Source organism: Gracilinanus agilis, chromosome 3, assembly GCF_016433145.1.
Source record: "Gracilinanus agilis isolate LMUSP501 chromosome 3, AgileGrace, whole genome shotgun sequence".
In the NCBI taxonomy this organism is placed as follows: domain Eukaryota; kingdom Metazoa; phylum Chordata; class Mammalia; order Didelphimorphia; family Didelphidae; genus Gracilinanus; species Gracilinanus agilis.
The window spans coordinates 335,591,951-335,664,039 of record NC_058132.1 but is presented as its reverse complement, the minus strand read 5'-3'; the positions used below and the strand labels follow the sequence as shown (position 1 = coordinate 335,664,039).

General features: G+C 38.4%; 1 protein-coding gene across 1 annotated transcript; it reads left to right on the top strand.

Annotated features, from left to right (window-relative positions):
- Nucleotides 1–34,033: 34,033 nt before the first annotated feature.
- NRROS (negative regulator of reactive oxygen species) lies at nt 34,034–39,056 on the top strand. Its single transcript, XM_044666711.1, has 2 exons — nt 34,034–34,141; nt 36,640–39,056. Exons 1-2 carry the CDS (start codon nt 34,034–34,036, stop codon nt 38,605–38,607), a joined length of 2,076 nt encoding a protein of 691 aa, XP_044522646.1. The 3' UTR covers nt 38,608–39,056.
- Nucleotides 39,057–72,089: the final 33,033 nt, after the last annotated feature.

Below are 72,089 nucleotides of genomic sequence, written 5' to 3'. Positions count from 1 at the left end.
TTTCTTTCTTTCTTTCTTTCTTTCTTTCTTTCTTTCTTTCTTCCTTCCTTCCTTTCTTTCTTTCTTTCCTATAATGTACTTGTACAATTGACTTTTTGAACCTAGATATAAATCTTTACATTTATTCCTACTGACTTTTATATTACTGATTTAATCCAAATGCCCTAGATTGTCTAGAGCTAAATCTCTCATCCAAGTGTGTCACCTGCTCTTCCCAGTCTTATTTCTTCTATAAAATTGGTGCCATTTCTTCCTTTATATGTTATTGGTTAAAAAAAAAAAGCAGAGGGTCAAGCATAGATCAGACTTTTTCTAATGTGCTTCTCTCTCTGTATCTTGCCTTTTATTTATTTTTATTAAATTTTAAATAATAAATATTTTAATAATGTTATATTAATTATTTATGTTCATTAAGAGAATAATATATTACTAATAATAAATATTTTAAAATAAGTATTTAAAAGAGATATTCCATTTATTTATTTATTTTATTTCTTTAGAATATTTTCCCATGGTTACATGACTCATTTTCTCTCCCTCACCTCTTCCCTCCCGCATCCTGGAGCTGACAAGCAATTCCTCTGGATTATATATGCATTATTGCTCAAAACCTATTTCTATATCATTCATATTTGTAATAGAGTGTCTGTATTTTACCTTCTAAGAGGGAGTAGTCCCTTCCTCCAAAGATTCCCATCTTTGTTCTCCATCTAGCCACCAGTTCCTCCTTGTTGGTGAGAATCAGATGCAGAGTAAAATTCCCCATGTTGGTTCCTCCATCTTTTAAAAGATGAAATTATTATTAAAGATCAGTAAAGAAACTCTCAAGTCAAGAAACAGCTCTTGTATTATTGGCCTTGATTCTTAGTTAAAGCTGCTAATGTATTTATATCTTGCTCTTCAGACCAGAAATCAGTTCTCCAACTTCTTTGTTTTCCCCCTAGCACTTGACACATTATAGTCATTCCTTGAATGAATGAATGAAGGAAGGCACAGGGAGTATCATCACAGAAGCCCTTTCTAGAGAGATGACATGATCCAGAACTGCAAGGGATCTTTGAGGTCATCTAGTCCAATGCCTTCGTTTTATAGTTGGGGAAACTGAGGTGCCAAGAGGTATCTCCTCCCAAAGCTGTTTCCTTAGTAGGGGCTCATCCAAGGTCACTGGGGTAATGAGCAGAGATGCTTTGGAGTGACACTCTAGTTTGCATTCATTGCTGGGAGGATGTCAGAATGCATCGACTCTTTGACAAAGAAAGGGACAGAACCAGTGGCATGGCCAGTCATTTCCTAGCTTTGACCTCTGCCTGTGCTTCTCCCCCTTCCCCCACCACCAGTTCCTTCTTTCCTGCAGTGTGCAAGCCTCAGGCCCTTGTAAGTGCTGAATCTCTTGCTGCTCACCCTCGGTCTCCATGTGACTTGAGTTTCCGTCGGTTCCTTCCGCAAGTGCTAAATTAATCAGATGCCTCAGAGAGATGCGGCTGTTCTTTGCTTTCTCTGCTCTCTAGGAGAGCACCGAGGTCTTAGGAGAGCAGCCCCCTTTGGAGAGGATGAACCCTAGGGAGTTGCCTGAGCCACCTGGAGCTGTGAGTATCTTTTCCCAAAGCTTGGGTGATTTTGCAGGGCTCGGAGGAGTGGAAGGGAAAGGGTTGTGGGGCCAGGAGCTTGGAGACCTGGAGCTGCAGCTCTGAAAGCTGGGAGAGGGAAGTCTTGGCTAACTCTCTGAACCCAGGCAAATCCTGTAACGTGTGTTGGGGGACGGGAATCCTGTAGAACCTCCACTGTCTGTGACACTGGGATCTGCAAGACCCAGGTCTAGAAGGCTCTGCATGTGGGTCTGAAGCCTGATAGCACACCATAAAGTAACAGTTGTAGAAAAACGAAGTGACCAAAGGCCACAGAAAAGCTTCTGGATTTTTCTTTCTTTTTTTTCAAACCCTTACCTTCCATCTTAGAACTAATACTATGTATTGTTCCCAAGGCAGAAGAGCAGTAAGGTCGGGGGTTAGGTGACTTGCTCACTGTCACATAGCTAGGAAGCATCTGAGGTCAGATTTGAACCCAGGATTTCCCATCTCTGCCTCCGAGGAGAGCTGGCTACCTCTCAAACCTTAACCAGGTCCCTACTGAGGGAGAAGTGAATATTTCTCTGAAATGATTAAGTAGAAAAGGGAGGCAAAAGCAGCTTTCATCAACTGGTAGTCTCTGCAGTCTTGTCTAAGAAGGAATTCTAGGACCAGCTAGGTAGCTCAGTGGATAGAGAGCCAGGCCTAGAGACAGGAGATCTTGGGTTCAAATCTGGCCTCAGACACTTTTAAAATGTGTGACCTTGGGCAAGTCACTTAACTTCCATTTCCTAGACCTTCTGTTGTTCTGCTTTAGGACTGATACACAGAATTGATTCTAAGACAGAAGTTAAGATAAAAAACAAAACAAAAACAAAAACAACAACCCAAAAGGAATTCCTCCAAGTGGAATTCTGGTCAGAGTGGTTCCTGAGATACCAGTGGGAAGCATGAAATTGGGTTGTACTATTTCCTTTCCAGAGAAAGCTCTGAGAATCTAATTGGCTAGACCACCTGGAAGCCAGGCCACAAGTCCTGAGAGGCCTTAGGTGTTTGGTGAGCTACAAATAGTTAGTGGCTAAAGATCTGGGTTTCTACAATTTCCTAGTTCTCCTTTCCCTAGGAGGAAGCAAGTGACTCTGATTGTTCTCGTGACTGTATGCCGTGTGTTAGCAGTGTATGATGGGAAGCGCTGCCAGGCTAAGTGCCCACCCAGGGGGGTCTCTATCGGGCATCTGGGCATTCACAGCAGCGTGCCTCCCAAGCAGCGAGCCCTGAATCTTGCTGCATGCAGTTTTGGGAGGGAGCAGGCTGCTGGTTTGTGAATCCCATCTCCTTTGGCTCCATGTGATGCGATGTGAATCCTTCTCAGAAGTCCTAGAGGGGATTAAAGCAGGCTGGCCCTGGACAAAACCTCATGACCCAGCTCTCAGGTCAAGTTGGGAGAAAACCACTCACAAATCCCCACCAAAACACTGCTCTCCCAAAGTAAAATGTGCACTTCTCAGCTCTTTTAATGAAGCCCAAGGCTCATGGTGTGAGTAGAGCCATGTTAGTGCTGATGACCTGCCACTGCCATAATCCAATAGGGAACCCTTTCCGAAGTGGGGACTGGTTCCCTTGGACCATTGGCATCAGAGATCTGTCTTCACTTTAGGCTGAAAGCCCAGCATATATAACAAAGCACTTTGGGGGAAGAACCGCACACTGCCCTTTGAAATGTGCTTTCCTCAATGACACTCGGCTCCACTTTACAGAACGCCAAATGAATCTTCTCAGGGACAGTTGAATATGCCCTAATTATGGTTTGAGTCTGCATTTTTGTCTAAAGCCCTCCCTCACCCTCAGAAACTGATCACTTAAGTGTGGTTCTAGAATATTCTTCACCCCTCCCCCCCAAGAACATGCCCACTAGGAGATGTAAATGGAAATTAGAAAAAAAAAAGAAAGAAAGAAAGAAAGAAACCCTTACTTTCCATCTTGGAATCAATACTGGGTATTGGTTCCAAAGCAGAAGAGTGGTAAGGGTAGGCAATGGGGGTTAAGTGCTTGCCCAGGGTCATACAGCTAGGAAGTGTCTGAGGCCAGATTTGAACCCAGGATTTCTCATCATGAGGCCTGATTCTCAATCCACTCAGCCCCCTAGTTGTCCCTGCATGAGTTTTTTTTTTTTTAATCCTTAACTTCTGTGTATTGGCTCCTAGGTGGAAGAGTAGTAAGGGTGGGCAATGGGGGTCAAGTTACTTGCCTAGGGTCACACAGCTGGGAAGTGTCTGAGGCTGGATTTGAACCTAGGACTTTCCGTCTCTAGGCCTGACTTTCAATCCACTGAGCTACCCAGCTGCCCCCCCCTGCATGAGTCTTAAAAAAAATACCCCAACTTAACTTTTATTGCTATCTTTTGTTTTTATATCACTTTCATTTTATGCAATATATATTTTTATTTTGTTAGATGTTTCCCAATTCAAACATTTAAGCATTCATTTAAAAAAGTTTCAGATTCTAAATTCTCTCTTTCCCTTGGCCCCACTTCTCTCTTTGAGAAGATGAGCTATTTGATAACAATTACAGAGCTCACCTTCATTTCTAATATAGCCTTCCTTCTTCCCCTATCCAGAGCTATTGCTTCTGACAAAGAATCCACAAGAGAGAGGACACAGAGAAAAGAGTTCAGGAAAACTAAGCCCCCACAGTAGCTGAGCCTGCCCCGGAGAGCAATGGACCTCACTGGGGTCAAGTCCCCACTCTGACAAGTCTTAGTTGGATGGCTCTTGGCGAGTCACTCACTTTCCTGAATCTTTATAAAACGGCCTTGAAAACCTAGAAATATTATATAAGGGTGAGCTGTTATGATGATCATTCTCAAACTATACACCAACCATATGTCAATGCATTTTAAAAGCTTTTCCTTGGAGTAGATCTCCCCATTTATTATACTCATTTTTTCCTTTCAACTATTGTACTTGGGGGCAGCTGGGTAACAGTGGATAGAGTGCCTCTGGAGCCAGAGGACCCGGGTTCAAATCTGGTCTCAGATATTTCCTGCCTGTACGACCTTGGGTAAATCACTTACCCCCGATTACCTAGTCCTTACTGCTCTTCTGTCTTAGAATTAATACTAAGGCAGAAGATAAAGGCTTAAAGAAAAAAAAAGTATCATACTTAACATTATTAGCAATAGCAGCAGAAAATGCTTGCACATCCTAGTGTGAATGGTCCTGATTATCATAAGAAAACATGCAGATCCTGGAAGGATTTGGCTTCTTCTCACAATCCTGTCCATGAGATAGTAGATACATTTGAAGGTTGTTACCCTAGGCTCTGACAGATTAGACTTGCCCAAGGTCTCACAATTTGTAAGGTTAGAGACAGGATTTGAACACAGGTCTTCCTAATTCCAAGCCCATCACTTTGCCATTTGCATGGAATCTTGTAGAAAGGAGTACATGGGGAACTATTATGTTAGGGAGTCCCTTATCTTATCCTAGGTTTTCATAGTGGATAGAGTAGTACTTGGAAGGAGAAAAACCTGAGTTTAAATTTGTCCACAGACACCTTCTAGTTATGTGGCCATAATTAGAAAGTCACTTAACTTGCCTCTATCTCACTTTTCTCACCTATAAAATGGAAACAGTTATGAGGAAGCTTTTTGACTTTAAAACACTTTTACATCTATTATTTTTATCTTCACAACCACTCTATGAGGGTAGACAGGGCTTGTATACCCATTTTACAAATCAACTCAGGCTAAACATAAACTAAGATCTAACAAATGGTAAATGGAAGAGTTAAGAACTAAAGCCAAGGCAGCTAGGTGCCTTAGTGGATTGAGAGTCAGGTCAAGAGATGGGTGGTCATGGGTTCAAATCTGGCCTCAGATACTTCCTTTTTTTTTTTTTTTTTTTTATATATATATATTAACTCCAGGGCAGAAGAGTGGTAAGGGCTAGGCAATGGGGGTTAAGTGACTTGCCCAGGATCACACAGCTAGGAAGTGTCTGAGGCCAGATTTGAATCTAGGACCTCCCATCATCTCTAGACCTGGCTCTTAATCCACTGAGCCACCCAGCTACCCCCTGGCCTCAGACACTTCCTAGCTGTGTGATCGGAGACAATTCACTTAACCCCCGATGTTAAGGGCTAAGCCTACCTAGCCTTACCACTTTTCTGCCTTAGAACTAATACACAGTATTGATTTAAGACATAAGATAAGGATTAAAAAAACAAAACAAAACAAAACAAAACAAAACAAAACAACTAAAGCCAAACTTTCTGATTTCTAGTTCAGGGCTCACCTCTGAAGGCACAGAAAGAGAAGAACAAGAAAATGTGTATCAATAACCCCCAGATTCATGAAACCACACGAGCACTCATGTGTTCAGTGGTAGGGACCAGAGCGTATGCCTTTCTTACTCCATTAGGGCTTTAGCTTCTGGGTACTTCAAGGTGAACAGAAGGAGAAAGTAGACTGGAGGAGGCAGTCTGGGAAGGCAGGGTTGCAGGAGTGGTGTTATTACCAGGGAATTTACCCTATGTAAATTCTGACCACAAATACAGTGAGATAAAAACAGAGCCTCCTCCCTATACAGAGAAGGCTCCTCAGCCAGGGTCCTCCTGCTGTTACTGGAATAATTAAAAAAAAATTACATGTAGAAACACTTTTTGAGAATTGTTTTTTGACATTTTAGGATTCAGCTTTTCTCCCCAGATCCCCACAGTGATAAATAGTCTCATAGAGGTTATACACTGGGTGATTTTTTATTCCCCACTACCAGGGGAGATGACAAAGCAGGACAGAGGGTAGAGCAGGACCCTCTTCCAAAGCCTGTGATCATAGATCACTACCTTGACTTTGTCTCTTTTCCCCTTCAGCCCCGCTTCTTAATGGTGTCCACTGCTGCTCATCCCATTCGGTGTAGATTCAAGAATAAAACTGATCTTTACACTGAGAGGGAATCTTGGGGTGCTAACTCCTGTCGAATGACTTGCTACAGGTCCCAAGCACAAAATAATTTCTTCTGGATACTCCTGTGGAGCTCTAGCTCCTATTTTGGGGGTCACTGTCTGTTTTTTGTTTTTGCTGGTGCAATCTATTTCTAAGCCCAGGGGGAGGCTGACTGCTACCCTCATAGCAATGTAATGTAATTTCTGGAAACTTGGCTACTCTCTCAGGCTTTGTCCAGGGGCAGGTGACTGGACAGAGTTTCTAGAATTATGAGAGCCTCTCAGTCAACTTTGGGGGAAAAAAGAGAAAAAAGTACATAGGGAAATGTGTTAGGTGGTCACTTAGTTTACCATAAGTGGCATAGTGTATAGAGCACTTGAAGACATGAGTTCAAAAAAATAAAATCCTTACCTTCTGTCTTGGAATCAGTATATTGGTTCCAAGGCAGAAGAATGGTAAGGGCTAGCCAGTGGTTTCCAAACTTTTTTGGCCTACTGCCCCTTTTCCAGAAAAAAATATTACTTAGCGCCCCCTGTCACATACTATCATCACCCCCTTACAGTTATTCACCGCCCGCAAATGCACCTGTGGCTATCACCGCCCCTCTGTATGGCTGCAACACCCACCAGGGGGTGGTGGCGCCCACTTTGGGAATCACTGGGCTAGGCAATGGAGGTTAAGTGACTTGCCTAGGGTCACACAGCTGGGAAGTGTCTGAGGCCAGATGTGAATCTCATCTCAAGTCCTGACTCTCTCTCTATCCACTGAGCCACCTAGCTGCCCCTTTTGTCTCAGCCATTTATAGTTGTGTGACTGAGAAATTCACTTAACCTCTTTCAGCCTCAGTTTCTTAGCCTGTAAAATGAGAATAATAATAAAAGCACTTGCCTCAGAGGGTTGTTATGAAGATCAAATGAGGAAAACATATGTAATGTGCTTTGTAAATCCTTATGCAGTATATAAAAGCCATTATCCCTAGAAATAAGCAGAATGAATTGAACCTTTCAGATTGGAAGGAAATGAGAACATAGTAATACACTCAGTTGATCATATACTGTATATATGGAATATTTTCCATAATCAAATATAACTTTGTATGTCACTGACCCTCCATCAATTCAGAGATTTTTTGATTGTTAGGGAATAGATTTACATTGAAAAATCTATACTTTCTCCCACAGTTCCCACTGTAGCTAAGGCCATACTTTTTCTAGCTGGGCTCAAAGAAAAAGCAGGAGTCTGAGATCATTTAAGGAAGTTAATCGGTCCAGGTGAGAAGTTAATGTCATTAGATCTATCCTCTGAGCCAAGTGACCAGTAGAGAAGAGTGAAGATCTTGAGAATTGGCTACTATTCCTACATGAGTGGTGTTAATTTCTTCCTCTATGGCTTCATTCAATATCTCTGTGACTGTTCAAACCAAAACAGATCCCTCTTTAGCCGTCAATCCCCTAATTGTATTGGTATCCCTTATTAGGATGTAAGCCCTTTGAGAGCAGGGAACTTTGCTTTTCTTTTTGTATTTATAGCCACTGGACCTGGCACTTTAAAAATGCTCATTCATGTATGTACCATATACCATTTAAAGTGGGATCACATAGATTATTAGTTATTTGGAGTTCCATGGGAAAGAAACAATTCTAAGGGTAGCAGTGGACCTTATATATATGTGCCTTAAAGAGATCAGACTTTAACCTAATGTATCTTATGCAATGATCAAACATAGATAAAGAGTAAGGAAGAGTAAGGTCTAGGGCAGTGATGGGCAAACTACAGCCCTCAGTCAAGATGCGGACCCCTGAAATGTTCTATCTGGCTGCTCAACATTATTCTTAATATGACGAATACAATGAGTAGGATACAATACAATGAAACTGCTTTAGAAACAGACTGACAGATGAGAATTTCCTTTCCTTGGACCCCCTCTTTAAAAAGCTTGCCCATTACTGGTCTAGGGCAGTGATAGCAAACCTATAGCACTCTCTGTGGGCATGCGCCCCTCCTCCCCCAGGTCGTTACTAGAAAGGCAGAGGGACTCAGGTAAAGCTGCTCCCCTCCCCATCTCCACCATGCCTGTGTAAGGGTGAAAAAGGGGTTTTATGGGTTCAATATATTAAAGATGGTTGCCAGAGGATTGAACTATTATCATTCCTCAATTAAGAATAATCTCAAGTCAAAATTGACTTTTATGGAAGTTTATTTACATGAGAGAAGAGAGAGAGGAAGAAAATAAGAATCTATCTCACTAATTAATCCAGGTAGATCTTAACCCTTAGCCAAGGGTTAAAGGGCCTGAGGTCTGGAGGTGAATGGAGCAAACTTCATTCACAGAGTCTATAAAAGGAAGTTTCTTAATAGAAGTTCAGGAAGATTCAGTCTTTAAACTCACCATGTAGAATAGCAAAGCTCCCTCAGGTCCCCTTCACCAAACTAGAAGCCCCCTCACTCACTCAACTCCCTCTTTTAAAGGGGTCACTTATGCATTACTTCCAGTGCCTTCCCCTAGCCTGCGTGTCCAATCGCAATAGACACTTTCTCATAGAAAGCATAGGGGGCAGTCGGTTGATTCTGATTCGTTATTCACTCTAGCACACCTGGGTTAGGACCTCCCAGAATTGGAAGGTGCTTTCACCTTTGGTGATTAAATCTAAAGATGGGCAGTATAGACTTAATCTAATTATCACACCTGACAACATTGTTTCACATGCCCTGCCCCTCTGCCCAGCAGCCAATGGGAGCACACAGTGGGTAAAGTGGGCAACTCGCAGGCAACAGAGCTGGAGGGGAGTGGAGCACTCAGGCTACTTTCCTCCCCCTCTCTATACTTACTGAGGATATTACTTACTTCACCCACCCTTCTGCCCAGTAGTCCAATGGGAGTGCTTCTTTCCTCCCCTGTGTGGGATAAGAGGTGGGGCAGGGTGTGACCTGCACTTGGTGCAGGGGAGGGGCAGGGCACTCCATCTCTAAAAGGTTCACCATCACTGGTCTAGGGGCTAGAAAAGCAAAGTTTGAATTCAGATGACCTGGGTTTGAATCCTGCCTCTGATGTATCTCCTGGCTATGTGATCATGGACAAGTCAAGTAACATCGAAATGCCCTGGGAAACTAAGTCTATAAACTAGACAAGTTTCAATTAAATTAGCTTAAAATTAGTTTAAATTTGATTCATTGCTGATGTATATAAGTGAGGAAGTGTCTCTATGAGTAGTTCTCTATACTGATGCAATCATGAATCCAGATCATATCTATAACAATGTAGCTATATTTCCCCTTGAAAGCAGAGTTCCTTTTTACATCCATAGAGCCCACATTGTTTCAACTTCACATATAACATACATTCTAGAATGTTTTCTCCCTTGGGCAAAGATATGCCTTTTTAAGCCTCTTCAAATGCATACAATTATCATCTCTTCCTATTAAAAGGCAGCGTGAAGACATAAATCAAGAACTAGACTTGGAGTAAGGAAGAACTGAATTAAAATCTTGCCTTTGATACTTACTAGCTGTGTGATCCTGGTGGGATGAGTCATTGTACAAATGTTAGCTATGATCAAAAGCCAAAGGTACCAATGCATTTGTTTACTTTTAACATGAAAACAACAAAGTAATGCAAAGATCATTATTGATGGCAATATGAATGGCATTATTGGTCTATCTCTTTCTTCTAAGGACTTTGTGATTTCAATGGTGTGAGCACTCCCTCCAATCAGGATAGAGAACAGAGATCTCAGATCAGAGCCCAATTCCATATTTATCCACATCACACACACACACACACACACACACACACACACACACACACACACACACAGTCATTTCCTGATAAAACAAATGTGAGCAAATTTCAGATAATTCAATTAAATGAATCACATGAATAAAGGCATAGAGATTGGGGGACCTAGTCTAAGGCTAAAATAAGGGACACACAGTAAAGCAGAAGAGGAAGAGTATGAGATAAGACAGGAAAGATAGATTGGAACCAGGTTACATTGTATTCTGCATGTGAGGATCGGGAATTTATATTGTATTTAGCAAGGCAGTAAAGGACAGATACCATGGTAGACAAAGCCTTGGAGCCAGGAAGATCTGGGTTCAAGCTCTATCTCTGACACAGTGACTGTGTAATGTTGGGTAAGTCACTTACTCTTTCAGTGTTCTCGGCAATTAGAGGTGCAAACAAGATGCTGGTCTGCATTAATAAAGGGATTTCTTCACCTGGGGATTCTCTATACCACTTATGGTGTACCTTTTGAGATCATATGCCCAATCTATCTCCCTCCCCCTCCCCCACCTTGCCCCAGACAGAGGTGGAAGGAAGGAAGCATTCCCTTTGATCTATGGGGCAGAGGGGAGGGTCATTCAGGTGCACATGGAGAGGTGGAGGGGAGCAGCCCAGCTCCGCTGGCTTTCTAGTAACACACTCTGGTGAACTCTGTGCTGGGTTGAGGGCAATGGATCCCGTGCCCACAGAGAGATCTCCAAGTGCCCCTTCTGGCACACATGCCATAGGTTCACCACCACGGCTCCATACCAACTGAAATCACAAATCTAGTTCCTATCTCTATCTTAAACCATAGGAAGCCCTGATGGTTTTTGAAGAGTAATATAATCAGAGGGGTGCTTTAGGGACATTTCTGAGGTAGCAGCATATAGGAGAGATTTTGAGGGGCATAGACAAAAACAGGCTAGCTATCTGGGAAGCAGAAGAGGTGAGAAGAGAAAGCTAAATTAGGATGAATACAGAGGAATGGAAAGAGAAGACAGATGCAAGATGAAGGCAAAATTGATAGAATTTAGCAAGGGATTAGATAGATATAAAGAATGAGGAAGAAAGGAATAAAAAGTGACTGGGTGACTTAAAGGGTGCTAGTGCCATTAACTGAAATAGCGAAATGAGGGAAAAGCAGATTTTGCTTAACTAGAGATCATAAGAATAAGTTTGTATGCATTGTGTGTGAGATGCCAGTAGGACAGTTAGAAGAAGCTATCCAACAGAGAAATGGAAATTACAGAATTTCAGATTTGGAAGTGCCCTCAGATGCCAAGTAGTCTAATCTATACTTAAATGAGAATCTCCTCTCCAATCTGGAAGTGGCTATTCAACCTTCACTTAAATACTCTAAGCAAGGATTAGGAGATTGATGGTGAAGGAATAAATTTGGAAATCAACCACAAAGAAGTTCTAATTAAAGTTAGGAAGTCACTGTGATTTGAAGAAGGAAGTAGATGAGATCATTAAAGGAAAGAGTAGGGATAGAGAAGAAGGCCAAAGATAGAACCTTGAGCAACATTGCTACCATATTTCCAACTGTCAGGGTTGGGAAGAGAATGAGGAGCTAACAAATGAGGTAGAAAAGGAATGGCTAGAGAGGCAGGAGAGGATGAGGTAGAAGAGAAGGAGAAAATGGTCCACAGTGTCATTTTGAGGAGAGTTCAAACAGGATAAGAAAAGAAAAAAATTATACTGGATTTATGTATAAACTATATTACCCAGTTGTCATTCCTGTTGATAAACTGAAATAAATACTGATAAGACGACAATCATTCAAAAGTCTGGCCACCCATAGTTGTCAAATACCATAGTCCAATTTGTCAATTACCAGAACTTCCCAGAACTGAGTTAAAATCATCATCCCCTGATACCCAAGGATATCAGGAATGTGGGCTAAAATCTCAAGTATGAATCCCACACTGAAATAAATCAGTCTTTACTAATATAAGTGCACATTGTGTCATGAAACTTCACATAGCTATTGCTCTCTTAGGAAACTCAAGGTTAAAGACAGGAAGAAAGTCACAGGATAGGGCTTGAATTCTGATTTAACAAAGAGACACTGTGACAAAGGAAATTCTTTATTGTCATCTCTGTAAAACCATTTCACTTTTACTCTCATTGATTTGGATCATTAATAATTCCACTATATTTAGAGTTGTTGACCTCCCCTTCCCAGGCCTGACTCTATCCACTGAGCAGTGTTTTCCATCTTTGTACTCTAGCACAGGGACTTTGCACATACTACATATTTAACAAAAGTTTGTTGAATTGAATGAAGAAAAGACATTTCAATTTACCTTGGCATGAATGTTTAATTTCCTCCCAAATTTAAATACAATAATTAAATACATTTAACTCCCAGCTTTGAAGTTTACAAGAGGATTGGATATCAACCAATCAGCATGAATTTATTTTACTAGTACTGGGCCAAGTGCCGGAGATACAAAGAAAGGCACAAAACAATTCTTTCCTCAAGGATTATAATCCCAGTGGGAGGATAAAATGTTAATAATGAGGGATATAGGAGTACATGCAGAGTAGAAGGAGAATAATTTCAGTGGGGAAGGTACTAGCATGAAGCTAGAGGATGGAAAAAGACCTTCCTTGTAAGGTGGGATTTAATTTGTCTTGAAGGAAGCCAAGGAAACCAAGAGATGGTGATGAGGGAGATCATTCCAGGCATGGGAAACAGCCAGTACAAAGACAAAGACATGTTTCAGAAGCTTTCTTTATCTGCTTTTGGGGTTTCTTGAAGGCTAGATTATTCTTTTTCTCTAGGATTAGCCATTTATTTTCCTATAACAATTTTAAAAAATCCTTATCTTCAGCCTTAGAATACTAAGTATCAATTCTAAGACAGAAGAATAGTAAGGGCTAGGCAATGAGGATTAAGTGACTTGCCCAGGGTTACAGGACCAAGAAGTTCCTGAGACCAGATGAGAGCCATCTCTAGGCCTGGCTTTCAATCCACTGCACCACCAACTACCCTCTATTTGTGAAATTTCAACAAATAATAGTTTGATAGATGTTGTCAGAGTATTGAACAGACCTCTTGGCCAGCTGGTAGATAAAAATGACGCTTTCCTTAGGGAAAACCCAAAAGTGACACAAAGACAAGTAGTGACATTTGACCATTTCTATTTCACTCTCTGTGATGAGTCTTATTCTAGTAAAAGCAGAACATTAGATAAATTCTTGATTTGCTGAAATTTTCATTTCTTAGAAGATAGAGGAAGTAGGGAGGGGAACTGCTTCTTGTCTAATGAGCACCACCCCAAATTTGGCAATGTTCTGAGATTGGAGACATGATTAGGACAAAGCAATGGGCCAGGAATTCTTATTTTAATAGATTTATTAACCGTTGAGGGCAGTAAGCTGGTGCAATAGGTAAGAGTGCCAGGTCTGGAGTCAGGAAGACTCATCTTTGTGAGTTCAAATATGGCCTTAGACATTTCTTAGCTATGTGACCCTCAGCTTGTCACTTAACCCAGTTTGCCTTAGTTTCTTCCACTGTAAAATGAGCCAGAGAAGGAAATGGCAAATATCTTCAGTATCTTTGCCAAGAAAACCCTAGAATGTGACTAAAATGACTGAACAACAATTAACTACTGAATCTATGAGCTAAAAAGCTTAATTAATCCTAGAATTTGTCTGTATAGACATACTCAGACATAAAGTTATTCACTCAATACTTCAAACATCTGAGATTTGTTCCCATGAAAAATCTGTAGTTATACCAGAATGTTAGCTGGAAGAGACAATAAGGAGCATTAATTGCAACTTCTTCATTTAACAGCTGAGAAAACTGAGGCTCAGATGAAGTGTAGAGAGCAGACCCCACATCTTCTAACTCCAAGTATAGTGATCTTTCCACTACACCCTGTGACTTTTCAGCACCATGACCTTTATCACCAAGTAAGGTCTTGTAAAGAGGAGCCAGGCTCTAATGACATCATGGATATGGAAGAGATTGGCAGAGTGATCAGCAGCTTCTGCATATATATCACTGAATCTCCCTCTAAAGATACCATTTCACTCCATGCCTCTATTTAAAAGTCTCAATATGCATTGCTGAAATTGAATTTTCATCATCTCTTTGGTCTGATATCCTGAGTAGGAAGCTTCAAGGTGGGATCCTCAGCTTCCATTTCTTTTCATTTTTAAGCTGTCTTTCTTCTCTGGTAATGAACCTTAATGTCAAACTTCAATACTCTTTCTATTTCCTGGAAACTTGGTCACTAGATAATAGGTGTTTTTTTAAAGTTCTCACACAGAAAAACAACCATAAACACCCATACACACATGGCCCTCATCTTTCATATTTTATTGTTCTGGAATAAAGTCATATTCCTACAGTTATTTGCTTGTTAATATATTTCTAGATATATAGTAGTAAGTTCCATGAGGGCAAGGAATTCTGATCAAAGTTTTATATTTTCCCAGTACCCAGAACATGCTTTGTACATCAGACATACACCCTCAAGAAGTATTTATGAATTGAATTTTTGTTGTTGTTCAGTCATCTCAGTTGTGTACAGCCCTTCTTGACCTCATTTGGTGTTTTCTTGGCAAAGATACTAGAAAGGTTTGCCATTTCCTTCTCTAAGTCATTTTACAGATGAGGAAACTGAGGCACACAGGGTTAAATGACTTGCCCAGGGTTACATATCTAGTAAGTGTTTAAGGCCATATTTGAATTCAGGTCTTCCTGACTCCTGGCCCAGTGCTCTATCCACTATGCTACTTAACTGCCTGTGAATGAAACCTAATTATTTAATTGAATAATTAAATTCATTGTTATTAAATTCATTGTTAAAAATTTTAAATTAAATTCATTGTTAACTAATTAAGGTGGCACTGATTTTAATTTATTTTGATTAGTAACACTACAGCAAAGTACTTACCATAATGTGGAAGTGACCATTGGATTTCAAAGGCAAAGTTTTACCAAGTTGGAAAAGCTTTGTTTGTGAGCCTTGACTAAAAATCCAAAGATCAGCCAAGTTAAATTCAGAGAGGCTCATACCAGAATCGTGGTCCCCTGCTGATAAATTATTTTGGTTCGCAGCAGCTCAAAAAGACCCTTTACTCAGGCATAGAGGGCTTGTGGTTTACGTCATTGGGTGGAGTACCTACCCACACTGATGAATTCACAGATCTTTTAAAAAGTCAGTCAGTCTAGAAACATTTATTAAGGTCCTGCTATGCCTAGACAATGTACTAAATTCTAGGGATACTAAGAAGGTCAAAAGGCAAGCCCTGTCCTCAAGGAGCTTACAGTGTTTCCACAAAGAAAGGGAGCTCCTTGAGAACTCAAAATTCTTTTGATTTAAAATTTTAATTTCTCCAAAGATAAGCTCTTATTTTTCTCTACTTCTTCCCATTGAAAAAAAAATAAAAATAAAAATATAACTCTCATACAAATATGAATAGCCAAACAAATTTCCATATTGGGCATGCCCAAAAAATATCTGTCTCATTCTTCATGGTGAGTCCTTCACCTTTCTGTCAGGAAGTGGGTAGCACAAACTGTCATCAGGGCCCTGGAATTATGGTTGGTCAATGCATGGATCAGAATTCTTAACCTTTTCAAAGCTGTTTGTCCCTTCAGGATTGGTACTATAAAGATTGTTCTGTATCTGCTGGGGATGAATAAAGTCTTGTAGGAGTGGAAAGATGTAGAAAGTGGTCCTTGAGCTATTCTTTGAACTAGAGGTGGGGCAGGGGAATGTATTCCAGTCATGAAGGATGGCAAATACTAAAGCATTGAGGCAAGAGCGTCATGTTCAAGGAACAAAAAGGAGGACCACTGAGCCAAATCTAGAGTACTGGAAGGATGATAAGATATAATGAGAAAAGAGAAGTAAGTTTGGGCCAGGATGGAAAGGATCTAAAAATCTAAACAGAGTAGTTTATATTCGATCCTAGAGGCAATAGGGAGCCACTGGAATTAATTGAGTGGGGAAGTTACATGTTTAGATGTTTACTTAAGGAAAGTCACTTTGACAGCAGTGTGGAAGCTGTGTTGAAGGACTCAAAGCAGAAAAACCAATTAAAAGGATATAAACAGTTATACAAGCAAAAGGTTATGAGGGCTTTAACAAAAATGGAGGCTATGTGTGTAATGAGAAAAGCATTGTGAGGCACATACTTTGTACATTTTAAAGGTCTTGAGAAATATGAAAGATCATGTTTATCTCCTCGTGGATAAAATGGATTGTTTAGATGATAGAATGATCAGGATGATCAATGTCAGCCTGGGAAAAGGTCTGTGAGATTGTATGTAGGGTTCTCTAATCAGCTCAATCCTCTTCTCTGTTTTTTTAATGCACCAGCATCCCATCTGCATGGCAACATACAACAACAGTAGCCCAGTTGATGGGTAGGAAGTGGTACCTCAGAGTTGTTTTAATTTGCATTTCTCTTATCAATAATGATTTAGAACATTTTTTCATATAACTATACAGAGCTTTGATTTCTTCATCTGAAAACTGATTGTTGATATCATTTGACCATTTGTCAATTGGGGAATGACATATTCTTAAAAACTTGTTAAGAGAGGTCATAGTCTTTCTATATTCTGTGTTTATTAGACCATATCTAGAGTATTATATTCAGTTTGAGGTACTATGTTTTGAGAAGATTATGCAGCAGTAGACTAGTAAATGGTTAACAATTGGTTTTCTGGGGGGAAAATGTACCCGTAACATACTTCTAAGTTTAATCTGCATTATTGACATTTTCTCTATCACTTTCTTAATTCTAGACAATCAACAAAACAATAAATCAAGCCCTAACATTTAACGTTTGACAGTTTCTGAGATGGAAATATTCACATTGAGAATTTAACAATTGACTCTTGGAAACTAGCTTGGCCTGGTTCCAGCACAGCCTTGGTTATGACAAATTGGAATTTCCAAAAGAGGAAGGCCAGCATGTTGGAGGCTCTCAAACTTGTATATGTGGTAAAAGAACTGGGAGGCGATCAATTTGGGGGAATCTTGACATCAGTCTTCAGATATTAGAAAGACTGTCAACTGGGAGGGAAAATATATTTATGGCCCCAGAGGAAGAATTTAAGATAAATGAGTAGAAGTTGCAGGTAAAAGATTTCAACTCATTATAAAGAAAAACTTTTAAATAATTAGAATTATTAAAAAGCAAAGGACGGAACAGCTAGGTGGCTCAGTAGATTGAGAGCCAGACCTAGAGGCAGGAAGGTCCTGGGTTCAAATCTAGCCTCAGATACTTCCTGGCTGTGTGACCCTGGGCAAGCCACTTGACCCCATTTGCCTTGCTCTTGCCCTTCTATCATAGAGTTGTTACTAGGACAGAAAACAAGGATTAAAAAAAGAAGTAAAGGGGGCAGCTGGGTAGCTCAGTGGATTGAGAGCCAGGCCTAGAGACAGGAAGTCCTAGGTTCAAATCTGACCTCAGACACTTCCCAGCTGTGTGACCCTGGGCAAGTCACTTGATCCCTATTGCCTACCCTTACCACTCCTCTGCCTTGGAGTCTGTGTATTGACTCCAAGGCAGAAGGTAAGGGTTAAAAAAAAAATAAGTAAAGGGCATTCCTTAGTGAGATAGTGAATTCTAAATCATTGGAAGTGTTTTGTTGGAAGTTGGCTGATTATCTCTCAGAGATTTTAGATTCCAACATACACATATTTTTCTCTTTTTACTCACATTTTAATCTTGCTATGAGTCTTTTCATTGACTGTTTTCCATACCTAGAATCTATTCCTTCATCTCATCACTTAAGACCCCTATTTTCCTTCAGGGCTTGGCTTAAAACCAGCTTTTATGAGACCTTTCCTATTGTTCCCAGAAGCCAATACCTTTCCTTACAAATCATTGTGTATCTGTTTTGTATATAATTGTAAATGCCTGTTGTCTTTGGGGGTTGGAGCCAGCTCCAAGTCAATTTTTCAACCTGAGCATTTACACCTTGGAAATTGGCAAATGCTATAAATTAGAGCTTGATTTACTGTTTTGTTGATTGTGTAGACTTAAGAAAGTGATGGAGAAAGTGTTTATAATGCAGATTAAACTTTAAAATATGTCATGAATAGATTTTTTTGGGGGGGGATAGTTGATTATTAAACATTTCCTAGTAGAGCTATCCCTTCACAACATGAGGGATCAAGGGCAACGTGTCCCAGTGATCTGGAAAATCCACATAAAATTTTTTGGCCCTCCCTTCATACTAGAGAAAAAGTCTGAATGTTTCCTTTTTTTATGGGATGTTTACAGTACCTTATTGTAAACTCTGGATTAAGTATGCATTTTCGAGTTTCTAAACTTTTTTTGTGTCATCTGCTGCTCTTCATCTGCTGATCTGTGGCTTCCACAAAACTCTTCCCTAAATTCCTATTTAATTTCATATGCCCTGGGGATATATCAAAACTGCAATGGGGGAAGTTGTGATATAGAAGGGATAACTATATATCCTTGATATTGTCTTTCCCTGCTTTTAAGCTCCATGAGGGCAGTGACTGTTTTCTCTTTTTGTCAATGTATACCTGGTACCCAGCCCAGAGAAAACAATTAATAAATGTTTGTTGAGTGGTTGATGAATTAACTAATGGAAGTTCCACCTCTTCTCTAGGCTAGGAGTAAGAAGCTATAAGTCAACTATAGAATAAAGGAATATTCTCCCCCACCTCCCCCAGTTCTAAAACAATATTCCTGCACTGCTTAAGTCTATCAAAGGAAGTGATTATTTCTGGATATACTCAGAATGATGCTTCTAGTTGTGGTTGATTGGGAGTCAGAGAAGCATCTTTTAAATTCTCAAACATTAACTTGGGTGGGGGCTATAATATATTATTATTTTTTAAAAACCCTTACTTTCCATCTTGGAATCAATACTGTGTATTGGTTTCAAGGCAGAAGAGTGGTAAGGGCTAGGCCAGTGATTCCCAAAGTGGGTGCTACCGCCCCCTGGTGGGTGCTGCAGCGATCCAGGGGAGTGGTGATGGCTACAAGTGCATTTATCTTTCCTATTAATTGCTATTAAAATTTAAAAAAAATTAATTTCCAGGGGGCTAAGTAATATTTTTTCTGGAAAGGGGGCAGTAGGCCATAAAAGTTTGGGAACCACTGGGCTAGGCAATGGGGGTTGTAACTTGCCCAGGGTCACACATCTGGGAAGTATCTGAGGCCAGATTTGAACCTAGGACCTCCCATCTCTAAGCCTGGTTCTGAATCCACTGAACTACCCAGCTGCCCTCAAGGGGATATAATTTAAATGTAATTCTCTGGGTATGTCCCATCTTTCTCCTTGAATACTTTCTTCTGTTTCTTGAACAGATTAGTTTTATGCATAAAGGTGGGTGTGCGCACATGCACACACTGATAAAGATATGGGATGTTCAATCAGGAAGCATCTTTCAATTTTGTATATGTACAGATTTTCCTCTCCCTGTCTTTCCTCTCAGATCAGAGAATGGTTTCAGAGTTAGGAGCATTGCTGGAGAATACAAGACAGGATTTTTCTTCAGGCAGGAGTCAGACTAGATGACCTTTGAGGTCATACTACTTTCAGAGTGTAGGATCTTAAAGGTTCTGCAGCAAACTCTGACTGAGTTTTTTCCAACAACAGGGTATAGTGGGGAAAGAAAAGGATGTGGAACTATAAGTCAGTGTGATCCAAAGGAAAAAGCAGTGATTCTAGAACCTGTGCTCACATCTCACCTCTGATAATTGCTACTTGTGTGACCTTAGACAAATCTCTTAATCTCCCTCAGCTCAATTTCCTCATCTATAAAAAGGGGATGATTGTTACCCATTACCTTTGTCACAGGATTGGTGTGAGTTAAATGCAACATATGTATGAGTTTTGGCCTCAGTTTCCTGCTGGATTGTATTTGGGGAGGGACATTGAACTCTTAAAGGTCCCAAGCAGTTTGCTGCTACATAAATTAATTAATATAGTATGTATCACATGAATATATAATATATAAAATTAATTTTTCTGGTCTATCCTTCTTATTTTAAAAAAATTACACTTTATTTTACATTCATATTTAAAAATTTTGAGTTCCCAATTCTTTCCCTCCCTCTAGTCCCTCTCCCACCCACTGAGAAAGGCAAACAATGTGATATCAGTTATACATATGAAGTCAGGCAAAACATATTTTCCTTATTAGCTATGCTACCAAAAAAAAAAAGAAAAAATAAATAGAGAAAAAAAAAGTATGTTTCAATTTGCGCTCAGAGTTCATCAGTTCTCTCTCTGGATGAAGATAGTATTAATCTTTTTGAATTTGTTGGAATGTCTTGGATCATTATGTTGATTAGAGTAGCTAAGTTTTTCACAGTTGATCATCATTATAATATTGCTGTTACTTTGTACATTTTTCTCCTGGTTCTGTTCACTTCATTTTACTTCAGTTCATACAAGACTTTTCAGATTTTTCTGAAATTCTTCTTCTTATCATTTCTTATAGCACAAGAATTCTGTAACAAGCATATATCAAATCATGTTTAGCCATTCCCCAGGTGATGGACATCCCTTCTTTCCAATTCTTTACCACCACATAAAGAGCTGCTATAAATATTTTTGTACATATAGATGCTTTTCCTTTAATCTCTTTGGGATATAGACCTGGTACTGATATTGCTAGGTCAAAGATAATACACAATTTTATAGCCCATTGGACCATAAGCTCATTTTTTTAAAAACACCAATAGTCTCAGTGATGTTATATTGCTATGAATCATGAAACTTCAATTATCTCAGAAAAATCAGAATTGTAGGAGACCCAAAGGGCAATAGAAAGGTTCCTGGTGGGTGTACGTAGGTTGCAGTATATTAGCAATGGTGATGTGTACATGACAAATGACACATATCCTATTAAGAAACATTGTAGAATGGAATGCTAGAGCTGGAGTCTAGAAGACCTGGATTCAAATTTTACTCTCAGCACTTACTGGGTTTTCATGTGAAAATCACTTAATTTTCCCTCTCAAGGCTCAGTTTTCTCATATAAAATGGGGATAATAATAATGTATATTGCCTAGTTTAGAAGGTTGTGAGGTTCATATAAGATAATGCATGTGAAATGCTTTAAAAACTTTAAAATACTTTATCACTTTAAATATAGGATATATATATATATATATACCAGTGATAGCAAACCTTTTAGAGGCTGACTGCCCAACTACAACCCTCATGGCACATGTGAGCTGCTCCCTTACCCTAGACAGGAGAGGGAGGAAGGGCTTCCACTGGGCTTCTGGGCAGAGAGGCAGATGAAGTGAGGAATGTCCTCAGGCATGGCTGGAGATAGAGAGGGGAGCACACATGCCATAGTTTTGCCAACATGGATATATACTTTATATTTAGCACTTTAAAGTTTGGAAGTGTATGTTTGTATAAATTTATGTATATATATGTATATATGTATACATATATATATACACACACTAGTAATTATCATGAAATACCTGCATGACAAGAAAAAGCTAGATTAATTATTCAGGGAGAATAGGGGCATTCCAGAGGGATAGCCTGAACTGATAACTATGTATATAAGGTGCTCCAAAAGTTTTAGTGCAGTTATTAAACTATTAAAGTTTATTTTTAAGTCTTAGGGCAGTTATCAAACCTTAGTAGCTTTAATTTTTAAGTTTTTTTAAAAAATATTTTATTTCTTTAGAGACATTTTCCATGGCTACATGATTCTTGTTTTTACTTTCCCCTTCACTCCCCCTTAACCTCCCTCCCATATCCAACGCACATTTCCACTGGCTTTAATATATGTGATCAATCAAGACTTATTTACATACTATTGATAGTTACATTGGTGTGGTCCTTTAGTGTCTACATCCCCAACCACGCCCGCATCAACCCATGTGTTCAAGCAGTTGTTTTTCTTCTGTATTTCTACTCCTGCAGTTCTTCCTCTGAATGTGGGTAGCGTTCTTTTCCATAAATCCCTCAGAATTGTCCTGGGTCATTGCATTGCTGCCAGTACAGAAGTCCATTACATTTGATTTTACCACAGTGTATCAGTCTCTGTATACAATGTTCTTCTGGCTCTGCTCCTTTCACTCTGCATCAATTCCCGGAGGTCTTTCCAGTTCACATGGAATTCCTCCAGTTTATTATTCCTTTGAGCACAATAGTATTCCATCACCAACATATACCACAATTTGTTTAGCCATTCCCCAAATGAAGGGCATCCCTCTGTTTTCCAGTTTTTTGCCACCACAGTGTTGCTATAAATATTTTCATACAAGTCTGTTTATCTATGATCTCTTTGGGGTACAAACCCAACAGTGGTATGGCTGGATCAAAGGGCAGGCAGTCTTTTATCGCTCTTTGGGCATAGTTCCAAATTGCCAGCCAGAATGGTTAGATCAGTTCACAACTGTACCAGCAATGCATTAATGTCCCAATTTTGCCACATCCCCTCCAACATTCATTACTCTCCCCTGCTATCATTTTAGCCAATCTGCTAGGTGTGAGATGATACCTCAGAGTTGTTTTGATTTGCATTTCTCTAATTATTAGAGATTTAGACCACTTTCTCATTTGCTTATTGATAGTTTTGATTTCTTTATCTGAAAATTGCCTATTCATGTCCCTTGCCCATTTATTAATTGGGGAATGGCTTGATTTTTTTATACAATTGTTTTAGCTCCTTGTATATTTGAGTAATTAGACCTCTGTCAGAGTTTTTTGTTATAAAGATTTTTTTCTCAGTTTGTTGTTTCTCTTCTGATTTTGGTTGCATTGTTTTTGTTTGTACAAAACCTTTTTAATTTAATATAATCAAAATTATTTATTTTACATTTTGTAATTTTTTCTAACTCTTGCTTGGTTTTAAAATTTTCCCTTTCCCATAGATCTGAGAGGTATACTATTCTATGTTCACCTAATTTTCTTATAGTTTCCTTCTTTATATTCAAGTCATTCATCCATTCTGAATTTATCTTGGTGTAGGATGGGAGATATTGATCTAAACCTAATCTCTCCCATATTGTTTTCCAATTTTCCCAACAGTTTTTGTCAAATAGTGGATTTTTGTCCCAAAAGGCTCTTTGGGTTTATCATACACTGTCTTGCTGACATCACTTACCCCAAGTCTATTCCACTGATCCTCCCTTCTATCTCTTAGCTAGTGCCATACTGTTTTGATGACCACTGCTTTACAGAATATTTTAATATCTGGTATAGCTAGGCCACCTTCCTTCACATTTTTTTTTCATTATTTCCCTTGATATTCTTGATCTTTTGTTCTTCCAAATGAAATTTGTAATAGTTTTTTTCTAATTCAGTAAAAAAGTTTTTTTGTAGTTTGATAGGTTTGTCACTAAATAGGTAAATTAATTTGGGTAGAATGGTCATTTTTATTATGTTAGCTTGTCCTACCCATGAGCAATCAATGTTTTTCCAATTGTTGAGATCTAGTTTTAATTGTTTGGAAAGTGTTTTGTAGTTGTGTTCATATAATTCCTATGTTTGTTTTGGTAGATAGATTCCTAAGTATTTTATATTGTCTAGGGTGATTTTAAATGGTGTTTCTTTTTCTACCTCTTACTGCTGTGATATGTTGGAGATGTATAGAAATGCTGATGATTTATGTGCATTTATTTTGTATCCTGCAACTTTGCTAAAGTTGTTGATTATTTCTATTAGCTTTTTAGTTGATTCTCTAGGATTTTTTAAGTAGACCATCATATCATCTGCAGTGATAGCTTAGTCTCCTCATTGCCTATTTTAATACCTTCAATTTCTTTTTCTTCTCTAATTGCTACTGCTAATGTTTATAGTACAATGTTAAATAATAGAGGCGATAGTGGGCATTCTTGTTTCATGCCTGATCTTATTGGGAAGGCTTCTAATTTATCCCCATTGCATATGATGCTTGTTGATGGTTTTAGATATATACTGTTTATTATTTTTAGGAAAGATCCTTCTATTCCTATACTTTCTAGTGTTTTCAATAGGAATGGATGTTGTATTTTGTCAAAGGCTTTTTCAGCATCTATTAAGATAATCATGTGTTTTTTGTTGGTTTGCTTGTTGATATGGTCAATTATGTGAATGGTTTTCCTAATGTTGAACCATCCTTGCATTCCTGGTATAAATCCCACCTGATCATAATGAATAACCCTCGTGATCACTTGCTGGAGTCTCTTTGCTAGTGTTCTGTTTAAGATTTTTGCATCTATGTTCATTAAGGAAATTGTTCTATAGCTTTCTTCCTCTGTTTTTGCTCTACCTGGCTTTGGGATCAGTACCGTATTTGTATCATGAAAGGAGTTTGGTAGAACTTCTTCTTTGCTTATGTCAAATAGTTTGTATAGTATTGGAATTAGTTGTTTTTTAAAGGTTTAATAGAATTCACTTGTGAATCCATCTGGTCCTGGGGATTTTTTCTTAGGGAGTTATTTGATGGCTTGTTCAATTTCTTTTTCTGATATGAGATTATTTAAGTATTCTATTTCTTCTACTGTTAATCTAGGCAATTTGTATTTTTGTAAATATTCATCTATCTCACCTAGATTGTTAAATTTATTGCCATATAATTGCACAAAATAATTTTTAATGATTGCCTTGATTTCCTCTTCATTAGAGGTGAGGTCTCCCTTTTCATCTTTAATACTGATGATTTGGTGTTCTTTTCTTTTTTTAATTAGATTGACCAGTACTTTTTCTATTTTATCTGTTTTTTTTTAAAGTACCAGCTTCTAGTTTTATTTATTAATTTAATAGTTCTTTTACTTTCAATTTTATCGATTTCTCCTTTAGTTTTTATAATCTCCAATTTGGTGTTTAGCTGGGGATTTTTAATTTGTTCCCTTTCTAGTTTTTTAATTTGCATGCCTTGTTCATTGATCTTTGCCTTCTCTAATTTGTCAATATATGCATTCAAGGATATAAATTTCCCCCTGAGTACTGCCTTAGCTGCATCCCACAGAGTTTGGTAGGATGTTTCATCATGGTCATTCTCTTCAATGAAACTATTGATTGTTTCTATGATTTCTTCTTTAACGAAATGGTTTTGGAGAATCATATTATTTAATTTCCAATTAGTTTTTGATTTGCCTATCCATGTGCCCTTACTAATAATTATTTTTATTGCATTATGATCTGAGAAGGTTATATTTATTATTTCTGCTCTTTTGCATTTGTTTGCAATGTTTCTATGGCCTATTACATGGTCAATCTTTGTCAATGTACCATGTGCAGCTGAAAAGAAGGTGTATTCTTTTTTGTCCCTATTTATTTTTCTCCACATATCTATTAAATCTAATTTTTCTAGGATTTCATTTACCTCTCATCTCTTTCTTATTTATTTTTTGGTTTGATTTATCTAGATCTGAAAGAGGAATATTTAGATCTCCCACTAGTATGGTTTTACTATCTATTTCCTTCTTGAGTTCAGCCATTTTCTCCTGGAGGAATTTGGATGCTATACCGTTTGGTGCATACACATTGAGCACTATTATTTCCTCATTGTCTATACTACCTTTCATTAGGATGTAATTACCTTCCCTATCTCTTTTAACCAAGTCTATTTTTCCTTTGGCTTTGTCAGAGACCATGATCGCCACTCCTGCCTTCTTTTTCTCATTTAAAGCCCAGAAGGTTTTGCTCCAGCCCTTCACCTTAAACCTGTGTATGTCCAGCTGCCTCATATGTGTTTCTTGTAGACAACATATGGTAGGCTTTTGGTTTCTAATCCACTCTGCTATTTGCTTCCATTTTATGGGCGAGTTCATCCTAGTCACATTCAGAGTTATAATTATCAGTTGTGCATTCCCCAACATTTTGGTATCCTCTCCTAGTTCTACCCCTCCTTCTTATGCTATTTCCTTTTAATCCAGTGGTTTGTTTTAGACCAGTCCCCCTTGTTCCCTCCCTTGATTTACTTCCCTTTCCACCCCCTCTTATTACTCCCCTCTTTTTATTTTTTAAGGCCTAATGAATTCCCTCCCTCCTCTCCTTCCCTCCCTTTTTTGACCTCCCCACTCCCCTGTTCCCCTTGGTTGATCCCTTCTGACTTTCTCAGTAGGGTGAGATAGAATTCTATATCCCAATGGATATAGCTACTCTTCCCTCTCAGGGTTAATTCCACTGAGAGTAAGGTTTAAATATTACCTCTTAATGCTCTCTTCCTCTCCTTTTTATAATAGTATTGATCCCCTCCCCTTTCCATGCTCTCTTTGTGTGGTATAGAATATCCTATTTTTATTATTCATTCAAGTGTCTCCTGATGCCATCTACTATTCACCCTCCCTCTTTTTTTCCCTGCCTCATCTCATCTTAGACCATTTAGTGCTCCAACCTCTCCCTATGAATCATTCTTCTAATTACTATAATAGTGAATATAATTTTTGAAAATTACACATAACATTTCTCCATATAGGAATACAAATAATTAGATCTTATTAAGGCCCTTAAAGGGGTAAATTTAAGAATAAGAATTTTCTTTCTTTCCCCTGTTTCTTATTTACCTTTTCACGTTTCTCTTGTTGTTTTTTTTTTTGTGGTTAGATATCAAACTTTCTATTTAGTTCTGGTCTTTCCTGTGCAAATACTTGGAAATCTTCTATCTTGTTGAATGCCCATACTTTCCCCTGGAAGTATATAATCAGTTTTATTAGGTAGGTGATCCTTGGTTGTAGACCCAGTTCTCTTGCCTTTCTAAATATCACATTCCAAGCCTTGCGATCTTTTAGTGTGAAGGCTGCCAGATCCTGTGTGATCCTGATTGGTGCCCCTTGATATCTGAATTGTCTCTTTTTGGCTTCTTGTAATTTTTTTTTTACTTGGAAGCTCTTGAATTTGGCTATTATATTTCTGGGGGTTGTCTTTTCAGGATCTAGTGTAGAGGGTGATCTATGGATCCTTTCAATGTCTATATTGCCCTCTTATTGTAGAACTTCAGGACAGTTTTGCTGAATAGTTTCTTTTAGTATGGAGTCCAAATTTAATTTCTGGTTTTTCAGGAAGACCAATGATTCTCAAAATGTCTCTTCTAGACCTGTTTTCTTGATCTGTCAATTTCTCAGTGAGGTATTTCACGTTTCCTTCTATTTTATCAGCCTTTTGACTTTGCTTTATTTGTTTTTGCTGTCTTGAGAGATCACTGGCTTCTAATTGCCCAATTCTAGCCTTTAGAGGCTGGTTTTCCTTTTCAATCTGGTCTATCTGGTTCTTCAAGGCTTCCAGCTGGTCATTTCTGGTCTTCAGTTTGCTTATCAATTCATTTGATTTCTGAGCCTCACTTTCCAATTGTGAAATTCTGCCTTTTAAACTGTTATTTTCTTGCCAGATTTCTTCCATCTTTCTCATAATCTCAGATTTGAACTCTCCAAGATCTTGTGACCCATTTTCAATTTTTTGGGAATGTTTGGATGTCTTTAGTTGTTTGTCCTCCTCTGTTTTCTGTTTTTTTTTTTTCTGTGCAGAAGTTATCAAATGTTTGAGCTTTTTTCTTGGTCTTCTTGTTTATTTCTTGGTTGGCCTTGATTGGCATCATTATGTTTTATTTGCCAGAAGGCTGAGTAAGGCAATCTGATTCTCTTTGTATGGAGTTAGGGAGCAGTTTTTTGCCTGAGGCTACGTTGTGAGTCTCTTGGCTTCTCTGGGGACCCTCCTGGGGTCTCTGGTCTAGCTGTTTTCAGGGTCAAGCCCCTGTGTTCCTAGCCAGCTTCCCAGAGCTTGGGACTTGGCCCACGCTTGCTTTTCCACCTGAGATCTTCCCCTGAGTCTGAGCGCACTGGGCGCTACTGTTGACTCTCTCAGCCCCACTCCCATGTCCAAGGTCTGAGTTTTCCAGCCAGCTGGGGTCTCAGGTCTTGCTGCTCTCAGGGGCAACCTCCTGGTAGTGCCATCTAGCTGCCTAGGAGCTAGATTTTGTGCCCCCCTCACTCTAACTCTGGAGCACAACCTCTGACTCTGGTACTGTGGATGGGGTGGGGTAGGGTTGATACACTCGCGTTTTGATGGGAGGTATTTCTCCCCTTTATAGCGTGGAAGTACCCAAATCCCACGTACCTTCGATACTGTGCCCTATTATGGGATCCCTTCTTTCATCTGGATTTTGTTTTCTTGTCCTTTGGGTGTACTCTATATCCGTTGGTAAGGAGAGAAAATCGCCCTGCCTCTACTCTGCCACCATCTTAACCCAGAAGTCAATTATTAAGTTTTAATAGCTTCATAACCATACTAAGACTTTTGGGATCCTATATTTTAAGAGGAACCAGAGAAAGACTTCCAGAATGTTGGGTAGGTCCTCTGTGGAGACTTTATGGAAAGATGTAGGTTGCAGGGGCAGCTAGGTGGTACAATGGAAAGTGTACCACACCTGGAGTGGGGAGGATGTGGGTTTAAATCTGGCCTGAGATATTTGTGACCCTGGGCAAGTCATTTAACCCTGACTACCTAGACCTTGCTGCTCTTCTATCTTAGAATTGATACTAAGACTGAAGGTAGAGGTTTAAAAAAATTTTTTTAAAGACATGGGTTTCATGGGAATGGAGAAGAGGATGGAGGTACTCATAGCTATACATTGAAGGTATTAAGGTATATCGAAGTAATCTCTCTGAGAACTTTCTGTCTTAGAACATGCTGTCACATGATCCATGCTGAGTATTACCATCCTGGGAGGGGGAAGGTCTACAAGAGGGGAATTCCTGGTCTCCATCAAGTAATTTTTGAATGCTGAACTGGCATTACCCTATGTGGTGAGAAGAAAAGCTCTAGATTGGATGGAAAGTGAAATGACAACTTGGTTCAGAAGATCAAAGGGGATCAAATGGTTTCACTTAACTTTTCTGTTAAGCTATTCTTACTTGTGACTACTCAGATCTCTTTAGCAGTCTTCCAGATGACAGAAGAGAAAGAGGAAGAAGTACAAATAAGCATCAATGGTTCAAGATAGAAGAAGTTGTGTTGGTGACACCCAACTAATAATAAGAAGATTTAGAGACAATTTAGTTCAAACTCTCCAGTAAACAGAACTCACAAGGATTGGTGGTTTTTATTTGTTGGATTTTAGGGAAAAGTTGAAGTTTGTAGAGCCAGTCCTGTGCTAGGTAGGGCACTTAACCAGGGGACATTTATTAGATTGCCTCTAATTTTTTGAAATGCAGATATGAGATTTGGGAATTCCTTAAACAATGCCCTCAAGAACCACACATCAACCATATTGAATGAATGAAAAAGTGTTCGTTAAAATGATCTTGGCATATAAAGAGGGAATACAGAAAGAAAAGCAATGGGTAGGGCTCAGTAGATAGAGTGCTAGGCCTGGAGATGGGCTGTCCTGAGTTCAAATAGGACCTCAGACATCTTTCTAGCTGTGTGATCCTGGGCAAGTCACTTAACCCTGATTGTCTATTCCTTACTGTTAAGATTAAAAATGATAAAGACTCATATATTAAGAGAAATTAGTAGTTTAATTAAAGCCATGGCCATGTTGGTAAAATATATATGACTGCGCCTGACTATCTTTTAAATTTACCACCAGAGCCCATCCCTCTCTCTCTCATCCATCAGCCAGCCACTCAGGAAAACCAAGAGGCCTTCTCTAGGCCCTCCTCCGAATTTAAACTGTCCTATGTGTGGGGGACATCTGACATCCCCCCACCCAAAACTGGAAATCGGAAAATCCATTGGATTCATGGGAAATGTAGTCTCATAGTCCCCACGTGTCCATAGGGAGTCTGCTAGACACTTACAAATAGCACTTCCCTGAATTCAAAACAAACATTACTGATTTCCTGCCTTGAGACTGATACTTAGTATCAATTTTAAGACAGAAGGTAAGAGTTTTGTTTTTTAATTAAATTAAGAAAAGCAAAGCAACGGGTTCATCCCGTTAAGAAGTTTACATCCCATTAGGCTATTTCTACCACAATGTCATTCCCCACAAAGCTAATACTTAAATCATAATGAATGAATGAAAATGCACTTATCAAGTGTTTACTATGTACAAAGCACTTGCGCTAAATGCTGGGGATACAAATGAAAAAATAAGACAGTTTCTGCTCCTAAGGATCTTATGCTCTTTTTTATTGTCACTTATGCTGGCAATTATATCTTTTTCTGCCTTTGAACCATTTGGCAATATCAAGGACAGACAGGCAGAGATCAACAAATTTAGAAATATATATAAAAATATATTAGAAATAATCCCACGAAGGGATATTTCATATCTTGTTTTAACATCCCAGCAGCCCATAAAACTTAAAGGCAGTGTGGTGGCAGTGGACAGAAGCTCTTCTGGCAGCTGGAAGAGTTACAACTAATCCTGGATCTATCATTAACTAACGATGGACAAGTCACTTTACTTTCTGTTAGTCAATCAACAAGCATTTATAGTTTACTATTTATTGTTCAAGATACTGTGCTAAACACTGGGGATACAAAAAAAAAAAAAAGGTAAAAGTCAGTCCCTGTCTCTAAGGAGCTCACAATCCAATAGGGCAGACAACATGTAAATTACTATGTATAAGTAAACTATATGCAGGATAAATGGAAAATAATCAGTAGAGGGAAGGTACTGGAATTAGGAGAAGGAGGAAGTGAATATGAATTTATACAGTGCCGACTATGGGCCAGGCACATAGATAAAAGATGATCTTTACTATGAAGGTGCTCACAGTCTAATGGGAAGACAACACAGAAATAACCTTTTACAGGCAAGGTAGATATATAGGATACAGTAGAAATAATTAATAGAGGGAAAGCACTAGAATTGAGAAGGATTAGGACTTTCTTTAGAAGCTAGGATTTAATCTCTTTGAGATTTGGTTTCTTCATTCATTCATTCATTCATTCATTCATTCATTCATTCATTCATTCATTCTTCATTTATTTATTAACCCTTACCTTCTAAGTCTTGGAATCAATATTGTGTATTGGCTCCAAGGCGGAAGAGCGGTAAGGGCTGGGCAATGGGGGTTAAGTGATTTGCCCAGGGTCACACAGCTGAGAAGTGTCTGAGGCCACATTTGAACCTGGGACCTCCCATCTGTGGCTCTCAATCCACTGAGCCACCCAGCTGCCCCAGTTTTTTTCACTTGTTAAATGAAAGAGGGATCTCAAATTTAAGACTACATTTTACCCCAGTCCCTGACTTTACAATCTAATTTCAATAGTAAGAAGCATCCTGGGTTGCTGTGGCCAAAAACTTCATCATAAAGTGTCCAACAGCATGGTAGTGAGTGCTCTCTTCTAAGCTGGCCCTTGGAAAATAGACACAGTCTAAGTAGTGCAAGATTTTTTATTCCCATCATGCAGATGAAGAAACTGAGACTCAGGGATGTTAAGGGACTTGTCCAGAGTCCCAGAAATAGTCATTAAAAGCCAGGATTCAAAGCCAAATCTTCTGGACACCAGTGTTCTTTCTACTAAGAAACCCTGACACTCCCTTCCAACATGAGAGAAGCTGCCAAAGCTTATGCCTTCAGTGTGATGCAATGGATTTGGAGTCAGATAATATAAACTAGACTTTGTTCCTGAAGAGTAAGAATCCTTTGGACTCTGAATAATGTGACTGCTTTCTTAGAGGAGCCTCTTGGTGGCCATATATGTGTCTGTGTCTTCTGTGTTCATATTTTAAAAAATCCTTATCTTCTATCTTAGTAAGGCAGAAGAGCGGTAAGGGCTAGGCAATTGGGATTAAATGACTTGTCTAGGGTCACACAGCTAGAAAGTGTCTAAGACCAGATTTAATCCCAGGTCCTCAACATGCCAGGCCAACTCTTTACCCACTGTACTACTTAGCTGCCCCAATGTGTTTATTTAATTAGTTTCTAGTCACGTGCTATGAGTAAGGAATGACTTTTTTTGTTTTTGTTGTTTTTTTCTTGACACCATTTTCTGGATAAAAATAGTTTGTTTCTCTTTTCTGAGTTTTCTAACAATTTTTGGTAAAAGGCTGGATAGTAGTATCAGAACTGAAAGAATACTATGAAAATATTTCAAATCTATTCAACAACTACTTAGTGATTGGTTAAAAACAAACAAAAATTTTGATTGATAGAACAGGTTAAGTATATAGGATACAGATGTAAAGGAACATAGTATGTATTAATGAAAAAGCATTTGTTAAAGTGATCCTGATATCCAAAGTGAGATACAGAGAGAAAAGCAATGGGTAGGGGCAGCTGAGTGGCACAGTATGTAGGGTGCCAGACCTAGAGATGGGAGATCCTGGGTTCAAATGTGACCTCAGACACTTAGCTGTTCAGTAAATCCAATGCCACCAGCTATTGAGATAATGATTTCAACAAAAGGAAACACCTAGAAAAATTAGAAAATAACCTTGAAAAAATGGGTTAGATCATGCTCTCATACTATATATCCTAATAAGATCTTAATAGATACATGACATATATAAAAGGTTAGATCCTAAACAAATTATAGGTTCAGGATGGGAGAAGTCTTGAAACCAGACAGGAGAGGAGTTCTTGACAAGGAATAGAGAGGATCACAAAGGCTACAATAATCTACCTTTATTATATGACATTGAAAATCTTTTGTAAAAAAAATAAATCATTGGATTTAAAATTAGGAGAGCAATTAACCGAAGGGGCGAAAGTCTTGGTAGCAAGTTATTCTGTTAAAGGACTAATATACACAGTATAAAGAAAACTGATTCAAACGTATAAGAACAAAAGTCATTCCTCAATAAACAAATGTTCATGTATGCAGATGAATAGCAGTTCTCAAGTTCTCAATGCCATATATGATCTGTCAAATTCCAAGGCCATGTGCCCTCTGACACAGATAACAAGTTCTCAAGAGAAGGAATACAACCTATTAATGATCAAATGAAAAAAATGTTACAAATTACAAAAATAAGAGAATATGAAAGCAGCTCTGAGCTTCCATATCATACCCAACAGATTGGCAAGGATGACAAAAAAAAGAAGACAAAGGAAAAGGAAAAGGACAGTTGTTAGAAGGATGAGAAAAGTTAGGCATATTAATATACTGTTGGTAGAATTGCAATTTTCCCAGTCATTCTAGAAAGAAATTTAGAACTATGTCCTTAAATATCACTAGCCTGGGTGTACCCATTGATCTAGCAATACCACTACTAAGCACATATCCTAAAGAGGTTTTTTTTTTTTAATGAGAAAAGACTCATTTATCTAAAATTACTCATAACAATTCTTTTTGTGGTGACAACCTCCTGCCCCCCAAAAAACTAAGGGTGTATCCTTTAATTGGTGAATGTATCCTTTAATTGGTGAATGTTTGAACAAATTATGATAGATTAGTATTATTGTATTATAAGAAATAATGAAAGGGATATATTTAAAGAAACTTGAGAAAACTTGAATGAACTAAAACAGAGTGAAGTAAGGAGAAGGAGAACAATTTATATGATTATTATAATATTGTAAAAACCCCAATAACTTTGAAAGACTTAAGAGTTGTCAACACAATGATCAATGAAGACTCCAAAGGACTGATGATGAAGAATGCTATCAACTTCCTGAAGTAGTGGCCTAGTGGGGAAAAAAAATGAGGTGACCATTTCCAGACATGGTGAATGTGTGGATTAAAACAAACAAACAAACCTATACATGTTTGTGCTTGTTCAGAATCATAAAAAAATTTTTTTAAGTAGATCAAAAAGTTTTCTAATTCAAGGATGCCATATATGATCTGTCAAATTCCAAGGCCATGTGCCCTCTGACACAGATAACAAAGATAATTTCTGTCTCAACCTTATTTCCCTTTCCTTTTACAGTGCTGCTCTTGAAATGGAGTTACTGTCCCTTTGGCTTTCCCTGATTTTCATTTTACTGGTTGTAGAGTGGAGGAGCAGAACTGTAATGGCTGGAGCAGAATACCAAGGGGTTTGTAAACTGGTGAGTTTGCCCTGCAGAGTTCTAAATACATTATAATTAGTGCCATCACAGGAGGCTTGGAGTTAGGTGCATTGAGATGGCTAACTGACTGTAAATCCTAGAAAGAGCATAGGTAATTGCTCAGTAATTTCTTCTTCTCCTTCTTCTCCTCCTTCTCCTTCTCCTTCTTCTTCTTCTCCTTCTCCTTCTCCTTCTCCTTCTCCTTCTCCTTCTCCTTCTCCTTCTCCTTCTCTTTCTCCTCCTTCTCCTTCTCTTCCACTTTCTCCTTCTTCTCCTCTTCCTTCTTCTTCCTCTTCTTCCTCCTCTTCCTCTTCTTTTTCCTCTTCTTCCTCCTTTTCCTCCTCCTTCATTTCCATTTACTTATTTCTAGCAGTTCTGTTACTTCTTTAAGCTTTGGTTGCTTCCTTTGTAAAATGAAGAATTTGAACAAGATGACCTCCGAGATCCTTCTTAGCTTTAATACTCAGGACTACAGAATCTCAGTGATATCTATTGAGTAAAATTGGTTTTTTTTTTTTTTGGTTTTTTTTTGCCCGGTGCAAAAGTGACAATCTCACAGGACTGGTAACCATTTTCCAGAGTAGCCATCACTTGTGTGGGGCTTCCTAGAGCACAAGTCTGATTCTGTCACTCTCCTGCTCCAAAGGCTGCTGCCCCAGGATAAAAGACAAATTTCTCTGTTTGGTATTTAAAGCTTTTCCCAATAAGGCTTTAGCCCAGCTTTTTACACATTATTACACATTACTTCCTTTTACACACTCTACATTGCTATTCCTTATACACAGCTTTCTTTGCCCTGTGTTTGTACCTTTGCACATGCTTTCTTCTATTCCTTGGAATTACCTTTCTTTTCACATTCATCTTTAGAATCTCGAGCTCCCTGCTAAGTTCACTTACAGTGTAACTTCCTTCAGGAAGTTAGTCCTGATTCTTCCAGGCTCTTCTGATTTCTTATTTATACTTTGTATTTATTTTTATGGGCCCCAAGTTATCTCACCTGATAGAATGTTGCTCTTTGAGGGCAGGTTTTTTTTTTTTGTCTCTGTATCTTTCTATTTCCAGTGCCTTCACATGATTAGTTCTTTTTTTTTTTTAGGCAACAGGGGTCAAGTGACTTACCCAGGGTCACACAGCTGGGAAGTGTCTGAGGTCAAATTTGAACCTAGGACCTCCGGTCTCTAGGCCTGGCTCTCAATCCACTGAGCTACCCAGCTGCCCCCTCCCCCCACATGATTCGTTCTTAAAAACTTACTGATTCATTGTTGAATGAGATTCATTTTTAAGGACAGCTCATCATTTTCTTTTTTCTTTTATTTCTTTATTTCTTTTAAAGTATTTTTTCCCCATGATTCCATGATTCATGTTCTTTCCCTCCCTTCTTCACTCCCACCTCCTGGAGCCGACAAGCAATTTCATTGGCTATACATGTATTATCACTCAATACCTATTTCCATATTATTCATTTTTGTAATAGAGCAATCTTTTACAACCAAAATCCCCAATCATATACCCATTGAACCATGTGATCAATCATATGTTTTTCTTCTGCATTTCTACTCCCACAGTTCTTCCTCTGAATGTGGATAGTGTTCTTTCTCATAAGTCCCTCAGGATTGTCCTGGATCATTGCACTGTTGACAGTAGACAAGTCCATTACCTTCGATCATCCCACAATGATTCAGTTATTGTGTACAATGTTCTCCTGATTCTGTTCATTTCACTCCACATCAGTTCATGAAAGTCTTCCCAGTTTTTCTAGAAATCAAGCAGTTCATCATTCCTTATAGCACAATAGTATTCCATCACCATCACATATAACAATTTGTTTAGCCATTCCCCAATCGAGGGACACCCCTTCATTTTCCAATTTTTTGCCACCACAAAGCAGCTCATCATTTTCAACTCAAATTGTCCTTTGTCTGAATAAGTGTCCAAACTTCAGGATTTCAAATACCATTTGTTTCAAATGTGAGCTGAGACATTCAGACTATTTAAGTAATTTACAACCATATATCCCCAGTTTTATGTATTATATTTTATTATTTGTTCAAAATTGTGGTTTTTAGAGACACTGAATGAATAAATTACTGAAAAAACATTTATTGAATGCTTATGTGCAAAGTATCATGCCAAACACTGAGAGTATGAATAGAAAAATTAGGACAGTTCCTGCTCTCAAAGAGCTCATGTTCTAACAGGAAGAAACACATGTAGGAAGTTCCAATTGTAAGTTAGATGTAAAGTGGCAAGGCAGATGAGAATGTATGTCCTGTAGTTAATATCATTTCTGTTGATAGAATTGCACCTATTGAACTATTTGACAATGCCGAGGTCATTAGTGCTGAACATATCTGTCTATCTATGTGCACTGTGTGTACACATATATAGGTATGTCTATATATCTATCCATCCATGAGCAATTAGGATTATTTTTAAAAGGCTAGAGGAAGAGGTCTTTGGTTCTTTGGCTTTGCTGATCAGTATGTTTTCAAACTTAGGTGGGCCAAGTTGTTGACTGCCAAAGAAGACATCTGGTTTCAGTACCCAGTGACCTCCCATCCCATTCAGTGGAACTTGTCCTGGATGCCAATCCCATCAAGACCTTGGAGCACCATTCCCTCCTACACTATTCCCACTTGGAGAACCTGAGTCTAAATAATTGTAAACTGGAGTGCATTGACCGAAATACGTTCCAGGGGAGCAGCTCCCTCCACACTTTAACACTGAGCAATAATTTTCTGTCCATCAACTACACAGAGTCTGGAGCTGCTCTCCGATCTCTCCCAATCCTGAGGAAGCTGGATCTGTCAGGCAACTTACTGACTGAGGACATGGTAGCTGAGATGCTTCTCAATCTCTCTTCCCTGGAGTCCCTGTCTCTGGCAAGGAATGTCATCATGAGGCTTGATGACTCTGCCTTTCAGAGCCTGGAGAGATTGCAGGAGTTGGATTTGCAAAAGAACTACATCTTTGAGATTGAAAGTGGTACCTTCGACCGCCTAAAGTGGCTGCGGAGGCTCAATCTGGCCTTTAATCATCTCCCTTGCATTGTGAACTTTGACCTTACTCAGCTTCAGATGCTGAACATCAGCTATAATATCCTTGAGTGGTTCATAGCGGACAGTGGAAATGCTGCCTTTGAGCTGGAGATATTGGACCTCTCCCACAATCAGCTGCTGTTTTTTCCCTTTCTTCCTCAAGAAAACAGGCTTCACACCCTGTTGCTAATGGACAACCAGATGGGCTTTTACAGGGACCTCTACAATGCCTCGTCCCCACAGGAGATGGTGGTCCAGTTCCTCCTCATCGATAGCAATGTGACCAATGTCACCACTGTCAACCTCTGGGAGGATTTTGCCCTGAGTGACCTCTCTACCCTTCATTTCCTGGACCTTAGTCAGAACCAGTTCAGGTACCTGCCAGATGGATTCCTAAGGAACATGACTTCCCTCTCCCACTTAAACCTTAATCAGAACTGTCTACAGACATTCCACATCCAAAAGGACAGTCCCCCGAATTCCCTTTCTGATCTTAACCTCAGCCAAAACCAGCTCACAGAACTTTGGGTGGCTCCGAGGCTAACCGGCTTCCTAAGGAACCTCAGATACTTTAACCTTAGTTCCAATCAGCTCCGTGAGATCCCTCCTGGCCTCTTCACCAACACCAGTAACATCACTACAATTGATTTGAGTCACAATCAGATCACCCTTTGCCCTCATTCAGAAAAGGTTAGCCAACTGGCCTGTGTTGATTTCCGAAATATTACATCTTTGAGAAGCCTCTCTCTTGAAAACTGCGGACTGGCAGCCTTAGAAGATGGCACTTTCAGAGGGACATCACTCACTCACTTAGACCTGTCTAGTAATCAAGACATCCTATTGCGGGGCATTACTCCTCTCCAGGACATTACCCACACTTTACAGGTCCTGTCTCTCAGGGACATTGGCCTTGATTCCAGTGGCAGGGAGTTGGATTTCTTTGGGTTTGGGAATCTGAAATACTTAGATGTGTCAATAAACTTCTTGACTAGCTTTCCCCGTCTCTGGGGCAGCCTTGAACTACATACCCTAGATCTTCGGAGAAACCGTCTCACAGCCCCTCCTCAGTGGGCCAGCTCTGAGCAACTCAAAAAGAGCCTTCGTGTTCTCTACCTCAGCCAGAATCCATATGATTGCTGCTGGCCGGAGAGCTGGGAACCCCTCTACAACTTGAAGACCCTGCACATTGTAGACTGGAGAAATGTCACCTGTAACTTTTCTTCCAAGACATTTCATGTGGTAGAACTGTCGGAGGACCTATACCAGGACTGCAAGTTGAGAAGAGTAGACCTAGGTCTGCTCTACTTGGTACTCATTCTCCCTACCTGCCTCACTCTACTTGTTGCCTGTGTTGTGATCTTCCTGACCTTTAAGAAGCCCCTGCTGCAAGTTGTAAAGAGCCGTTGCCATTGGTCCTCCATTTACTGACTCCAAGGAGAGTGTAATCTGTACTTGTGAAAACCCTTCCTAAACTAAAAAGGTGAATCAAATCAGTGAGTTGGCCTAGATGTCCTCCTAGGTCCCTTCCAGTCCCAAATTTATTATCTTATGATGAGTGTAATCATATCTGGTGAACTAAGGTTTGGATGAAGATGAAAACTGTGTTCATTCCTTTGTCCCTCTAAGTAGCATGGTACAGTGGATAGGACAATGAACTTGGAGCACAGAAGGTCTGCCTTTAGCACTTACTAGCTCTGTGACCAGGAACTGAGCCAGTTTCCTTTTCTGCAAAACGCAGATCATCGTGCCAATTATATCTACCTCACAGGGTTATTGTGAGGAGGAAACAAAATAATGTTTGTACAATGCTTTGTAAACCCTAAAACCCCATGTAAATTCTGGATACTATCATTATTATTTTTATTATTATGGATATGGAGCCACATAAAGAATTTTTATAAAATGTAACTGAAAGAAAGAGTCCCCCTGTCCTTATTGTGTGGTTAAAATTTTATTAATTTTTATTTCATTTCCTTGGTTATGTTCATGGAGCTGGGTAACAGAACAGGCATGGTTGAACACAAACCAATACTACCAGCGGTAAAGAAAACTTCCAAGTGTCCATCCTCCTATGTTTGAGTCATTAATAGTCTTTTTATTTTGAAAGGGCAGCACATATGTTATTGTTGCTAGAACAGATGCAAGTGGCCACTTCAAAGGGAAGCTAATAGTTCAAATGAGAATCATTTAAAAATGAAACAAAAATTAAAAAAAGAAAAAAGGACATTTAGTAAATGCTTACTTTGTGCCAAGTATGGTTCTATGCTGGTACAAACAATCAGAAATCAGAAATACTTTGTGCCAAGTATGGTCCTATGCTGGGACAATCAGAAAAAGAAACACCATCTCTATTCTCAAGGAACTCAAATCTAACTAGAGGAGACAACACATATATGAAAGTTCAGCTTTAGAGAGGATGGGAATGTCCCAAAATCTTAAAGTGCTTTGGTGTGTGTGGGGCAGTTGGGTAGTTTAGTGGATTGAGAGCTGGAGGTCCTGGGTTCAAATATGGCCTTAGACACTTTCTAGCTGTGTGACCCTGGGCAAGTCACTTAACCTCCTTTGCCTGACCCTTACCACTCTTCTGCCTTGGAACTAATGCAAAGTATTTATCCTAAGACAAAAGGTAAGGTTCTAAAAAAATTGTGCTTTGGTGTGGTTGATGGTAAGGCCCCAAGGGCCTTAGGTTAAGAGTCATCTACTTAGACTCTTTACAGCATGAGCAGAGCAAAAGAACTTAATGTCTAGTATACAGGCTCATTGCTGTCACTGGGGCAAACAAAATTTTATTGTCAACTTTTTTTTTTTAAGCACGGTCTGTTAGCCAAATTAAAGACCGAAATATGACATCATTTTGGCAAGGCTAAGCTGCTGAAAATACTTCCTGGAAATTCCAGAAATTTTCCTGTGTAGTTTCCATCCCATGAAGGTTCCTATCCAATTCAATTCAATAAACATTTATTAAGGGTTTAATACAGTATGTAAACTACAGCCAAAGTTTGGGCTAGGCAAAAGGAGAGACCATTATAAAATGAAAAACAGTTTTGATCTTGAGGAGTTTACATTTTTCCTGCATTCATTAAAATCAGGGATGACCACTGCCAAATTTGGGGGTAAGCAAAGTTTGTCTTCATGGCCCCTTTACTTGTTTCCTCAACTCTGCCTCCCTGCTCTGACCCATTCCTCCTTTCCCATCTTCTAGATGCTCTGTGCCCTTGTATAGTAACTTCCCACCTGTGTCTGCCCTTGTTGAATAGTGCACATATTCCTGAATTTTTGTGACTTCTTCCTTCTGTCTTTTAAATTTACAGTTTCTCGAACCTAAAGGTCTTATACTCTCCTTTCAAGGAGAAACCTAGTTAATCTTATCCATTTTCTTGCTTCCCTTTTTGGGAAGACACCTCCTAGATAACACATGTGCATTTTGGTAAAGTCTTTCTGGAGATGCTGTTTCTATATAATTCCAAAAAGTCTTAGTTTTTATGGAATGCTGGCTACAAGCACAGCTTTATCAATAACATTCCGTTCTGCCTTGATTATTATATGCTATAATAAACGACTATTTATTCATCATGATACAAGTTCAAGATGTTATGAAATGAATGCTGGACTTTGAGTATTGAGTTCCAAATGCCAGCTCTGCTACTGACCTTCTGTTTGCCAGTTTCTTCAACTGTAAAATGGGGATAATAATACTACTTCCTTCCCAGGGTTGTGAGGATCAAATGAATTAATATTTATAAAGGGCTTAGCATAGCTCATTGCACACAGTAGGCACTTTATAAATGCAACAATAGTTCTTGATAGTGATTACTATTATCTTCACCAAGTGGTGCTGAACTTCTTTGCATATTTTGTCAGTTTAAGCCTTTTTTTTTAATCTTTACTTTCTGTCTTAGTAACAACTCTAAGACAGAAAGGCAAAATCTAATCAAATAGGGTTAAGTGACCCACCCAGGGTCACACAGCTAGGAATGTCTGAGGTCACATTTGAACCCAGGTCCTCCCAACTCCAGGCCTGGTGCTCTATCCATTGTGCTACCCAAAAAGCTGTTCTTTACAAAGCAGTTTCAGTTTGTTGCTGATGCTATATATGAAGCCTTTTCATCAGAGTAGAACCTGCCAAAGCTTGTGTTCTACTTCAAGAACCCAGGGTTGCTCCTACATCATGAAGAGGCCTTGACATATGTCTTTTTGGAGAATCATCATTTTTTTGTACCATGAGATTAAAAATTATAGCCATTTGGGTATTCTAATTGAACATTTGGATAGAGAGGAGCTTATTATGAGGTATTTGTAACATGGTCCTTTATATTCAAATATTTGCTCAATTCAACTTCTCTGTATCTAATAGTTAACTTGTTATAATGCAGTGATTCACATTTAAAGAGTCTACACTACAAATTCTTTAGAGATGTCTTAAGCTCTGGCATTGGAATCTAGAAGATCCAGGTATGAATTGTGGTTCTTCTGTTTACTACATATAAACTTTGTTCAAGTCAATTTACCTCTATTATCCTCAGTTTCCCCATTAATAAAATGGAGGGGCTAATAGGATCATAAATTTAAAAAAATGACTCCAGTGCTGGAAATTTCAGGCATGATATCATGCAAATAGGGGGAAAGGTTGTGAGTAGATATTATACCTTGTAGGGGGACCACCTACTTGTCGGACTGGCCATTATCATCATGGCATTTGTGGGGAGACATCTCAGGGAAAGTAATTAGGGAGTAGGAAGAGAGAAAACAGGAAAGAGACGGCTTTCTACTCAGCAGATCCCCAAACCTTCATAGCTCATGTCACTACCATTTCCCTTCCTCCTTTCTCTTCAGCTTGTGGGGATTCTCAGAAGGGTAGGGAACAGAACTCAGTCACCCAGGAGAATGACTTGCATTCTCAGTAGGTCCAGCCAGCACATTTATACTCTCAATCCCAGTAATCACAAGATTTCAGGGTAAATCAAAGCAGTTCCTCATTGGCTATTAGGGCTACTGGCTACTGTCTTTTTTTTTTTTTTCCATTGGAGGAAGGGCACCATGAAGGGAGGTGAAAGGTAAGAAGCTGATGAGAAACAGAAGGGAAGAAAAGAGTATATGATGGGAGAGTTGAGGAGAGAAGATGACAACTAAACTGAAGAGGTAAGCTTCTTCTTAAGGTCAATGAAACAGTGTCAGAGTACCCTCATCAGAAAACTGGTATTCTTATGGCTTTAAGGATCTGGAGTAGGTTGGTAGGGAAGCGATGGGGAAGAAGCATATGTAGGGGAAATAGTGCTGGACCTGGAGTCCAAAGATGTGAGTTCAAATCCTGACTCATATATGTATTCTCTGAAATGTTATTTCTTCATCTGTAACATGAGAAAAGTAACACACTACTTTATGGAGTTATTGTGAAGAAAGCAGGTTGTACATTTCAAAATGCTATTTAGAGATGTAAGCTAATATTGTTAAGACCTGATCCCAAATCTTATTGAGCAAGTCAGTTTTCTAGGCCCCAGTTTCTATAAGTAGAAAGTGAATGGGTCAGGCCAGGTAGTGTCCAAGGTCCCTCCAAGTCCAAAGGCCCAGGGTAGTCTTAATATTTCAATGATACTTGATTCCCATTTCCATTGCTTCTGTTCTCTCTCTCTTTTTAAAATTTTACTCTTATTTTTAGTTCCAAGTTCTCTCCCTTCCTCCACCCTCCCCTACCCATTGAAAAGACAAGAAATATGGTACCCACTATACATATAAAATAAAGGAAAATATATCCACATTGACCATGTTCTGAAAAAAGGGAAGAAAAACAAAAAGAAAAAATATGCTTCAATCTGTACTCTCAGCCTATCTGTCCTCTCTCTGGAAGTGGGTATTTTAGTCATGAGTCTTTTGAAATTGTGATGGATAACTGTATTGATCAGAGTTACTCAGTCTTTCACAATTGATTATCTTTACAATAGTACTACTACTGTATACATTGTTTCTCTGGTTCTGCTCACTTCACTTTGCATCAATTCATACAAGTCTTCCCAGGTTTTTCTGAAACCATTCCTTTCATCATTTCTTACAGCACAATAGTCTTCTATCGCATTCATATGCAATACTTATTCTGCCATTTTCCATTTCACTGATATCTCCTAAGTTTCCAATTCTTTGCCACTTCAAAAAGAATTGCTATAAATATTTAGAACATATTGGTTCTTTTCTTTTTTCTTTGCTATCCTTGGGGTATAGGCTTAGTAGTGGCATTGCTGGTACAAGGGAAATGTACAATTTCATAGCCCTTTGGGCATAGTTCTAAATTGTTTTCCAGAATCTTCTGCTTGGTCTTCATCCTTGGTCCTAAGCCTTATAATCAGAAGGGATGAATAAGAGCTATATCAGAAGTGGTCTTTCCCGTTAGAGTTTTCTGAGTGGACAGTTCTTGCAATTCTCTTGTATATAGAGGATACTGCCTACTCTGTTGGGGGTGGGTGGGAGGTAGAGGCATGTGGTGACCAATCAGAAAGGGCCTTTGTTTTTGTTTTTTTTAAACCCTGTCTTGGAAAACACTTTCCAAACAACTAAAACTAGATCTAAACAATTGGAAAAACATTGATTGCTCATGGGTAGGACAAGCTAACATAATAAAAATGACCATTCTACCCAAATTAATTTACCTATTTAGTGACATACCTATCAAAGTACAAAAAAACTTTTTTACTGAATTAGAAAAAACTATAACAAAGTTCATTTGGAAGAACAAACGATCAAGAATATCAAGGGAAATAATGAAAAAAAACCGTGAAGGAAGGTGGTCTAGCAGTACCAGATATTAAACTATACTATAAAGTAGTGGTCATCAAAACAATATGGTACTGACTAAGAGTCAGAAGGAAGGATCAGTGGAATAGACTTGGGGTAAGTGACTTCAGAAAGAATGTCTATGATAACCCAAAGAGCCCAACTTTTGGGACAAAAATCCACTATTTGACAAAAACTATTGGGAAAATTGGAAAACAATATGGGAGAGATTAGGTTTAGATCAACATCTCCCACCCTACACCAAGATAAATTCAGAAGGGATAAATGACCTGAATATAAAGAAGGAAACTAAGTAAATTAAGTCAACACAGAATAGTATACTTGTCAGATCTATGGGAAAGGAAAAAAATTTTAAACTAAGCAAGAGTTAGAAAAAATTACAAAATGTAAAATAAATAATTTTGATTATATTAAACCCTGTTTTGGAATCAGTATTAAGTATCAGTTCCAAGGCAGAAGAAGAGTAAGTTAGGGCTAGGCAATTGGGATTAAATGACTTCTAGGGTCACATAGCTAGGCAGTATCTGAGGTCAATTTGAACCCAGGACCTCCCATTTCCGGGCCTGGCTCTCTATCTACTACTAAACTATCTAGCTGCCCCAAATCTTTGGTTTTGAAGGTCCTTTGACCAGGTATCTACCCTCAATAAAGGATGAAAGCCCATGCTCAGATCTTTAGAATCTACTCTAGATCAACAGATCATCCAGGAACTCCTGATTACTCCCATTACACATGTTATTTTTTAATGTGAAAATTTTAAAATGTCAGTGGAATTTTATTTAGTGACATGTGAATTTTAATATAAGTTATGCAATATAACATAATAATAAAATGTGATTTGATCGAGGTGGACAATGATGGGAGAGACAGTGAGAAGTCATTGATGTATTTGGCTTGTTCTTGTACTCTATATGAAGTCTATTTATATTCAATATTACAGTAAAGTCTAGGCCATGTTCTCATCTGGCTAATCATGCAGGGAATATGTACTAGATTTTTGTCATGTGTGCTGGCTATCATTTAGTAAATATCATGATTTCTTCTGGCCCTGCTTTCCCAAATGTTTTATGCTTTGTTGATGTTGGTGTGCATTACTTATGTTCTTATTATATCTTGCAGACACATCAGTTATTCTAATAACTTCTGTCACATATGTGAGAAATTCATTTTTAAACCTCAGAGAAGAAACTTTATTCCTCTAGTTAAGAAAGAAGGGGCAGCTAGATGGCACAATGGATAGAGCCCTTGGCCTGAAGTCAGAAAGTCTTGGGTTCAAATCTGAACATAGGTAGGAGCCTCTGATATTTTCTAGCTATGTGATCTTAACCCCCACTGCCTAGCCCTTGCCTTCTGTGTGTCTTAGAATTGATTCTAAGACTGAAAGTGAGGATTAAAAAAGAAAAGATATGAGCTCAGTTGTGGTTGTAAAATAAGTGATTTAGGCTAAGGCTTGGGTCCCTCACCTGCGCTGGTGCTAAATAGAAGCCTCGTAGTTGATTGAATTTGTGATTCTACTCACTTGCCATTTGGTAGTTCCAAATTAATTGGAGAAAACAAAAAAAAAAGATCAATAAGTTGCCATTTTTTGTAAGTATATCAGGGATTGCTTCCAATCTAAACATATGCAATATATCTCTATCTACTCAGCTATAAGACTTGTTCTAAACAGGTAAGAACCACCTATATTGAAACCACAAGAAACTTGGACATTGGATGAAGAAGCTAAACCTAAAAACGATGATTGTATTGATCAGATTCACCATGGCAGGATAAGAGGTGGTAATCCTCCATTTGAAACAATCTTTCTTGCCTTAGATCCATATTTAATAATTCAAGCATGTCAAAATGGCTTCATTCATAGTCTTAATTTATCCCCAAGTCAATCTGAGATTTTAGCTTCTACATGAAAAGAGGGCTATTTCCTACAAGAAAGCTGCAAAAGAATGGTTGAAACATGAAACCCTTCCTGAGAAGTACTGATTATGAAACATATTCTTAGCATCTATGTAGGGATTAAAACTTGGATATCCTAAATATTGATGCTTTCTCATGAGTAGAACAGCATATACAGGAAAAAAATGTAAAAAAATAAAACAACCCACTAGCCTCAAAGAAAAGAACTGATTTCAGGAAATAAAAATGTGGTAAACCAACCATTGGTTAGTCCTGAGAAAGTTTCCTTACCACCATTGCACCTGAAATTCAGGTTAGTGAAAAACAATTGTGAGAGTTATGAACCAAAATGATTTGGGGTTTTTAAATCTTTTTTTTAAAACCCTTACCATCTGTCTTGGAATCAATATTGTGTATTGGCTCCAAGGCAGAAGAGTGGTAAGGGTAGGCAATGGGGGTCAAGTGACTTGCCCAGGGTCACACAGCTGGGAAGTGTCTGAGGTCAATGGGGTTTTTTAAATCTGAAAAATAACTTTTCAAGGATCAGTAAGGCTGAAATCATTGAGAGTTATTTGTGCATTCATGTGATTTTTGTATAAAGTATGTATGTAGTCAGACATTGGTGCTTTCATGATTTTTAGCATTAAAATTTGTGAGCCTTCTAATAGAAGTGATGAGAGCTGTGTATTTTGAAGACTAGTTTAATGAAATCAAAGGAATTATATGCAAATAATTTTTTAAAGTAACCAAAACCTTTTTTTTTCCTGGAAGGCAGAACATTAGAAAAGACATTTTCCATCATGTTCTCAAATTCTACCAAGTTATATAATCTAACATGTTTCTCAAGATCCATTTCTTTCCAGGATTCTTATTTAGACTTCTTCCTGGAAAACTTGTGTTCTCTCAGTGATAAGCACTGGGAACACTTCCATCAAGAAATCTCTGCAATCGAAAAGCAAAACCAGGGGAAGCGAAGTCTAATCATCAGCTGTCTACTGAGCTACTATTACTGAGGAACAATATTGCATAGGCAAGAAAAACCAACAGAAAATCACTAGTACCTACATTTTAAAAAAATGCTAAATGAATCTAATTCTGATTTGCTTATGAAAATGATTTTTATAATACATCTGGCTGCTGAGTTCAGGAGTTGGGAAATTCAGTCTTTGCCTCTACAGGAGTCCCAAGCTCTGGGCTTAAGTGTGTTGAAAAGGGTGAGGCTATTTTTCTGTTCCTCTCTGGCTCTTTTTGCCTGGTCCCAGAGCTTTGACTCATGACTAAGATTTTCCCAAAAGGAAGTGGAAAGACATTCAATGTGTATTATAGATCAGGCACAAGATATTTATTTATTCTACATAAAAGAAATGCTTTACACACAAAGTAAGCATGCATTGACAAAGACGTAAACACAAAGTGATAACTTAGAACTGCTGTCATATCTGAATGGGAAATTGAGACTTAAAACATCAAAACATGAGGTATTTTGTGAGGTCACTGAATCAGCATTTCACCTTCACCGTGGCACTGCACTGTTAAAATAACTACAGGAATCCCTTTCACATTGCTGCTTTTCCCATCAAAATTTTGATATATGGTGGAATGGCATTTTTTGTAGAAGCTACAAACAACACTTGAAAGCCAGCAGATGATACAGAAAAAGTTTAGAGACTCAGAGATGCATAAAATATGTGTATAATATTGTATAATATCAGAATATTTTCTTTTAATATAATAAACATGTACAATTTCTTTTACTATAAACATACCATTTAAAAAAGGGAAAAATTCAGATTTCTCTGATATGAAGGGAAGGTCAAAAAATTTTACATGGATTTTTCAGATTTGGGGGCACCTAATCTCCCTTAATGTGGAAAGAATACTTGTACTTGAAGGTCCATGTCTTTTGGCAAGCCAGGACAGGGTTGACTTCCTCCTCCTGTTGGTTATTCTCCACTCTAGGATTTATTATTGTAATTATAAAGGAGAAACTCTTTTAGTGCTGACAGTACCAACTGAGAGTCCTAGTATTTCCTGAGTTAGCCATGATCCAGAATCTATTTCTCAATATCACTGTTCAGGCATCTATTTTTAGAGAAACACAAAGTAGGAGAGATAGACAGAGGCCTGAAAATTAGATTAAAGGAGTACTTGTGTTCATTTGAAGATGAAATATTCATCAGAAGTGGGGAGGTAAAATCCAAGAAAGAAAGTTACATGACTTATCTTCAGAAGAGAAAAAGAAGAGATCATCAGAGGGAGAAGTCAAATGTTTCAAGTTCTACCAGAGGATGATTCTTTCTCAGTCAGTAAAAACTATCCCCTCTAGCCCATCCCACCACTCACAGAATGGGGAAGGGAATAAAAAGTTGTACTTGGAACCTACCTAGAAACCTTCAGTTGAACATGCTTATTTATCAAGGAGTCCACTTGGAAAGGGCCAATGCAGATTTGTCAGCAGAAAGACAAGGATAATGTGGCATTGTAAGGATTCCAATTATATTCCATGGTTTGAACTCTAGTCAGAGCTAATGGAAGAAGGTTTACCTGGATTACACCCATTACATATAAAACTGTGATTCCCATGAACATGATTCATTGTAGATAAAATCTGAATTAAAATCTGGGATCAGCACAAAAAAGACTTACATGTTTTTATGGGTGGGATGGTGTTGTAGGAGAGCGAGAGTTTGTGGTGGGAGAGTGAATGTTGGTTCAGCTCAGATCCATTCATCTGAGGGCATGAAAATGTTTATTCAAGGATGTTACAGGAAGTGTGTACAGGGTGGGTGGAAGTAGCCTAGGCTGATGGAATGGCCACTGCAGCAATAGGATTGCAGCCCCCACCAAGGGATTCAGGTTACTAGATTTTATTGAGGGTCTGAGGGAATTGCTTCCTCCTATTCCTGGGAATTCTCTGCCCTTCCTCAGATTATTTCTCCTTTCCAGGCAGGAGGTGGAGGGAGGGTGTGAAAATCTCCAGAAATATGTTTTAAGCACTGACAAGTCTTAAGGTGAATCTTAGAGCATGTAAAGAGGAAGGGGGACATGTTCAGGGCTTGTGGGATTTCCCCTCATCAAAAAGATCTTTCCTTAACTTTAAAGATCCCCAATATGCATATGTGATGTTCCCTCTTAGGTCCTGTTTGTTGGACCTCCAAGGTTGTTTGGGTATTTAGATGTCCTTTCTCAGCCTTGAAAGCTCTTATCAAAGGGGAGAGAGTCATAACATCATCCTTTGCTCAGGTGCTCCTCCACTCCCTTCAGATTTGGAATGTCAGGCAAACCCTTATCAACTGGGAGAAAGGCACAGGGTTGAAACCTACATTTTATTTGGCAATATCTTCATCAGGTTAAAAGCATAAGATCTCAAAGTACCCTCTAAACAACTATTTCACAGCATTTCTAAGATTTTAAATTAGCATTTCCCTTTCTTTCCTATTGTACAATCACATTAATAAGACAAAGCTTGGTTGTTTTGTTTTTTTGATGCTCTAATGGATAAGGTTAGATCATTCTCCATTAAAATATATCAGATTAAGAAGTTTTTTCTTAGTTATATAAAGTTAGTATTTTCCCCAGTTGCACAAGTGTTTGTGATACTTTTATCATTTATTCTCTATTTGATTAATACACATTTATTATATACCTCCTACATTCCAGGCACTGAATTAGATGCTGCAGATACAAGTGTAAAGTCTGAGAAAAAAATCTTTCTTTTCAATGAGCTTACATTTTTTAATGGAGGAGACAAAAATTACAAACAAAAATAAATACAGCATAGAGTTAAAATTCATTTATGTGTACATTTGTGACCAATCAATGAACATTTCTTAAGTACCTATTAGTTGTCAGGCACTGTGCTAAGGACTTGGGATACAAAAGGAGGCACAAGACAATTCCTGTCCTCCAGGAACTTACAATCTAATAGGGGAGACATGTAAACAAATATATACAAAATAAGCTATATACAGGACAGATAGAAAATAATTAATAGAGAGAAGGAATTAGAATTAAGAAGGATTAGGGAATGTTTTCAGTAAAATTGGGATTGGAATTTAAAGGAAGCCAGGAGGTGGAGTAGAGGAGGGGGAGCATCCCAGGAATTGGAGGTAGCCAGAGAAAATACTTACCTGCAGTTGAGAGATTGAGTGTCTTGTTCCAAGAACAGCCAGGAGACAAAGGTTGTTGGATTGGATAATATAAGAGTAAGATGTAAGAAGACTTGAAAGGTAGGGCATAGGGTGGTAGGTTATAAGGGATTTGAAGGACAAAATTTTATAGTTTGTATATTGCATTTGATCCTAGAGGCAATAGGGAGTCACTGCAGTTTATTAAATAGGAAGGGTGACATAATCTAACCTGTGCTCTAGGAAAATCAATTCAAGATACTAAGGGAAGGAGGGCACTAGCAATCAGGAAAGGCTCCATGTATAAGATAGTATGAGTTGCATCTTAAAACAAACAAACAAAAACCCCTTTCTTTCTTAGAATGAATACTAATTATCAGTTCCAAGGCAGAAGAGTGGTAAGGGGTAGGCAATGGGGGTGCTCTTGGGCACTTAACCCTGTTTGCCTCATTTTCCTCATCTGTAAAAATGAAGGAAATGCAAGCCTCTTCAGTATCATTGCCAAGAAAACTCCAAATGTAGTCATGGAGAACTGAACGCAATTAAATAACAAATAGTAGCAAGCATATGTATATGCCTTTAAGATTTACAAAGCTCATTAGACTCACAACAGCCCTGGGAGGTAAATGCAATTATTATCCCCATTTTACAGATGAGGAAAATGGTGAAGCCAGACGCTAAATGTCTTACCCAGGACCACACAGCTAGTGAGTATCTGAGGCAGGTTTTTCTAATTCTAGGTCCAGTACTCTCTCCATTGTTCCACTTAGGTACCTGCTGGATCACAATGTGTAGGATGAATTGGAGTGATGAGGGAACTTGAGGCAAGGAGACTAGCTAAACACCCGCTGCAGTCATCTAGACAAAAAGTAGTAAACTGATGTGATAGCTGAGTGATGATATTTATTATTACTGTATGCAGAGGATCCCCTATTGTGTGCAGAACATTGGATGATAGCAATCTTTAAAAAAAAGAGAAAATGCCTGCCGCAATGGAGGCTTACCATCTAGTGTCCAACTCAACATATTGTGGAAAATTAATATTGAATTGTGATAGCTTCTATGATTTGACTCACTTGAAAGATTAAATTAAGTCATTAAGCTCTAGCCTCCATACCCCAGGGAGCCATGTTGACCCAGCCACCATGTGGTGGGGAGGAAGATGATTCTTGGTGTCCTTAAGACTGATTTCCTGAGTTGGGGTTTCCAGGTCTATCTTTTCAGTGATGATTTTCCAATCAGAAATGTCTTAGGGAGGGGACTGAGTGAGGATATATATTGGTCTACGCCCCAGGAACTTAAGTTCTTTTGTTGGTCTCCTTGACTCTACTCATACTCCTTGGGGTCCATTTAGATTATGGAGGAGTTTACTGGCTAGTTTAGATTTTCTTGAGTGGTCAATTAGTAAATTATCTTAAAAATTAAGAAATACTGCCTCTTAATTTCAGTCGATGCCTAAAGAGCTCTAAAAGATTGCCTGACCTTTGATCCAGCCATACCATTGCTGGGTTTGTACCCCAAAGAGATCATAGATCAAAAGACTTGTTCAAAAATATTTATAGCTGGGCAGCTGGATAGCTCAGTGGAGTGAGAGTCAGGCCTAGAGACAGGAGGTCCTAGGTTCAAACCCGGCCTCAGCCACTTCCCAGCTGTGTGACCCTGGGCAAGTCACTTGACCCCCATTGCCCACCCCTACCACTCTTCCACCTATGAGACAATACACCGAAATTAAGGGTTTAAAAAAAATATTTATAGCTGTACTCTTTGTGGTGGCAAAAAACTGGAAAACGAGGGTATGCCCTTCAATTGGAGAATGGCTGAACAAATTGTGGTATATGTGGGTGATGGAATACTATTGTGCTCAAAGGAATAATAAACTGAAGAAATTCCATGTGAACTGGAAAGACCTCCAGGAATTGATGCAGAGTGAAAGGAGCAGAGCCGGAAAAACACTGTACACAGAGACTGATATACTGTGGTAAAATAGAATGTAATGGACTTCTGTACCAGCAGCAATGAAATGACCCAGGACAATTCTGAGGGATTTATGGAAAAGAACGCTACCCACATTCAGAGGAAGAACTGCAGGAGTGGAAACACAGAAGAAAAACAACTGCTTGAACACATGGGTTGGGGCGGACATGATTGGGGATGTAGACTCGAAACAACCACACCAATGCAACTATCAATAATATGGAAATAGATCTTTATCGATGACACATGTTAAAACTGGTGAAAATGCATATTGGCTATGGGGGAGGGGTGAAGGAGAAAGTAAGAATATGAATCATGTAACCATGGAAAATTTTTCTAAAAAAAAAAAATTAAAAAAATTTCAGTTGTTACAATATACCCAAATGATAGATATATAAGAGCAGTTCTAAGTGAGTCCAAAGAGACCATTGTGAAAGATCTCCCTGGTAAAAGAAGGGTGTTGCTTTAGCTCAGTGATTCCCAAAGTGGGTGCTACCACCCCCTGGTGGGTGCTGCAGCAATCCAGGGGAGCAGTGATGGCCACAGGTGCATTTATCTTTCCTATTAATAGCTATTAAAATTTTAAAAAAAATTTCCAGGGGGCTAAGTAATATTTTTTTCTGGAAAGGGGGCAGTAGGCCAAAAAAGTTTGGGAACCACTGCTTTAGCTGTTCTCTAGCAACATCCTTTTCAGCTCTAAATCTATTATCATTGTTGTTGTTTATTCATTTTTATTTGTGTCTGACTCTTCATGACCCAATTTGGGGTTTTCTTGGCAAAGATATTGGAATGGTTTACCATTTCCTTCTCTAGCCCATTTTACAGATGGGGAACTGAGGCCAACAGGGTTAAATGACTTTCCCAGGGTCACACAAACAAGTTAAGTGTCTGAAGCTGGATTTGAACTCATCACGAGTCTTCTTGATTCCAAATCCAGGGTTCTATCCACTATGCCACCTAGATGCCCATTATGATCATTACTAACTAGGAATATCAGAAGACTTTTTGGAGGAAGTGACATTTGAATGGAATTCCATATAGGCACAAGAATTAAGGGACAGCATTTCAGGCCCAGGAATAATGTAAAGAAAGGAAATAGGCAGAATTTTAACTCAGGTTCTCTGATTCCACAGCAAATATGTTTTCCATCATACCATATTGCCTCCTGGTTATCTTAGTTTTTACAAACTTGTGTGGTCAAAAAATTAGTATACAACTGAATTTTTATCACTAAACTAAAAAGCCGACATAGAAAGAATAATTAAAATGTTAGCAGGGGGCAAAATAATATTGATGAATATTGAATTGTAGAAAAAAATTAGGAATAGGCCAATCAGCAAGCATTTTTTAAAACCCTTACCTTCCATCTAGGAGTCAATACTGTGTATTAGCTCCAAGGCAGAAGAGCAATAAGAGCTAGACAATGGGAGTTAAGTGACTTGCCCAGGGTCTCACAGTTAGGAAGTGTCTGAGGTCAGATTTGAACCTAGGACCTCCCATCTCTAGGCCTAGCTCTCAATCCACTGAGCCACCCAGTCACCCCTTGTACTTTTTTTTTTTAGAACCTTACCTTTCTATCTTAGAATTGAGTATTGATTCTAGGGTAGAAGAGTGATAAGAACTAGACAACAGGGTTTAAGTGACTTGCCCAGCATCACACAGGTAGGAAGTGTCTGAGGCCAGATTTGAGCCCAAGACCTCCTGTCTCCAGGTTTGGCTCTCAAACCACCTAGTTGCCCCTTTAACAAGCATTTATTAGTCATTTACTTTGCTCTAGGCACTGGGTATATAAATACCAAGAGTAAACTGATTCATTTTCCTAACATTCAGAGGCAGGAGACCATAAATACACCTAGAGTATATTCAGAATAAATTCAAAGAAAAAGAATAACAAGTGGTTCAATACAAACTAGTGTAAGAGTGAAGAGTTTACATCTTCATTTTGAAAGAAGAGAGGGATTGGATGAGGCTTGGATGAGAAAGGAAAGCCTTCTACTCATGAGGAATGGGTCAGAGATACTGGAGATGGAGAGTCGTGTATGAATTACAGAGGGCAGGTCATTTGGGCTGGATTACAGAGTACCAGAGAGAGTAATGTCCACCAAGGATTAGAAAGATAGATAGGGCCAGGTTTTGAAGTGTTTTAAAGGCATTGATCTTTGATTTTAAAGGCAATGGAGTTGTTCGAGTAGGAAAATAACCTGAAGGGAGTTAGCCATGACCTGATCCCAAGAGGTAATATAATGAATAAATTCTGTCTTGGAGTTCAGAAGACCTGGCTGTGTGTCCTTGGGCAAGTCTCAGAGGTCCAGGCAACTCTTTTGGACCCTAAGTTGCAAAATAGGAATTTATCTGGGGTGGTAGAGAGCAATAACAATGAACTCATAGCTCCAAAAGAAATGATTAAAACCATCTGGTACTTGATAAAAATAATTAAAAAAATTGAAGAACAGAGTAGATTAGACAAAGAAAACTTCATTCAGGTCATGCCCACTCATCAGTTGATGTCATGTAGGTCTCTCCCCTGGGTCCTCTTCTCTTCTCCCTTCAGTAGTTCCTTTTTGGGATCTCATCAATTCCCATGGCTTCAATTATCATCTCTATGCTGGTGATTCTCAAAATCTTCTTATCTAGCCTTAACTTCTCTCTGGACCTCTAGTCTTGAATCTCCAACTGCCTATTGGACATCTTAAAATAGATGTCTCAGACATCTTAAACTCAATATGTCTGGGCAAGGGACATGAATGGGCAATTTTCAGATAAAGAAATCAAAACTATCAATAAGCACATGAAAAAGTGTTCTAATCTCTTATCGTTAGAGAAATGCAAACCAAAACTATTCTGAGGTACCATCTCACTCCTAGCAGATTAGTTAACATGACAGCAAAGGAAAGTGGTGAATGTTGGCGGGGATGTGGCAAAATTGGGACATTAATGCATTGCTGGTGGAGTTGTGAATTGATTCAAAAATTCTGGATGGCAATTTGGAACTATACTGAAAAGGGCTTTAAAAGACTGCTGTTATATAAGTGCCTAGTGTTATGAGGCCTGATGCTGAATGAGTGTGGAAGATCTCTAAGTGTAATACACAAGTTGTGGTGGTGAAACACAAAGGGACTCCACAGGACTATACTTGTGATGAATCTGCCTCACCCAACTTCAATATAACTGTCCCACGACAGGCAGTCAAGTGAAGAATTTGTGGTTAAGACACAGCTGCTTCTAACTGCCTATCCTGGCTGAAAATGGATAACGCTTCCTGACTGTGATTTGAGTCTTTACAGTTGAAAGGAATCTCCTTCTTCCCTCAAATATTCAAGGATATGTTCACTAATCCCTGAAGTAATGATAATATCCACTTTGGGTGAGTTTGAGGATTTAATAACAATAGGTTTAGGGGAGGAAACAGGGAAATGATGGAAAGACTTATTTATAGCTGTGTTCTTTGTGGTGGCAAAAAATTAGAAAATGAGGGGATGTCCTTTGATTGGGGAATGGCTGAACAAATTGTGGTATCTGTTGGTGATGGAATACTATTGTGCTGAAAGGAATAATGAACTGGAGGAATTCCATGTGAACTGGAATGACTTCCAGGAATTGATGCAGAGTGAAAGGAGCAGAACCAGAAGAACATTGTACACAGAGACTGATACACTGTGATAAAATCGAATGTAATGGATTTTTCTACTAGAAGCAATGCAATGACCCAGGACAATTCTGAGGGGCTTATGGAAAAGAATGCTACCCACATTCAGAGGAAGAACTGTGGGAGCAGAAACAGAGAAGAAAAACAACTGATTGGTCACATGGTTCGATGGGGATATGATTGGGGATGTAGACTCTAAGTGATCACCTTAGTGCAAATATCAATAATATGGAAATAGGTCTTGATCAATGACACATGTAAAACCCAGTGGAATTGTTCTTTGGCTACGGGAGCGGGGAGGAAGGAGGGGAGGGAAAGAACATAAATCATGTAACCATGGAAAGATTCTCTTGATTAATCGATTAAATAAAATTTTAAAAAAGAAAAGAAAAGAAAAAACTCAATGTGTCCCAAACTGAATTCATTATCTCTCCCCTACCAGCTGCCTTTTGTCCTAATTTCCCTATTACTGTCAAGGTTATCACTATCTTCCTAGTCACCCAGGCTTTCAACCTAGGAATTGTCCTCTCCTCCTCACTTTCTCTCACCTGTCCAAATCCAATCTGTTGTTAAAGCCTGTCAGGTGGACTCTCATCACCTCATACCTAGACTATTGCAATACTCCTGGTTGGTCTCTTGGCCACAAGTCTCTTCCCACTCCAGTCCATCCTCAGCTGCCAAAGTTAACTTAAAACACACACACACACACACACACACACACACACACACACACACACACACACACACACACNGTTAACTTAACACACACACACACACACACACACACACACACACACACACACACACACCTCTTCCCTTCTGTCTTAGAATCAATAAAAGTTTCAGCTGGAAGGCAGAAGAATAGCAAGAGCTAGGCAATGGGAGTTAAGTAACTTGCCCAGGGTCACACAGTTAGGAAGTGTCTGAAGTTAAATTTGAACCCAGGACCTTGTAGCTTTACACCTAATTCTCCATCCATTAAGCCACCTCACTGCTCCTAGCTGAAGCAATCTTAAAACACACATCCAAACATGCCCCCTCCTTCCTCTGTCCTTATCTCTACCTACTGGTTTCCCCAACTTCCCCTAAGTCCCAACTAAAATTTCATCTTCTACAGGAAACCTTTCCCAATCCCTCTTAATTCTAATGCCTTTCCTGTCTTAATTATTTCCTACTTCTCTTGTATATAATTTGTATGTATTTGTTTGCTTCCTCTGTTAGGCTATGAGCTCCTTGAGGGAGGGACAGTCTTTTGCCTTTTTTAATATCTCTAGTGCTTAGGACCTGAAGCATTGTGGCTATTAATAAGTGTTTCTTGGTTGACTGACACAATAAACTCCAGCAGCTCCCTATCACCTCCAGAATTAAATATGAAGACCTCTGTTTGGTGCTCAGAGGTTTTAATAACTAGCTCTCCTTATACCAAGCTTCTTACACCATAAGATAGGTTTATAAAAACCCTATCAGAATCCTTGCTGGTTCTCCATTTCCTCCTTCTGGGCATTTTTACTGGCTGTCTCTCATGCTTCAAATGTTCTCCATCTTTATCTCTGCCAACTGGTTTCCTTCAAATCCCAGCTAAAAGCCTACCTTCTGCAGGAAACCTCTCCTGAGCCCTCTTAATTCCAGTGCTTTCCCTTTGTTGATGATCTCCCAATGATTCTGTATATGGCTCTTTTGTGCTTTGTTATTTGCATGTTATCTTCCCTCTTAAAATGTGAGTTCCCTGAGAGCAGGTGACTATCTTTTATCTTTCTTTGTATGCCTAGAGCTTGGCATGATACCTAGCACATAGGATAAAGCTTCCATCCTTGCACCTAATAAATGTGCATTGAAAACCTGAGTGATTTAGATGGAAATTTTATTTCCATCTAATCAGACATAAAAATATGTCTGACAATCCAGTTTGGATTTTTGTTCCACTGCTTCTCTCTGGGTTCTCCTACCTATCTGATATGATGCCTCCTTCTCAGTCTTCTTTGCTAGTTCATCATCCACATAACATTCCCTAACTTCAAGTGTATCCTAAAAGCTCTCTTCTGTAACCTCTTCTTTTTTTTCTCTCCTGTCTTCTTTTTTTTTTTAAATCCTTACCTTCTAAGTCCAAAGAGTGGTAAGAACTAGGCAAGCAGAATTAAGTTACTTATCAAGAGTCACAGAGCTAGGAAGTATCTGAGACTAGATTTGAGTCCCACCTGACTCTTCACTGAGCCCCTTACCTGTCCCACTTCTCTTAATCTTGATAACCTCAACAGCTTTCAAAAGCTTACTTATTACCACAATGCAGATGACTTCTAGATCCTTAAAGGTAGCTCTAAGTTTTCTCTATAGTTCTAGTCCAGCATGACCAATCATCTCCCTTGCAAGGGTTTTATTAGCATAAGATTTTGGAGAAAGGGGCATTTGGCCATACGACTTTAGCTACAGCTGGTTTGGAAACTACCACCTGGGACTGTGGCTGCTAAGACTTTCCCTTTCAATGACAGAAGGATGGGGAGTATTTCTGGAGGAAAACGAAATGAAGTAAATTGAGATTGCATTTTGGAAACCTTTCCCACATTCTTTGAATAAATCTCAGAGATTAAAAAAAATTTTAAATCCTGACTTTCTGTCTTAGTAACAACTCTAAGACAGAAGGGTAAGGGTTAGGCAGATGGGATTAATTAACTTGCCCATGGTCAAACCAGCTAGAAAGTGTCTGAGGTCATATTTGAACCCAGGTCCCCAGAATCCAGGCCTAATGCTCTATCCATTGTGCTCTCTTGCTTCTCCAGAGACTAAGATTTGAACCTAGGTCTTTTGAGTCCATGACCAGTATTATCTTCATAATCCTGGCCTATTTCTGATTCCTGCTGCCTGAGGGTAAAAATGCTGTATATTACAGTTTTTGCTAGTTTTCCTGATTGGAAGAATTGCTAGATGCATCCTCTGTTGAAGGGTAATGCCACTTACACAGTCTTACACTGTGTCCTCTGTGTTCTGTCTGCCCAGCTCAGGAACTTCCTTGAAAGCAAAGATCATGCCTGTGTCAGTGACATAGTCATGAGTCTATAGTAAATGGCTACTCCATAAAACCTTTTTGTTTATTCGATAGACTGAGAGCCAAGGAATCAGAGCATCCTTCTTTAGATTTTAATCTGGAGCTCATAATCCATATTGATTTCTGCCATTGATTATGCCTAGGTATGAAGTTACTAGTTCACATAACTATAAAACTTTATTGTTTTCCCAATACTTTGCCCATATTACAGGGCTTTGATGCACATGCCTGTTACCTAATATGGAAATACCCAGGTAGGAGTGGGCAGGAATTTGCTTCTTTCAATTGGTTATAACTCAAATTGGTTTCTCTTTCTGGTAGTGCCCTGGGGTAAAGGTGCTACTTATCTACAGCATTGGCACCATGAATTAAGCTAGGTGGGGGGGCGGGGGAAGGGGAAGGATTGCTTCCATTTTCTCATCAGGTTCTGTGATCTAAAGAAACATATCTGAGGGTTTGGTCTGTTTTGTTTGTCCTTTTTTAGTTCTGGGTGTACTCAGTAAAATCTCTTACCCAAAGCTTGAGCAATAGTGACCTTGGAGGCAGGATTCCAGGCTACGCGAGCTTTTAAAAATTAAAAAAATTTAATAACAAATTTCCACATAAGTTTTCTGAAGTTATATGGTCCAAATTGCTTCCCTCCTTTCTTGCCTCCTCCCTCCTGAATCTGGCAAGCAATTAAATCTGGGTTATACATGTATTATCACATGAAACATGTTTCCATGTTATTCATTTTTGTAAGTGAATACTCTTATAAAACCAAAACCCTAAAACATATACCCAAATAAGCAAGTGAAAAATCATATGCTTCCACCTACATTCTAACTCTAACGATTCTTTCTCTGGAGGTGGATAGCATTCTTTTTCATAAATCCTTCAGAATTGTCCTGATCATTCACTGTATTGGTGTTAGTAGCAAAATCTATCACTTTTGATCATCTCACAATATTGCTATTAACTGTGTATAATGCTTTCCTGTTTCTGCTTATTTCACATTGCACCAGTTCATGCAGGTCTTTCCAGCTCTTTCTGAAATCATCCTGTTCATCATTCCATATAGCACAATAGTATTCCATCACCATCATATACCACAATTTGTTCAGCCATTTCCCAATAGATGGATATCCCTTCAATTTCCAATTCTTTGCCACCACATAAATCACAGCTATATATATTTTTAAACAGGTCCTTCCCCTGCCCCTTTTGAAAAATCTCTCAATGGATACAGATCTAGTAGTGGTATTATTGGATCAAAGGGCATGCATTGTTTTATAGCCCTTTTGGCATAATTCCAAATTGCCCTCCAGATGGTTGGATCAATTCACAATTCTATCAGCAAGCATTAGTGTCCTAATTTTGCCACATCCCCTCCAACATTCACCATTTTTCTTTGATGTCACATTGGCCAGTTTGATAGGTGGTGAGGTAGCACCTCAAAGTTGTTTTAATTTGCAATTCTTTATTCAAGAGTGATTTAGAACATTTTTTCATATGATTATTGATAGCTTTGATTTCTTCATCTGAAAACTGCGTATTCATATCCTTTGACCATTTATGAATTGGGGAATGACTTGGATCCTTATAAATTTGACTTAGTTCTTTATATATTTGAGAAATAAGACCTTTATCAGAGAAATTTATTATACATTTTTTTCTCAGTTGTTGCTTCCATTCTAATTTTGGTTGCATTGGTTTTGTTTGTACAAACCCTTTTAAATTTAATATAATCTAAATTGTTCATTTTATATCTTTTAATAATATTCTTTATCTCTTGTTTGGTCATAAATTCTTCTCTTCTCCATAGGTCTGACAGGTAAACAATTCTATGTTCCCCTAATTTACTTATAATATCACTATGTTTAATTTAAATACCCATTTTGACCATGTCTTGGTATAGGGTGTGAGATATTGATCTAAATCTAATTTTTGCCATACTATTTTCCAATTTTCCTAGCAGTTTTTTTTTATCAGATACTGAGTTCTTATCCCAAAAGATGGAACTTTGGGTTATTAAACACTAGATTGCTATGGTCATTTACCCCTAATGTATTCCATTGATCTATCCTTTTATTTCTTAGCCATTACCAGATTGTTTTGATGATTACTGCTTTATAGAACAGTTTAAGATCTGATACCACTAGATGACCATCCTTCACATTTTTTCCATTAATTCCCTTAATATTCTTGGTCTTTTGTTCTTACAGATAAATTTTGTTGTTATTTTTCCTAATTCTATAAAATAGTTTTTTGGTAGTTTGACTGCTATGGCACTGAATAAGTAAATTAATTTAGGTAGGATTTTCTTAAAATTTTATTTATTTTTTATTTTTATCTTATATAAAATAATTATTTTTATTTATATAATTTATATAGAAATTAATGTTTTTCCAATTGCTTAGAGCTAACTTTATTTGTATGAAAAGTGTTTTGTAATTGTGTTCATATTATTACTACATTTGTCTTGGCAAATAGATTCCAGAGTATTTTATGTTTTCTAGAATGATTTAAAATGAAGTTTCTCAATCTAACTCTTGCTGCTGAACTTTGTTGGAAATATATAGAAATGCTAATTATTTGGGTAGGTTTATTTTGTATCCTGCAACTTTGCTAAAGTTATGAATTATTTCAACTAGTTTTATAGTTGATTTTATGGGATTCTCTAAGTATGCCATCATATCATCTGTGAAGAGTGATATTTTAGTTTCCTTATTGCCTACTTTAATTCCTTCAATTTCTTTTCCTTTTCTAATCACTAAAGCTAGCATTTCTAGTACAATATTAAATAACAGAGGTCATAATGGGCATCTTTGCTTCACTTCTGATCTTATTGGGAAGGCTTCTAACTTATCCCCATTGTAGGTGATACTTGCTGATGGTTTTAAATAAACACTACTTATTATTTTAAGGAAAGGTCCTTTTATTCCTGTGTTTTCTGGTGTTTTTTTAAAATCAAATTAAATTATTTTAAAAGTTTATTTTGAATATATTTCCATGGTTACAAGATTCATGTTCTTTCCCTCCCCTTTTCCCTCATGCTCCCCTAGAGCTGAAATGCCTATTTCCATATTATTCATATTTGTAATAGTGTTCTTCTAAAGCCAAAATCCCCGTCATGTATCCATTGAACCACGTAATCAATCATATGTTTTCTGGTGTTTTTTGTTTTGTTTTGTTTTTTAAACCCTTACCTTCTATCTTGGAGTCAATACTGTGTATTGGCTCCAAGGCAGAAGAGTGGTAAGGGCTAAGCAATGGGGATTAAGTGACTTGCCCAGGGTCACATAGCTGGGAAGTGTCTGAGGCCAGATTTGAACCCAGGACCTCCCGTCTCTAGGCCTGGCTCTCAATCCACTGAGCTATTCAGCTGCCCCTCTGGTGTTTTTAAATAGGAATGGGTGTTGTATTTTGTTAAAGGATTTTTCTGCATTTATTGAGATAATCATGTAATTTCTATTAGTTTGATTATTGATATGTTCAATTATGCTGATAGTTTTCCTAATATTAAACCAGTCTTACATTCCTGGTATAAATCCTACCTGGTCATAGTGAATAATCCTTGTGGTATATTGCTGTAGTCTCTTTGCTAGTATTTTATTTAAGATTTTTGTATCAAAGTTGAGAAATAGCTTTGTTATTTTCTTTCTGTTTTTGATCTTCCTGGGCTTAGGTATCAGCACCATATTTGTGTCATATAAAGAATTTAGTAGGACTCTCTCTTTGCTTATTTTGTCAAATTGTTTGTATAACATTGGGATTAATTTTTATTTAAATGTTTGATAGAATTCACTTTTGAATTCATCTGACCCTGGGGATTTTTTTCTTTGGGAGTTCATTGATGGCTTGTCCAATTACTTTTCTTTTCTTTTCTTTAAACCCTTACCTTCCATCTTAGAATCAATACTGTGTATTGGTTCTAAGGCAGAAGAGTGGTAAGGCCTAGTGTAAAGACTTTTGCAGGAAGCCATGTTGACCAGGCACGAATGCCAGTTACTTGGTTAGAACACAGAATGCAGTGAGGGAATTTTAAGTTGGCATGAGACCAAAGTCAGTTGGGATTGGTCTATAAAAGCAGGAGAAATCAATGCATCTTTCTCTCAATCTAGGGAGATTGGTGGGCGGAGAAGGGTCATCTCAAAATTGTTTTATAGCCAGGATTAAGTGCCTAAGCTTCTGTTAGGGAATTCTGTGTTTACCAGCATCCAGCACCATTATTGTCAACATCTATCAATCAGTACTAAATATCAGCATAAAATCATCCAGTACATCAACTATAAAACTATCTCTTAGTGAACTGAAGAACCTTCAAGCTTTGCTAGCCAGGCAATTGGCCAAACAGACTTCAAGATACCAGCTTTACATTCAATTCATAGTTAGATAAAGGATTAAGGTTTCCTTCAATCCCTCTTTCCTACACAACTTCCCAAATCCTTTCCTTTACCTCATTCGTTACCATTAAATAGCTATATTAAGAAAACTGTCACTGACCTGGTTATTCCTGAAAGTTCCAGCAGATTGTCAGTTAGAGATTTACTTGGCCAGTGGTGAAGATAGTTTCACAATTAATGGTCTTCTGAGCAAATACATCTTAAACCACAGTCAGATATTGAAATCAAGGATCATCATCCTTGAGGTTATTAACTAATTAAATTATTAATTGGGGAAATAACCTTTTCCTCATTATTTAGGTGGGAACTAGGGAAAGCATTTGACAGGCCATTCATATCAGCAGATTCTCTACAGTTTCCAGCAACAGCAAAGATCAGTGAAACTGCTGCTTTAGGGGGCCATGCCTCTATATGATTTTTTGGGGTCCTGAGCGGCGTGGTGGCATAGGATGGTTAAAGCAGGAGAAAGAAAATGAGAACAACTAGACTAGTGGTTAGCCCATGCTGTCCCAAATTCTGTGGGCATGGAAGTTTATTATATATCTTTCTCAAAGAAGAAGTCACAGTTGGTAAGGGGCAATAAATCACGAATAATCCATTGAAGTTTAAAGAATACAGATGCAAAGACAAATGGCCAAATTCCAAACCCCAATTTCAGGAGGGGATAATTCCAGGAGAGGAAATATCCCAGGGAGATGCTCACCAGTCAAATCCTAAAGGAGTCAGTTCTAATCTGAATATGCACTCTTATCTGATTAACATTTGTTAGGAAAGGAATCATTAACTCAGTAGATGCTAGTCTACCACTTCAAAGCTCTCCAATAAGAATTGTAAAAAAGGTGGGGATCAAAGACTGAGTCAAAAGAGGAGCCTCAGATTTTTATCTTAGATGGCCCATTCAGTCTGCATCCTGACATGTAGGGCAGAAAAATCATACACACAGTTTTACTTGCCGATGATTTTGTAATGGGATCCAGATAAAATATCTGTTACAGACTCTGTTTCTCTAAATGACTCCTAATAACCTTTTTGGAGGGATCAAGTTGATTTTGGATTAACCTACCTTCTGGTACCAGAGCCTTTTTGGGGCTCAAGTGACGAGGACCAAACACAAAGACTGCCTCAGCCTGGATTGGTCACGTAGGGAATCCAGATAACAGGCCCTAAATTTGATCCTATTTCTCCAAAGGTTTTACTACATAGAACGGCTTCCCACATGCTGCCAAGCAAACCTATCTTGGTATTCAGAGAGGAGATTTCATCAAACCTATTATCAGTTCCCATCTCCATCTGTAAGATCTCCTGGGGCTGTACAATAATAATCTACAGAGCTCCAAGTCAGTGCCCTAGGATCATTAAAGTTTTTGGCAGAGCTAGTTACTGGAATAGAACCTACACAGGTATTGAAGAAAGATGGTTGTGGTAAGGATGTTATTTATTTTTGTGAGCAGTTTCCTTATGTTTTATTCTGTCTACCAAGGTGCCTACATACTCTGGGTAAAAACAATTCCAGAGTATTTACTAAAATTAATGCAAATATATGATACATACAAGTGGCTTACAGTTAGTCTTGCAGAAATCATAGCTTTTCTACCTACATTGGGAGCAATGTTATTCTCCCTGTGTCAGGGCATTTGGCTCTCAAATGGATCATGGGGCATGTGTGTGGACAACAGAAAGATGACAACAACACTATTATTTTGGCTTTAAAGGAATAGATCAAGCAATTAATTGAGATAAATAGAAAAATCAGAGAGGGCCAGCAATTAGACTCACATACAATAATGCAATTGGAGATAATAGAAAAGGAACAGCCCGATGCATGCACAGTAAAATCTAGCACAAATACTGAACAGAAAAAGGCACCAGACATATAGCAAGAAGCTACAACAACTGTTTCTCTGTTGCCTGTGTACAACAGGACTCTTTTGCAGCAAGACTCGGGGGATGCATATGTGAAGGAGTATAAATCTTTCACAGGTTCTGATTTGGAAATTCTCAGGAGATTTCCCAAGTTCTACATACAACCTCACAAGACAATAAAGGAAATGAAATGTGCATTTAGGCTTTATAATCCTTCCTTTGAGGACATTGAATTTTTATTATCTGGATTTTTTTCACCCAGTGAAAAAAGCAAGTTTATTGAAGAGACCAGAACAAATAAAAATTTGACATCATGGCCAATGGAATACAGGGACCTTGAGCTTAGTTCACATGCCAATATGAACTATTTAATAAGATGCAGGGAGGATTTATTAAAAAGCATGAGGTTACATGCAAAGCGTCTTCCTGCAAAAGTCTTTACACTAGGCAATGGGGTCAAGTGACTTGCCCAGGGTCATATAGCTAGAAAGTGTCTGAGACCAGATTTGAACCCAGGACTTTTTGTCTTTGGGTTTGGTCTCAATCCAGCTGCCCCCCAATTTCTTTTTCTGAGATGGGATTATTTAAGTATTTTTTATTTCTTCTTTTGTTAATTTTAGTGATTTATATTTTTATAAATATCCATTTCAGCTAGATTGTCAGATTTATTGTCATATATTTGAGCAAAATAGCTCCTAATAATTGCTTCAATTTACTCTTCATTAGAGGTGAAATCACCCTTTTCATTTTTGATACTGGTAATTTGATGATCTTTTTTCCTTTTTTAAATTAAATTAACTAATGCTCTGTTTTGCTTGTTTTTCTCCCCTACAGAACCAGCTCTTAGTCTTATTAGTTCAATAGTTTTTTCACTTTCAATTTTGTTAATTTCTTTTTTGATTTTTAGGATTTCCAATTTAATCATCAATTGGGAATTTTAATTTGTTCTTTTTCTAGTTTTTTTTTTAAATTTGCGTGCCAAATTATTGATCTGCTTTTTCTCTATTTTATTGACATAAGCATTCAGGGATATAAATTTTCCTCCAAGCACTACTTTGGTTGTATCCTATAAGTTTTGATATGTTGTCTCCTCATTGCCATTTTCTTTGATGAAATCATTATTGTTTCTATGATTTGTTCTTTGACTCGCCTGTTTTAAAGAATTAGACCATTTAGTTTCCATTTAATTTTTAATTTGCCTTTCCATGAACCCTTATTGATTTTAATTTTTATTGCATTATGATCTGAAAAGGTTGCATTTATTTAATTATTTATCTGTTTGTTTGTTTGTTTGTTTGTTTAGTTTAGTTTCTCTGCATTTGGTTGTGAAGTTTTTAAAGCCCTAGTACATGGTCAATTTTTGTGTATGTACCATGTGCTACTGAAAAGAAGGTATATTCCTTTTTATTCCTATTCAATTTTCTCTAGATGCCTATTAAGTCTAACTTTTATAAAATTTAATTTACTTCCTTTGCTTCTTTCTTATTTATATTTTGGTTAGATTTATCTAATTCAGATAGGGGAAGGTTGAGGTCCCCCACTAGTATAGTTTTACTGCCTATTTCCTCCTTAAGTTTCTTTAGTTTCTCCATTAAAAGTCTGGACACTGTGCCATTTGGTGCATATATGTTAAGTTCTGCTTTCTGGATTATCATATTGTAAACTTCCCAGTCCTTCAATGTGGAAGCTGCCAGATCCTGTGTAATCCTGACTGGGGTTCCATGATATCTTAATTGCTTCTTTCTGGCTGCTTTCAGTATTTTCTCCTTGGCCTAGGAACTCTTGAACTTGGCTATAACATCCCTGGGAGTTACCATTTGGAGATTTATTGCAGGAGGTGATCTGTAGATTCTTTCAATTTCTATTTTACCTTCTTGTTCAAGAATATCAGGGTAGTTTTCTTTGATAATTTCTTGTAATGTGATGTCTAGACCTCTTTTTTATCATGACTTTCAGGTAGTCCAATAATTCTTAAATTGTCTCTCTTGGATCTGTTTTCCAGGTTGGTTGTTTTTTTCAGTGATATATTTTCTATTTTCTATTTTTTCACTCTTTTGATTTTGTTTTATTGTTTCTCAATGTCTCATGAATTCATTAGCTTATATTTGCTGGATTCTAATTTTTTAAAAATGGATTTCTTCCATGACTTTTTGATCTTCCTTTTCCATTTGGTTCATTCTGCTTTGCATGGAACTCTTATGTTGTCTTTTTTTTTTAAACTCATACTTTCTGTATTGATTCTAAGGCAGAAGAGCAGTAAGGACTAGGCAGTGGGGTTAAGTGGCTTGTCCAGGGTCACACAGCGAGGCTAGATTTGAATCTAGGATCTCCTTTCTTTAGACTTGGTTCTCAATCCATTGAGCCACCTACCTGCTCCCAAATTCTTTTCTTCATTGGATTTTTGTGCCTCTTTTTCCACTTGACCAATTTTGCTTTTTAAGATACTATTTATTTTTTGTATTATAAAATAATTTAAAAAATTAAAAATTTCTTTTTCCCATTTTTCTTCAACCTGTCTTATTTGATTTTGGAGTTTCTTTTTGAGTTCTTTCAGTGCCCAAGACCAATTTCCACTTTTCTTTGAAGTTTTGCATGTGGTTGCTTGGATCTCACTGTTCCCTATTGATTCTGTGCCTTGCTTTTTGTTACCATAGAAATTTTCTATGGTTAGGTGTTTCTATTTCTATTTGCTCATTTACCCAGCCTTTTTTTGGTCTGTGGACTGTGAGTTCTAAAAGCTGATGATTCTGTCTCCTCTGCTGATGGCTTGCAGGACTTAGCCCTTGGAGCTATTTTGCCCTAGGTCTAAAGGCTTCATCATAGTGTAAACTTGAAAAGGCCAAGTGCTATGGACTTCTGGGCCTCACTATGGGATGGTGCCAGGGCCTGGAACTTCAAGGGGGTGGGTCTGGGGTCTGGGGTGTTCTGTTATTGGTGTAGCCAGCATCCTGGGGTCCCAAAGTTGGCCTATGCCCAGGCTCAGAACCCAACACAGTAGATGGGATGGGGGGGGGTGGTCAGCCAGCACTCCTCTGTGTGTAGTTTTGCTTCCCATGAAAGTTGGCTCCCTTTGCCTATCTTTAAAGTTGTATTCAGCAGGGGAGCCCCCTCACACCATCTTACTTTTGGTTTTTGACTCTTGTTGTTTTGAAGTGCTTTTTAAAAATTGGTTTGGAAGGATTGTCAGAGTGGTTTCAGCTGTCACTACTACTAAGGTGCCATCTTGGCTTTGCCCTATTCATATAGCTTTTTAAAAAAATAAAATTTTAATTTTTTTTCCCTAAATTACATGTTGGGTACAATTTTCAATAATTTTTTCTGATATTTTTTGATCCATGTTCTCTCCTTCCCTCCCACCTCTTCCTCTTTCCTAAGACAACAGGCAATATGATATAGGTTGTACATGTGTTATTATATAATACATATTTCCATGTTGTGAAAGAAGACATATTGCTTACCCTAGAGAAAAATTCATAGGAAATAAAGGGAAGAATGATATGCTTTAATCTGTATGCAGACTTTGTCAATTCCTTCTATGTTAGTAAATAGCTTTTTTTCATCATGAGTCCTTTAGAGTTGTCCTGGATCCTTGAATTACTGATAATAGTTATGTAATTCACAGTTCATCATCATACTTTATTGTTTTTACTGTGTACGATGTCCTCTGGGTTCTGCTTACTTCATTTTGTATCACTTCATATAAGTCTTTCCAGGTTTTTTTGTGATCATCTTATCTGTCATTTCTTATGATACAATAGAATTCCATTACAATCATACACCACAACTTCTTTAGCAATTCCCCAACTGATGGACATCCCCTCAGCTTCTAGTTCTTTGCCACCACAAAAAGAGCTGCTCTAAATATTTTGTATAAGGACTGACACTTAGTGTCTTAGCCTACTGGCTACTATGTAGCTTGCATCCCAATAGGGGAAACTTTGAGAAAAGGGGGCCAGAGTCTGGGAATTTTACTTCCTGGTGCCCAAACTGAAGAGGACAAAATGAAGCAAACCAAAATCCCAGACCCATTTGTTGAGGTCACAGAGCCTAAAAGAGGAGGGAGAGTAACTCTTTACCCAAGTCTGCCTTATTTCATAGTTCATACTGTTCATAGTTCATGCTGTGGGTAAACAGCCCTTTCCCCCTTCCCCCCAAAGAAAAAAGAGAGCTATGTTTCCCAAAGATACAGCTTAATCAAACTACAAAGCCAAGGGAAGGAGGCTGCTCACACACATGTGGTAGGGAAGCATGATGTCTTCTTCCAGAGGTAGATTCTTGCCATCTCCCATATAGGTGTTTCTATCTTATGTGATTTGAGCATTCATAGTAAAACTGTGTTACCCCTATACCAATACTATGCAGTTGTTATCCTCATTTTACAGATGGGAAGGAGAAGGCTCAGAGTTGATTATCCAGTAATTACACAGGGTATGGTGGCAATTAAACTAAGGTTCTCTGATTTCAGATCTAGTGCTCTTGCCATTGTACTGCATTGAGTTCATATTGAACTTTATATGAATCTGAAAAACATATACATTTTGACAGTTTAGTAATTTAGACAGATGTCCTTAGGGCACTAAATGAAATCCAAATCTAGTTTAAAATCACCCATCTTTGAATGTGGGGGCCAGAAGACTGGTTTGGATATGGAACACCAGGGTAAAGATTCTATAGTCCTTTTCCGCCCTGAGCAATATAACTTTTTGTTGCCATCCATTCAGTCATTGTTTCAGTCATATGCAATTCTTCATGACCCTATTTAGAGTTTCCTTGACAAAGATACTGGAGTGTTTTCCATTTCTTTCTTCAATTCATTTTGTAGGCAAACAGGGTTCAGTGACTAGCCTGGGGTCATATGGATAATAAGTGTCCAAAGCCAGATTTCAATTTAAAAAGATGTCTTCCTGACTCCAGTTCTGGTACTTCATCCACTGTTGCCAGCAGGCCTGGACAAAAAAGGAGAGAAAGTACAAGTTTAGTCCCTCTCTGCTGACTATATGGAACTACAATAAAACAATGAATAAATGTGGCTACTTGAGGATGGGCATATAAAATGAGACCAGGCGTTGGTTTTATTTAAAAAAAAAAAACAATAACAACAACAACAAATAAAATGGATAGAGGATGGATAATATTTGCAAATGTTCCTATTGGAAGGACATCCTGAGTACGCTCCCCATTAAGAGGGAGTGTTAGGTAAATTCTGATTTCCTGAGGGTGCCGAAAACTGTCATAAGCAGTCAAGAAAATGGTATGGTCAGGGAAAAAGGCACATCTCAGGTGTTTAACAATAGGCTCTCTGGAAAAAATGTGTTCAGAATACATTTTGAAGATTAATTTTCATATTAATCTTTTCTCTGTCACTTTTTTGAGAATGGACAATCAACAAAACAATATATCTAGCCCTAATGTGTAGTGTTTGCTCATTTCTGAGGTGTAAATGCTCACACTGAAAATTTAACAATAAACTCTGGTTCAAGTTGGTTCCCACATACCCCTGACATATTTGATCCAAGGGCTGAGGTTGTCTTAATTGTCCTGAACAACCCTGCATCAAGACCTCAGGCATGAGAGGGGATATGAAACTGGTGTAGAGGAAGGGAGGAAGAGTTAACAAAAGGGTCATGTTTTCCGGGTGTAGTGGGTGTGTTTTTCTCTTTCGCTACTGTTATCATTGCGGTAAGCACATATACTGTGGTTGAATACCCTGGAGAGGAAGCCCTGGAACTTCCTGTTGTCTTACTTACTTTGCAAAGTGTAATTTTGAAAAAAGGGAAGGAAAGAATAAAAAAGGGAAACTCCTCTAGTTTGGGGGAAGCCAGCCTCTACCACTGGGATCTGTCAGAACTGCCTTGTTCCTGGAAGTTGAGGAGAAGGAAGATTGTTGGGAAAGGGAGGCTATATTTGTGAGAAAAATGGGGAAAAGGAAAATAGTCCTTGGCTAGGAACCAACAGGACTGGTGTCTTAAAATGAGATTCAAGTCAAAGGTGACCTTTAAAATAATTCTGATTTAAATTTATATAGTGCTCTATAGTTTCCAAAGCAACATATTAGTCTTCCTAAGACACCATCACTTGTCATTCCTGTGCTCAAAATTTTCCATTGATTACCCATTGTCTACTAAATCAAGTCTAAACAACTTAACTTTCAAGATCTCCTCTAGATATCCTGGAGAAACACCCCACATTAAATTTTATTGCTCACTACTTCCCAAAATGAAATTTTCTCTCTAGTTTCCTCACTATCCCCCTAACACATTAATTCTCACCTCTCTGCTTATGGTCATGCTATTTGCATTGCCTGAAATGCCCTTGACACTCATCTCTACCTATATAAATCCTATTTGGGGCATCAAAACCTGCTCTTGTTTTCTGCTTATGCTGTATGCTTTTTCTGGATTCTATAGAATGGATGATCTCTAATATTTGTTTTTGCCATATTAGGAAGTAGATGATTGGTGAGGAAAAGAAGAAAGGAGGAGGCAGAGGAAAAGAGACCAAAGACCTCAAACTAAAATAAAGTGGTCAAACAGAATCAATGGACAAAAATAATAATTATAATTGCTTTGGTTTCCTCTTCACTAGACACACTGAGAATAAGGCTATCAAAAAGAAAGCTATGACGAGCTATGTTAAAAGGACAGTTAAATGGAATAGTAGATAGAGTACCAGGCTTAGAATGAGGAAGACTCAACTTCTCAAATATGACCTGAGACACTTCCTAGCTGTGTCACCCTGGGCAAGTCACTTAACCCTGTTTGCCTTACTTTCTTCATCTGTAAAATGTACTAGAGAAAGAAATGGCAAAACACTCCAATATCTTTGCCAAGAAAATCCCAAAATTGGGTCAAAAAGAGTTGGAAGTGACTGAAAAAAAAAGTATGTTAAGAGACTTTGGTGGGTAGCTAGGTAGCTCAGAGTACAGAGAGGCAGGCCTTGAGTCTGGAGAGCCTGGGTTTGAATCTGACCTCAGACACTTCCTAACTGTGTGACCCTGGGCAAGTCACTTAACCCCCATTGACTAGCCCTTACCACTCTTCTGCCTTGGAACCAATACACAATATTGATTCTATGATGGAAGGTATGGGTTTAAAAATAAAAATCATATTAAGTATCAGCTCCAAGACAGAAGAATGGTAAGGGATAGGCAATTGTGTTAAGTGAGTTGCCCAGGGTCACACAGCTAGGAAGTGTCTGAG

What these genes read in the sequence shown, in the direction of transcription:
- NRROS (XM_044666711.1), top strand. Translation starts at nt 34,034, where the DNA reads ATGGAGTTACTGTCCCTTTGGCTTTCCCTGATTTTCATTTTACTGGTT. An exon ending in ACCAAGGGGTTTGTAAACTG is followed by an intron (nt 34,142 to 36,639) that starts GTGAGTTTGCCC and finishes TTTCAAACTTAG; the next exon opens with GTGGGCCAAGTTGTTGACTG.